This window comes from Panthera onca, chromosome D2, assembly GCF_046562875.1.
Source record: "Panthera onca isolate mPanOnc1 chromosome D2, mPanOnc1 haplotype 2, whole genome shotgun sequence".
NCBI lineage: Eukaryota > Metazoa > Chordata > Mammalia > Carnivora > Felidae > Panthera > Panthera onca.
Window position 1 is genome coordinate 4295129 of NC_138349.1, and position 71444 is coordinate 4366572.

At 52.3% G+C, this 71444-nt stretch overlaps 2 long non-coding RNA genes across 2 annotated transcripts; one reads left to right on the forward strand and one right to left on the reverse strand.

Moving 5' to 3' along the window:
• Positions 1-29359: 29359 nt before the first annotated feature.
• On the reverse strand, positions 29360-30363 carry LOC132684754 (uncharacterized). The gene is made up of 2 exons (XR_009612776.3): positions 29939-30363; positions 29360-29461 (listed from the first exon to the last, which is right to left on the reverse strand). It is a non-coding gene; the product is annotated as an uncharacterized LOC132684754 (long non-coding RNA).
• A 584-nt stretch (positions 30364-30947) lies between these two features.
• On the forward strand, positions 30948-34483 carry LOC144613214 (uncharacterized). The gene is made up of 3 exons (XR_013550597.2): positions 30948-31064; positions 31153-33244; positions 33784-34483. It is a non-coding gene; the product is annotated as an uncharacterized LOC144613214 (long non-coding RNA).
• The last annotated feature ends 36961 nt before the right edge of the window (positions 34484-71444 follow it).

Here is a 71444-nt window from a genome sequence, read left to right on the forward strand (position 1 = left end):
AATTCCCCCGACTGGAAAGCCCAGAGTGCCTGAATGTAAAAATAGTAGCCCTGTCATTTCACATTCATTAAGTGTGAAACTCAGAAATTAATAATGTAAAAATATGCTTTTTAATTAGTCTTACATTCTGCCCAATGTACTTAAATGGGATCAGCGGCTCCCTAATGATTTTTTTCTTAATAAAGTATTAGCCTGTGATGCACCGAGGTTGACAGGTATGATAAACTGGAAAGTACTTTTGGAGGCGTATGAATGATACCAAAATAGTACTCACCCATTTAAATGTAATTAACATCAGGGAGCTATATCACAAGAAGAGAAGCCTGGAAGATTTTTATTTCAGGGTTTTTTTTTTTTTCATTTCTTATTTTATGAGTAGTTTGATGATTACAGCAGTGATTTTATAATTTAATTACCTTTGCTGAAAGCTAAGCTCCCACTAAAAGCAGGTCAACAGGACCATAAAGCAGTCTTCAAAAATATTAAAAAGAAAGCAAATCCCCTTGGACGGGCTCTTCGGGCAGAATATATGCGTGTGCGTTGTGCGTGTTTATTTATAGGTGCACGTACATACCTGTACGTGTGTGTGTGTGTGTCTGTGTAAATATTTACATAAGAGAGATACACAGAGAGGTACAGGTGTAGGCGTGTGGTGCACCTACACGTGTCTAGCAGGGGAGTATTGTGCCGGTGGTGATGGAGACCGTTGGGAAGAAATTGCGGTTGCTTGTCCCTTGAACAGGCTTGATGTCAGGAATTTTTAAGCACTGCCGTTTGGGAGAGAGCAAAAGAAGACCCCACAAAGTGTATTTGGTCAACACATCACAATTAAAAGTGACTGTTGAATAAGAGACTTGAGACGATTGTCACCTGACCCTCCTCTGATGTGCAGCCTCCAAAAGACAGCCATGACTTTGAACGGGTCTACTGTTTTAAGTCACCGAGAATAAGTGGGAAATAGACTCCTTAACACATGAGCGTGCTGACTGTCAGCGTTGTTTAGTCAAGGCCTTCCCCTCAGATCTCCGAGTTTCTGAGTCCCAAACGACGGCCCCTTTCAGCTCGGTCGATGAGAGAACGCTGACGTGACATGTAAAATATGACAAAATCCCAAATGTCTTGAGGTTACCCCTTAAGCAAAGAGGGTCGGCTACAGACGAGGCTCCACACCCACTCTGGAAGGACCTCCGGAAGCCCACGAGACACTGGGGGCTTGCATGACAAGTGTCTGATGGACATCCGTGGGTGACCACGGCCCAGCCACACAGCTGAAGACGGCAGACAGTACCACAGAACCAACATTCACGACCATCCGCCCACGGGGCTGGCGGAGCCTCGGGAGTTTCTTTCTCTCTCAGCCTCGAGAGCAAAAGAGGAGACCACGCCACGAAGTGTTATTTGCCCCGCATGCAGGCAGCCTTTGTTGAGCCCCGACAGTACCTATATTTTCATTCGTTCAAGAAGCAAACCAGAGAAGGAAGACCACGCCAGTCAGTCGGCCACTCCCGTGGAACTGAGCTCAGTGGTCAGAAAACCTTTCTCCTTTTGCTGCCAGGGGACGTGACGCCGAGTGTCTCTGAATTTCCACGGAATCGTCTTCACTGATGCAGTCCTTTCCATGCACAGACATCAGTTTTCAATATTCGTTGGAATCCTTTAAAGAGAAGATACATACACAGGGAGATGTTTGAATCCTTGCTAGTGGGATGTGTTTCCTGTCCTTCACAACGACTGCATTACCAATAATTTCTCTAATGTATTTTTAGAAACCATCCCGGGGAGGGGGGGAGGGGAGGAATGTAGAAAGTGCGCTAATTTTCAGACTTCCTTAAATTCAGGTGAACAGATTCCAACTAGAAGCTTCGTGAGGACAGCGTCGCGGCTTTTCTTCTTGCTTACCGCAGGATTCCCAGCTCCTGGCATGGAGCCCGCACACACATGTAGGATGAATGCTGGATGAGCGAATACAGATGTCAGATACTAAGTTTTTTTCTGTGTCACCTCGGATCCACTCCAAACCTTGATAGGTATTGTTTTCTTGGTACTTTTCCGGCATAAGCTAGCAATGCATTATTCAGCTTTTCAGCCTATTGTACAGAGTACCTAAAAAGCCACTGCCAAGGTAAAATTGCAGAGTCAGTAGATGAATAACTTCCGGGGACCTCCTGTACAGCATAGTGATTCTAGTTAACAATTCTGTATTATATGCTTCACAGTTGCTAAAAGGCTAGATCTTAAATGTCCTCACCACAAAAAGAGAGATGATAATTACGTGACCCTGTGGAGCAGCAATTGGTGGTAATCGTATGGTAATCTACAAATGTATCAAATCAACACACTGTACGTTTTAAACTTATATAACATTATATGTCAGTTACATCTCAATAGAAACAAACTACAGAAAACCGTCTGTTTGAGGCATGATGGGATTGGACCCAGTCTTTGTAGCCCTTAACCATTCAGACATCATCCATTCTTTTTTTTTTTTTAATGTTTATTTATTTTGAGAAAGAGAGAGAAAACACACTCATGAGCAAAGGGAGGACAGAGAGAGAGAGAGAGGGAGAGAGAATCCCAAGCGGGTTCTGGGCTGTCAGCGCAGAGCCTGATGCAGGGCTCGACCTCATGAACCGTGAGATCATGAGCTGAGCCAAAATCAGGAGTCAGCCATTTAACAAACTGAGCCGCCCAGGTGCCCCAGAAATCATCCATTCTTAAAATTTTTTTATAAAGCGTATTCATTTTTTGAGAGACAGAGAGAGAGAGTGCGACCAGGGGAGGGGCAGAGAGAGGGAGACACAGAATCCGAAGCAGGCTCCAGGCTCTGAGCTGTCAGCACAGAGCCTGATGCGGGGCTTGAACTCATGAACTATGAGATCATGACCTGGGCTGAAGTCAGACACTTAACTGACTGAGCCACCCAGGCGCCCAGAAATCATCCATTCTTAAATCACCCAGTGGACACTGAGCCTTTCCTTCTGATACTGTCGGCTGGGAGTTTCATCATCAAGGTGCTTCTGGAGATTGGTGATAGATTTACCTAAATTCACGAATTATAGCTAATACCACAGGTTTCTCTTACTATAAAACAGATGGGTTTTTCTCTTCCTGTGGCAGAGACGTTTGTCCTCACTGGTGATTCACTCCAACTTTGTTGGAGAAACACCAACGTGTTAATGAAATTTTGATGAGTGGTCATTTTAATTACATCCACTGTTTCATGACTGATCATGTCAAAATGAGTTTATGCATTTATTTATATGTTTTTGAGTTGCATAGAATGGATCATTAAAAGTGATTTAATAATCTGGAAGTCAGACAATGGAAATTACATTGAGTTCATCCCACATTATTCCTATCGACTTCACTGCAAATTTCATTAAAGCGGCGTTACAAATCCAAGAAGTAGTGACTATTACGTAAAAAGGGTATGCACAGAAATAACAAAATATAAAATACGAATGTATCTCCAGTGAGTTTCCCTAGTTCATTTGCCCTTCCTCTCTCCTTCCTTCCTTTCTACCCTCCTTCTTCTTTCTTTCCTTCCTTCCTTCTTTCCCTTCCTCCTCTTTCCTTCCTTCTCTCTTCCCTTTCTTCTTTCCTTTCTTTCTGATTTTTAAATCCAGCAGTGAGGTTGATCTATCTTCCTTTTATCTGACTTCACTCTTGGAAAATGTGACTTAGACCATTCCCTTCAGAGGAATTCAATTTCTGTCTTCAGGGAAGGACCTACCCTGAGGTAGGTCGACATATCGGAATAGAACCAGAACCTTTCACGCCGTCTGGACAATCCTGGGGCCAGACAAATACTTTCTGGCAACTTTAATGTCAAGTCGATGGTCAACTTGACAAGGCAGACAGTCCAAGTGTCGCAGAAGGCTACCTACCCATCCGTCTCCCTCATGACAGACTCGGTGGGTCTATGGGTCCCCCTGCTCCCAGACCAACAAGACAGTAGTTCCAGGCAGGCAGGACTTGCCCACCACCAGCCTGGCCTGCAAGGCCACTCCACTTACCAAGGTGTGATGGTCTCAATGTGCACCCACTTCTTTTTGTGGATCTCCAAAGGATTCCAGTTTGCTTAAGTGTGAAACGAAATCAGAGGCATTAAGTGGAGACTTAAAGACAAATCACTGAGCACAAAGGAATGTAGTTAGAGCACACGTCACTAAAATCAAAAGACTTGCTTCTAAAGGACACAAGAGTCGTAACCCTGGGATGGCGGAGCAGGGGACAGCATACTGGGGATGTACTCCCTTCCCGGAAGGACGGCGACAGCTCCCATAACAGGTTTTCTTAATGGCCAATCCATGCACTGGCATTTGCGCAGAAGCCGGAGGGACCACATGTTTACCGACTGGCTGAAAGAACATTGCTGCAGAGCTGGGAACACGGAACCAAAAGAGACCTGGGAAATCCACCGGACATAAGTAAAATACAAACCATTGCAAATGGCCCAGATACATGAATTCCAAGGATCCAATCACCCTAAAGTTTTTTTCTGCAATCTCGAGCAAACTGCAGAGACACAGGATAAAGATGCATCCCAGCCACCCTGGGTCTTTATCCAGACTTGCGTTGAGCTCCAGCCAAGGGGAGTGCCCCGCGAGCCCCCATTGTCAACCCCTGTGTTCTCCCATCCCACCCCACCCTAGACAGAACAAGGGAGAGCTCTCCTTGGCCCCAGATTTGGAAACAAAACCAAATTTCAGGTGGAATGTCAGTGGAATGCAAGATGACATTTAATCGAGAAAAGAAAACAAAGTTGTTATTAGTTTTCATAACTGTCTAAACAGTGCAGTAATGAACAGGAGTTATACAGTTGGCTCATTCAGGGCATATCCAGCAGGGCTCAGTAAACAGATTTTGTGCACGTGAAGACGAAGTTTACTGTTCTTTGGCAATCGGTTGACACAGGTATGATGAGTCCCCCAGAGCTGGGGTTGGCCGCGAGCATTCCTAGTCCCAGACAAATCACTGAGCACCCCTCCACTGTGTCCAAAGTGTGTCCCCACTTCAAGCAAGGAGAGTTGGCTTAAGGAATCTTTCCTAAGATGCTAAACTCGAGGCAGGCAGAGTTTCAGCTACGGCCTGCTCCGAACAGGCCTGAGTCCGTGGGATGTGAAGGGAAGTGCTTGGTGAAGTGCAGCTCTGTGGCCAGGACAGCAGGAGGTGGGCCAGAAGCATGGGGACCAGGAGGAAGGAAGCTGTCCGAGGGACGTCAATCTAAAGCAAAGTCCATTTAAATACAGCCAGAGGAAGATACGCTTGGCGATTCGGGCTGAATAATCCTGACTCAGCTGTTGGCCAACCTGGGGCACCGCATCCTTTGATCATCGGCATGATGGGCCTGGCAATTCTTCACACTCTTGGAAGAACTCCTGTGTGACTGTAGCAGGTGGTGATGGAGAAGCGCCAATGGATAGGGATCTGGAGCTTTCTGGGGTTCGCCTTCGGGAGCTCCCCACCCCGAAGGAGGCCCAGAAACTGAACCGAGAGCCTGACTGTCTCATGAGGGCCACCGAGGCAAGCTTGCCAAAGCCAATCTTTGCCCGGGGAAGGCAAGCATTGCCTTCGAGCATTGCCAAACGACCTCTAAGAGTAACCTGGAATAAAGGACGCCTTTGTGGGCTCGGGAATTCATTCTGATGACATGACTGCCAAGTGAAAGAAGGTGTCAGCCACAGGCTCCGTAGAGCCTGAAACCAAGAAGGGCTCGCGTACTTGCTGAGCGGTACCCGATATTTGGGAGGCTCGGGTGATTTCCGAGACCCCCCTTCATACAAGCAGGCCTACCTCATAGCTGCCTATAGTTCAGTCATCGAAAGACACAATCAGGGGTTTCTCTAGGTATGAATCTTCATGAAATAAATCCTAAATGCCGCCAGAAATAAGGGAAAAAGTGCAAACTTTTCATAATCCTTAACAATTCCACTAATGACCAGCAGATGGGGCCTGCAAAAATCCCTGGAATAAAGACTTGGGGGAGAAAAAGAACCTTTTAACCTAAAAAGCAATTCACTCAGAACCACTCCAAAATATAAACAGGACGTCTCTTTGTGGTTTAAAATGTCAATGAGCCTGTTTCTTGCTGGAACTCGTGCACAGTCTCCCCGAGATTCTCCTGAGTTAAAATTAACTTACTGCTTTAACAGGGTAGATTTTGCAAAATAACTCCTCCTCCCGTGTCCCTCTATAAGCAGGTTACCACACCATTCGCTGGAAGACAAAATAGTTATCTGCAATTCAGTGAACAGCAGCAAGCTCACGCCCCAGAATCTCCGGACAAAACACGCAGAGCCCTTCTGCTGGGTCCATGCACACACCCCTGCCCGCGGCACTCAAGTACACAAATGCTTCCAATCATTACTTTTCACTACATTGAATAACCTGCACCATCGCAGGCTGAGGACACTCAGGGATCAAGCCGCAGGCCACGCACAAGCTTGTGGGAAAACAGGACCTAAATACAAGGGATGGCCAGGAGCGTGTCCGGGAAGGGTCTTGTTGAACAAGGGCACAGACCCAACCAGGAAGTCAATTTCTCCCACTTGACTCAGCAAGCCGAGCAAACGAGCGCTGGAATTTCCTCATGGAGAAAAGAGAGAGCCGGTCCTGAGCAGTGAGGGGGCTGCAGCCGGGGCAGAGCTCTCCCAGCCTCACCTGGTTCCAAGACATTTTCTTAGCTGCCAGTCGAGTCCTTTTGGGGAAACAGATGAGCAAGGAGCAGATGGACAGATGCCACTGCTGGACAACTTTGGGCCACAAGCGCGTCCGTGACTTGGAGGCTGCCACATATGGCTGGGCACTGGGGTCCACTCTTAACCCCGAGAAAGAAAGAGAACGCTCCCGTCTCTGGCAAGGAGGAGCCACATGAAAGCTGGGATTTTATGCTTGCGATATAGATTGGAGCAATTAACAAGTATAAGTTGTTTCAAAATCAGCTTAAATCTGCATTTTATGTGTGCAAGTTCCCAGCTGTAATGGGATTATGATGTCAGCAGAGGGAAAGGAGTGCGCAGCTGCAGCCGGCGATCGAGGTAGCAGGCAGCTGTTAAAATCGAGAACTAATGGTGATTAATTCTTAGTATGTGTTTGAAGATTTCACAAAGAGTTCAAGACCCAACTCTTCCCACGGGGGATGAAGTGAAGGGGGAGAATTTCCGTGAAAAGAGACTCCGAGAAGAGTGTGTGCGTTCACTGCGCTCCCCGGACCGTCACGTCGCCAACCCGGTCGTCGTGTTGTCCGGCTTTTAACCCGATTCGGTGTTTTCCCCAGCCCACGTGCCCCTGGTGTCCCCGAGGTCACACTTCAAGAGGTCGGTGCAGACGGACCGCATGTCCTGTCCCCCGCCGTGGCCAAGACAGGGCGTTCATCACATCCTCTACTTGGAACTGTTGGTTGCCATGCGATCTGGGGACACAAGCCATACTCGCCGGTTCCTGGCGGGTAGCAGCTACATGTGTGGAACCCGAGAGCTCTAGCAGGATTTTAGGACACACTCTCTGAAAAAAAAAAATCTCTTTAACTTTCATCTCTGACCGAGAGTATATCTGGAGGGGCAGGTGCCAAGGCCCTAAGGCACTCATTCATTTCTGAGGTTTTATGTAACTTGCATTTCTATAAAAAGGTCTCTCCTCCTGTAGCTTTGAATACAAAATCAGATATTATGTTCTCAAGGGGGAAAATTACACCACCAACAACAGCAACAATAAAAACAATCTCCGATGCCACAAAATAAGAAAGTTACATACAATACAGCTAAGAAAATAATGTCTAAAGTAACAGGATAATTTTACAATAAAAAACAATCAAAATAAGACAAAAACAATCTTGTAAACTTTTAGGTACAATATCTCTGGCCAAGTATCAGTTCGTAAAGATTTAAATTAAAGTTCAGAAGTAGGTAGTCTGAGAGTCAGAACACTCCGTTCTCCGGCCAGGTCAGCAATTAACCGGCTAGAAGGCACCAGAAAAGTCAGCTTCTTCATTTGTAAAACATTTCTATCACGGAGAGTGCCTCCAGCTTTAAAATACCTTCACTGTAAAAGGAGAGAAATGACCGGGCAAGGCTCTAACTAGACCCTGGGCTCAGAAACCACCCAGATCAAGCCAGACAGCTCACTGATACCTCCAGCAGCACTGGGTATTTTGTGGAAGCTTCCCAGGCCCCCTTTCCTGCACTTGGTGGAAGTCAGTCCTTTTTTATTTTTTTTTTTTTAATCCAAGTGGACGTTGACCTACTAAATGGGGAGGCAAAAAGAAACAACTCAGGCAGCCACTCAAATTGCAGGAGACAATGAGCAGAGGCTGGGAAGGTACTTGAACGTAGCTCGAAATCACCAATGTCGGAAGAAGGGACTGGGGAGATACTGCGTCTGTTCTCCGTCTATTTCCCCTCCCGCGCATTCTCCTTACAGCGGTGCATTCCTCCACACAGGTCAGAATATGCAGGCAGGCCGACATGCAAATGAGGCAGAACGATGACAGCACCCTTTGCAGCATTGGCCTTCTGGCATTGACATAGTCCTGGGGCTTCGCGATGGAGACAAAGAGCTCTTGTTTCCCTGCTTCCTATCTGGGGGAAGATCAAATTGCTCAGTCCTCCCTCCCCCTTGTATTAAAACAGAAAAAATAGGAGGGGAATTACAGAGTTGAAACCAGAAAAGAAGTTTAAAGCCCCCTAACAACACTTACTGCTGTGAAAGGGAGCAGGAATGAGGGGCAGAGGATTTAATTTTGGGGGTGATGCAGTTGACCCCTAACCTATCAAGCTCCACGGAAGTCACAAGTTTCTGGGCTTGGGGCCGTCCCTGCCCAGTGTCCCTGTAAAATGTTTGCGCTCTCCTAACTTTCCTTACAGCATTGCCTTGATAACTTGATTCTTACAACAGAGTGATGGTTGTTTGCTTTGAGTTCTTTCATCTTATTATTATTTTTATTTTTTCTTTTTTTAAATGGTATTTATTTATTTTTGAGAGAGAGAGAGAGAGAGAGAGAGAGAGCAGGGAGGGGCAGAGAGAGGGAGACACAGAATCTGAAGCGGGCTCCGGGCTCCGAGCTGTCAGCACAGAGCCTGACGTGCGGCTCGAACCCACGGACTGTGAGATCATGACCTGAGCCGAAGTCCAATGCTTAACCGACCGAGCCACCCAGGCGCCCTGAGTTCTTTTATCTTAAAAATGCAGCTGGAGGCAAGCCCTGTTCACGTTTCCATGTCCCCCTTCCTTCCTTCCCCCACGGCGTCTGAGGACCCTCCAACCCGGATCTGAGCGGCATCCATCCCAAGGCAGCGTCCGTGGGACGCCTCTTACTTGAAGGTTACAACTTGGCAAAAATTAACCAGGGGGGAAACAACAACAGAAGGCACACTTAACCTCCAGCTTAACTTGCAGGGGGCCTCGGTCCTTCGAGGCGGTGGTGACTCTGGGGAGTGGGCACCAGCGTGGGTGTCCGTGTCCTCCCTAAGGATGCCTTCCCAGCACAGGCCGGGTGTGCCGCTGGTCCTGTGGCCCCTGCTCTGGGCCGGGAGCTCACGGCGCACACAGGCTCCCCAGCGCATCCAGAGCTGGAGCATATGAGCTTTCCATCCAGCTCGGTGGCAGGGCCCAGCAGAGAGGCGGTCACAGCTGCTGTGCTTCGCAGACTCTAACAGCCAAAGGTAGGGGGTCCTGGAGGGGGGCCAGGAACTGCCTGAGAGGTCAGAGGAGGGGGAGGAGGGGGGATGAGAAGGGGGGAGTACGGAAGGAGGCTGTAATGGGATGGCAGGATGCCCGGGATTCATGGGGCATAAAGACAGGAGACGGCTGGGGCAGTAAAGGATTGTGGGGAGGCAGGGACACAGAGAAACGGGGGTGCGTCACAGAGAGCGGCCCAGGACGACGGGTCGGATGGAATGGATTCGGGATTCAGGTCTACTTCCCAATCTGGTTCAAAGTATCAACAGAGATCTAGCGGCACCTCTGAAATAATAAATTGCAAAATGCTGATTGGATCCTGGGGAAAATGCACCTTTCTTTGCACAGACGGAGGCAAGCGTTTCTGAAATGTTCACGCTGAGTCTATGCAAATCTACAGATTAAGGCAAGATGACCAAGAGGAAGATACCTGACAAAATTGTATGGAATGTGTTTTCACAAAAACTGTTCACATTTCTGACTTGCATCATATACATATGTAGAACCAATTACTTCTGCTTTTTAAAACCTGTTTTATTCCAATTTCCATCCCCTTGTTTCAATGAAAATAAACATTTGCCCCGGTGGAAGTATGCCAGTATGCCGCTGTAGGGCTGGTTCAGAACTTACTTAGGCTCCGGGGTCAAAAGACAGCCAACAAACAAAGGACGGTCCCAGAGGGGACCACAGTGGGTGTCCAGGGAGCAGAGAGCAAAAGAGGAAGAAGCCGGCCAGTGCGAGGGCAGGGGAGGAAGTTCTCAGAGGGAGGGAAAGCAGGGAGAGAAAGCACCGAAGAAGAGAAGCAGGAGACAAGTGGCTTCAAATGGAGGATGGCAGCCGTGCCGTCTGGGGACTGATGCGGAAGAAACTGGGACCCACCCAAAGGCCACCACCCTGCTCTTTTTTATTCACACTCACCACCTTCTAATAGACCACGTACTTCTCTTATTTATCCTATTTATTCCGTCTTGTCCGTCTGACTCCACTAGGAGGGAAGTACCGTGAGGGCAGGAATACGTCCGTCTTGTTCATGGATGGATCCCTCGTGCCTCAAACAGCACCTGATAAAGGGGGACCCTCCCTAAACCTGACAGTCCCATGCCCAAGGAATAAAGGAAGTAAAACGCGCGGTCCTCCTGGCCTTTTAAAGTACCACACTGCTTTTGTCTCGCGAGAAAAACCAAGCGTGCCAACTTGAGAGAGGTCAGCGATGGTTCCATCCACCCGGAAACACCAGGTGGCCACTCAAGATAACTTGGGAAATCTGAGCCGGTCAAGTTTATTGCCGTGTCACCAGCAAGTACCTTTTGGGACTGAGGGAATTAGCAAACAAATTCCACAAACCACTGGCAGTTATTTTTAGCGAGGTAGTGGGAAATGAGAGCCTAGAGGAGAAATGGCAAGAATAGATGTGAGAGTGATTTTTTAACTCGAAAAGAAGATTGATCCTGATTTCTACCGTCTGGGAGCCAACCCAAATCCCTAGGAAAATAAGGCTCCCTCAAGCCAAGGTAAAATTAAAGAGACATAGCAATCCATACTCATTAATGGTCCCATAAAGCATCAGGAATGGTGCCCTCTCTTCCCGGCCTCTTGGCCAGTTGTAGGCTCCAGTCCTGCGAAGGAATATAGTAAATATATTTACATTGTTTATGAACATGTCCTGATTGCAGTTGAACAATTGATGGAAGTCACTCCCATTTGGTTTGTATAAAAAATGGTTGTTCAGAGCCTGAAAACATATCTGAGTGATGACAAATTGGATTTACTGATTTGGAGAGATAGCCTGTAGGGATGGGAACAGATGAAAAATACATAGGCAGTCGGGATATTGAAGTAGGTAAATGATTTAAAGCAGCTTTGGAAGTAGTTTGTTATAAGTGAGTTGCCAGGAGAATTTCCCACCCTACTTGTCGGCTGTCTCCTGCCTTCGGTACCCAATCGGAGCGAGCATGGGTGCCACCTCCCCTTTCCTCCTGCACCTCAAGATCCCTTTCTGCCTCTGCTCCTGACAGTCTTTACTTGTCCTGGACCTTGGGATGGAGTGCCACCAAGTTGCTCACGATGGCATCTTTGGTTCTGCCACCGGCTGCCCCTGGGACCGCCACCGTGACGGGGCAGGCAGGACCCGGAGAGCTCCCGCAGATTGCTGCTCTCTTCAGCTGCAGGAAGGTGCGGTGTTTCAGAGAGAGGAGAGCTCTTAGCATTCAGGAGGTGGCCCAGCTCCCTCAATTTACACGTGAGACTAAAGCCCTCAAGAGAGAGAGGAGTGAGAGAGCGCACTGCGTGCCCCAGCTCATGACTGATGGAGAGAGAACCCAAACTTGTTGCCCTGTTCTCTCCACTCGGTAGAACTCTTTCCTCCAAAGAGAACGGGGTTATTCTGACCCACCCAGGTCCCTCACCTGGTATCAGAAGAAAAAGTATTCATCCATCACTTATTTTTAGCCTGCCTTGGAAAGTTTCCAGTTGCCAAAGGCATAGAGGTGACCTTCTATTTTGCTTCGACTGTTATACAACATTCTGAGAAAAGGACAAAAGAAAAACCCACATTCCACTCACCCATGGTTAATCTCTAAGAGCAATGCATTTCCCCACACGTTTCATTGCGGCTTGTCTGCTATGATAGATAGACAGACAGAGACTGGTGATATAGATGATTGATGATCAATATGGAGATAGATAGATGATGGATATAGATAGACACACAGATAGAGAGATGGTAGACATATTGTCTGAAGATGCACAGGCCAAGTCACCCTGCTCCCTGTGGGTCACAATCCGCGATGACCGGTGGGACCCAGAGGCACCTTGGTGCGTTGAAAAGAACTTGGAGTCGTGGTCTGGGATCTCTGAGGCCCCTCTCTATCCAGCCTGAGTGAGCGCCCCACATGCTGGAACATCTCTCCCTACTTAGAAAACAAGGTATTTCACACGCGTTATACGGTTGAGCTTAGGAGATAATTAAAATAAGAATGCTAACCATAATAGTAACGATAGCGACAATGTTTCCATGATGTTCTGAGTCTTCATAGCACCCTTCTCGGGTGTATAGGCTTCCTAATGGATTCGTTGCATCCTTCCTATCAAAGGAAGTGGAGTCAGTGCTCCACGCTGACCACCGGCCCATCAGATATAGGGGCAGGGATTTAAGGGCAGTGCTCAGAGTGCTGGGTCACGGGAGAACTCTCAAGAGGCACGTGAACCACGACGTGCCTTCAAACAGCTCTCCGTTAGGTTAAGGAGACGGGTAACAGCGGGCTGTGATTGGAGCACCACTACGTGTTACCTCCAGCACCGTCCAGCCCTATCTCGGCTCGCAAGTTGACTTGACAATCAAAACTTAGCTCAAAACATCACATTTTTATCAGTTCCTTCCTTTAGCCCAAATACCATGTCCTGTGCTTTTTGTCATTACTGCATTGGACCCTCACACTTACTTCATGGGCTTTCACTTTTCGCCTTTATTTTCCTTGTAAGAAAACAGAGGAACAGGGAAGGTTTGCGATTGACCCAATGCCCCACAGCTAATGCGGTACTTGTCACACAGTAGACAGCAATAAACATCATTGAGTGGCTAAATGAAGACATCGGAATTTGAACCCAGAGCTCCCTGGCAGTCACAGACACAGCGGGGACCAGAGTGAAGGGACGGGGTGGAAAGCAGTGGTAAGACTTGGTGACTGGAGACCTCCTTGCCGAGAGGGGATAAAGGCGGAATGACTCTGGTGGCTTCCAGGCTGGGTGGTTGCTGCAGAAGGAAACAGGATGGTTGGGAAGCAAAGTGGTTTCTCAACACCTTTGACTCTTCTCAAAATGCTCTAAAACAAAGCATCTTTATCAGTGATTATCTTCTTACAGCCCTCTTCCTGGGCTCTCTCTGCCTTCATGTGTCTCTCCTTCCTCATTAAAAACTACCAATCTTATTGATTGTGAGGCATCTTTCAGTAACACGGGAAACTTCTGGAATCCTAACACGTGCACAAGGGGACACCTGCACACTGAAGATTTTGTGGATTTTGTGGGGTGAGTGCATGATCTGGGTACTCCCATTTCCTATCAATGGCTTCCTTGGTTTCTTCGATCACTGGAGAGCTACATTTACCTGGGCTGGGCTTTGGTGTAGCCAAGGAGGGAACATCTAGGTCATCTGTTCGCCCCAGGGAGGATCCTCTGCTCTGCCATGGCCAAAAGGCCCCAGAAAATGAGGACAACCCAGTTCCCTTGGAGAAGTGCTGGCTGAGTCAGCACCCAGGATATCTACCTCCTCGGGCTCAGTGTCCATAAACTAAGGGATTCCAGGGATAAGTAGAAGGTGATTACTCCTTTTTTCACATTCCGACACCCCCCCCCCACCTTGCTTCTAGCCCACCGGCCTCTAGGAAGTGATCCAAGACCCCCACTTGGCCTTCAAAGGAAGACAATGCTCATAGCGTTACAGGCAGGAGGGGGGCATCTTAGGAATGTACAGAAAATGTGTCAGGCTTAACAATTATCAGGCACAAAACAGCTAATGGCCCGGTCTGCATTCTTATCCAGCCAAGGGGCCCCCAGGCAGTTACCCCCAGGCTGCTTCAAGCCAGGCTTTCTTATAGACTCACGGTCGCTAAAAAACAAAGTCAAACATAAAAGTCAAATAGCAGACCAAAATAGCAAGCAGCTATATTTTAGACGTTGGATAAAAAAGAGAAAATGCGCCGGCTGTGTGGAAGGTTTTGTGACAAATCCCACTTGGGGCCGCATCACGCTGGCAGGAAACTGTCCCACGCTGGCATTGGGACTCGCACCCTGCATTTGCACGTGACCTGGAGGAGGGTCTGGAGTGAGGCAGACGAGGGGCATCTGAGAGCTTGGGTCAGGGGAGCGGCACAGATGTACACGATGGACCCACTTGGCTGCATCCATCTGGGAGATGGCTTTTGGATGCAAAACAAACACGGAAAAGCTCCATTCTGCTGGGGAGGGACTTTTTAAAAGAATCGTTTAAAAAATTAATCACTTAAAATGAAAGTGTCGTTTCTATTCTGCAGAAATAAAAAAGGAACCGGAGTTGGAGGACTGGCCAGACTGTTCTTTCTTTGGACGATTCGGAATTCTTTCGAGAACCAAGTCACTATTTTCAAACTGTGGCAAAGAGGAGGAAGCAGTGTCGCGAGATGCTCCCAGGAAGTGTCCTCAGGTGACAGAGAGGTCAGGTCAGCCCAGGAGGGGCAGGGACACAAGAGGAGCCACGCAGAAATTGACCTGGCCCTCCCTTCATTCGCTCATTCACTCATTTGCTCATGTGTGCATTCACTGACATTCATTCATCTTTCCCTTTCCCAAACTCTCCTCTTGGAAGCTCCCTACTTGCCCCCCAATATTCCATGCGTGCAGCCCCTCAAGAAGCAGGTGCCCGCTCTGGTATGACTCTGCCCCTGACTCGACGTCTGGCACTTGGAGAAGCTCACAGAATTGTAAGTAGTCGAGTGCCTTCTAAGTCTTGGGTGCTGTATCCATTTTTGTGAATATCATACCAGCGCAGACGTTACCGTGAATGTTATGGCATGAGGTGCCTTCAAAAACCGTTGAAGTGCAGTGGGTTCTCAGAGGACCAGGTGAGGACGGCCGCCCTGGGTAATGGAGAGCCTCCTTGGAGAAGGTCTCCACCCATTGCTTTTTCATTGAGGTAGCGTCTGTGGCATCCCAGCAGCCTGTTAGGTGCCGATGACAAGGACGCAGTCCACACTGTGAGGCTCACATTCTGCAAGGAAACAGGAAGTTGCTCTGCAGGATTTTGGGGGCCATGATGAGGAAGAGCAGGGTGTGGGGTGTGTGCAGGGGCCCCTGGGCCAGACCTTAGGGGGCCGGGAAAGCCCCCGGGAGGACGAACACGTAGGTGAAGAAGCAAAGTTCCGGGTGGGGGGAGAGGGGTTTTGCAAGATGAAAACTCACACACGCAAAATCGCATGGAATGATCTTGCAAACAAAACTCAATCACAAGTGTCAGTGAATAGAGCAATGAGGCTCACGTGTGGGCACAAATCATGGCAGGTGGGTCAATGCTAGAAGGTACAAAGCCTGGGTATTTTAACTTAGTTCTTAGACATTGGGAAGCCCCTGAAAATGTCTGAGCAGGTACATTCCGTAGTCAGACCCGGCAAACTTCAAAGAGGGAATGAAGGCAGGACGACCAGATTCTCGTACCAGGGCCTTTGGAAGAAGAATTGCCCCCGTTGACTGACGTAACAGCCAAGCAGACCCGAGAAGGAAGCCACCCCGTGAGATGTGTCCGTGACCGGAATCAGGCCCAAAGCACCGAGCATATCTTGGTGGCACTCCTGGCTCACGTTGGGGAGACTTCCCTTCTCCAAGCCTCAGCTTCTTCATCATCGAACAGGACAGAATGTTCTGGAAGGTCCTTCTCATCTTCCATAGCCTGTGACGGGGGCTGTTTCCCTGCAAGCAGCAGGTCAGCCGCGCCCAGAAGAGAAAGCAGAGGCTGTGGCCGCTGTGTGTGGTTCTGACGTAACGTGAGGAGGGCCGCTCCCGCAGGGCTGTGGCGGTGCCCATGGCCACGGGTCTGATGCCAGAAGAGCCCGGGCCCAGAGGTGGCATGGACACTGCAGGGGCTGTACCAGTGCCTCTGGGTGGGTGATGCTAAAGACAGCGAGAGTTCGTGGTGCAGAAATTGCTTTACGGAGTCAGTGACTCCCCAGAGCACGCTGGCATGCACAGTAGGTCAGCCAGGCAGTGAGCTCAGGGGCCGACGCGCAGAGACAGCTCAGGTGACTTAGGTGCCTGGCCTTTCGGTGATGAGGACGCTGGGGGCTGCACATGTGGATTATCTTTTAACTGTGACCTAAAGCGTTGCCGGTTGAGGGGCGTCCTTCACCTTCGTTGTGATGTGGCCCCAGTCCCCTCGAGCAGATGCCTCTGGCTCCCGGACTCCACACTGTTGGGTTGTGTGGGGCTGGGGCTGGTTCCCATGGTGGGGGTGGGGAGGACTTGGGGACGGTGGGGGAAGAGAGGTCTGGAGGCAGGATCAGTCGGCCCCCGCCGTTGGCTGATAAACAAAACCGAATGAAAGAAGACAGAGTTCCGAGGCGATAATGTGCGTTCAAGCAGAGAAACTTGGAGAAAAAGCGGTTGCTCCTGCAATCTCGGGAGCGGGGACTCAGGCGCTAGAACCCACGCGCGGTGCGCTGTTCCGTCCCTGTGGTCACCCTCATGTGTACCCAGGACGTACTTGGTACCGTTAGCGGGGATCCAGGCTCTGCGTCAGGTGACCGCCTCGCGTGGCACGCACCAGACCCCCTGCGTGCTGCTCCTCCCTTGCCCGCATCTTCCGGTGGTTTTTCTTGGCCACGTGACCGCGAAAGGAATCACAATTTTTCACTCGATGTCCGTGTATTTTTGATTTTGCGCTCCACGTGTATACAAAGACCCAGTGAAAGCAATCGTGCGGAGAAATTCCTTGGAAAGAAAGCTTGCGGTTTGATGGCGCGGCGCCTACGCTCGTCTTTCCTACCTCGCGAAGGCCGGGAGCGGGACGCCCTCACAGCCTGGCCGTGCCGGACCACAGCCCAGTCCTGTGCCTCGGCACCGTCACCAGCTCGCGACACTCGCGTGCGCCGATCCTCCTTGAGCAAAATCCGTGTCCTAAACTTTCTTGGGGCCACGCGGCCCGCAGGGCGAGACGCGCGGGCCCCCGCTCCCTCTGCGGGGGCCCCTCGAGGCGGCGGGGTGCGGGTGCCGGGAGCGGTGGCGCCGGGGGCTCAGGGTAAGGGGCTGAGCAAGAGGCTCTGAAGACAGGCCCCGGGAGGCTGGAAGGGAAGCAAGGCGACCGGGCCTCACCGGAGACGAAGCCCCCGCCCGCCTCATGCCCTCTGGTTTGCATCATTTTCAAATATCAAAAGCAGGCACGAGCTTACGGGGAGCCCCGGGGAGAGCACTGTGCCTTGTGGACACTCCCCAGATGGCTCCAGCCACTAGACGTCTCTCTCTGGTGACTGTTTTACCAAAACCAAATCATCTCTGCCTGCGTTTTGTTATTGTTCACATTCTCCTTGAGAGCAAAGTGCGAGGCAGCTAAAAGCATTCCTTTGGAGATGCTATCTAATCAGCCAGGGACTTCCAGAGACCCCTGGAGCAGGGCGGGCTGTGCGCCTGCGTGGGGGCCGGCCCTCCCCTCCTTGCTGGACGCTCGTCAGGTGGCAGTGAAATTTCTCGGCTTGGCAACGTGGCCTCTTACGGGCATCGGTCCTGAATGCGTGACAGTGTTGCATTTTTAATTATGATGATGTTAAATGGACCTAATGGGTGACACTCTCCTGATTCGCAGAGCATTTTTATAACGTTTATTAAAAAAGGCCAAAGTTTATTTTACAATCAGTAATAAACGGGAACACAAAAATGCGGCCATTGGCACAATGGCCCTAACACGTTCGTTTGATCCACAAACTGCATATTATTCTAGCCGGGTAAGTGACGGGAAAAACACAATTGAAGTCCTATACAACATTTGATCACCTTACTTAATAACAACAGATGCTCTGAGCGGCCGCGTTTTGAGAAGAGCCCTGTCTGCTGCTGGTTGTGAAATGGCAGGACACTTGGCATCCTCTCACATCACACCATTTGAAAACCATAGAGTCACATAAATGGCCAATGAGAGGTAGGAAAATGTAGCTCCTGTCTGCACAGTACGAGCCATTTCATCCCAGCGATGCAAAACAGCAAAGCTGCCTTTCAAAAGAAAAGTCTGTAAAACTTGCCAGACTCTGTCGTGTGCAGCAGCAGAGGGAACACACACAGCCAACACCTCCATACGCTGTTGAAAAACAGACTTAATAAAGTGGTTTTAATAAAGAAATGCTGTTTTCTCATCTAGCGTTGTGTCGTGACTTGAACATTATTAAACGGGAGTAGATATACGTCCTTAAGCAGAGCAAGGCTGGACCGACCCGGGAGGAAATGCCTTCTCCCCGGCAGAGCCTATGCACAGACCTTTGATGAGGAAGGTGGACCGAGGGGCCGGGGAAGCTGGGGGGTGGGGTGGGGAGGCAGGAGGCGCAGCTCTGTTTGCAGCAAAAGCCATCGGATGATTTTACGGTCCCACAGTCCAAGGAGTTGCCTTTAGGAAGGGAGAAACATGACCAATTGGCTGACCCCAGGTGCTTCCTTTTGTTAAGATTTGGGATGTCTCTTCAAGGTCAATGCTTAGAGATGCCTAAACCTCCCTCCAACGCCCTGTCCCTTCTGGCCCGTGGGACTTATTGCACAAGAGCCTGACGGAGATGCCCCAGCCCCACAAATCCCGTCCCTCTTCCGGATGACGGTCCCGGCTCCCCGCGCGACCTCCCAGCCAGCGGGGCTCCCATTGCGCCATTGTGTGGCACAGAGCGTGCCACCAAAGCCAAGACAGATTCTCCCCATTTCTCAAGGACAAATGGAGAGGAGATGTGATTATTTAGGTTATCCAAGCTCAAAATTGCTCGAACTCCAGCTGCTTATATGGAGGAGACAACAGATTAGAACAAGACTCACAGGCCCTGGGAACTGATCCTGCACATCTCGGGCAAGCCCGAGGGCCTTCTCTGCTGGCTCTTCCCCCTTCTTCCTGCGGCTGGGAAGGGGCCGTGTGGAACCCGTCGGCCGCGAGCTTCAAGGCTTTGGGGGCCTTCAAGGCTTTGGGTTCTCCTGGGGCCCTCAAGATGCTTTGAACAGAATGTGAAAGAAACCAGAATCAAAATCCTGAAGGAAGGAATTTTGGCTTTGGAACACGGAGGGGAAAGGCACAGAAAAAGATTACTAGGGGATCTGGAGTGGCTTTGAATTGATCCCACCTGTTGATGGGCCCCGGCCTAATGTGGGCTTGCGGCTACGGGGGATGGCCGACACAGTTTTCAGCGAGGATCAGACACCGTGCCCGTTGTGACTAACGCACGAGGTGGACCCAGCAAGTCCCAGTCAACTGGGCCAGAACCCTCTGTGACATGTGTAAGGCTGTCAACAATTTCGTCCACTTGGCCTTGAAGGATAGAAAAATACGAATATGGTCAGGTGCCTCCCTGCTGTTTGTTCACAGAGCCCAGAACAAAGAGAGAACTGACAGATGTTTGAGCGAGGTTCACCTGACTCTGCGACCCCCGAGTGGGGCCCAGGGTCCAGCCCCCCGGTGAGCCCCAGTCAAGGAGAGCAGTGACTCTCTCCTCCAATGCGCAGTGCACGGACAGAGCGTGAGACCGAGGAAGGGCACCCACAAGGCCAGGTGAGTCCAGTCCTGCGGGACCACCTCGTCTTCTCTCCCCGTGTGGGTGGTTATCGCCGTCATTCAACATAAAACCACACTTGATGTTTGATTCAGTGAATCTGAGGAGAGAGACTGTGCAGCCACAACTTGGGGCAATCGCCACATGTTTTTTTCGAGTGTCATTGAACATAAACCTTCCTGGCTAAGAGCTGATTGGTTGGGTTTTATTTCAGCCCAGAGTGATTTTTTAAATGACTAATTTATAAAATCTTTGAAAATAAGAGTTTCTAATGGAAGTGCTTACACAACCATAACTCTGGCGTTGCAAATGGCACCATTGTCGTTAAGGGTGTGTTGTTGTTTGTTTTATGCTAATCTGCCTTCAATGCGACAGACTGTCACCTGCACGGGGGGTACCGTTCAGCACTATATTAGCCCATATGGCACAAGCTAAATTGTATCGAAGCTATGGGCTAATTACGGATGAGTTAATAAAGCCAGGCAGAGTGAGTCTGGCCATCCCCCACCCCCAGCCCTTGGAGGACCGCCCCCCACTCCCCAAAGTGAATTAGCCCTATTTGGGCTTTTCAGTTCTTCACAGCGCGGTCTTCGAGAACAAATCCATAGTTCCGTTTCCGATTTTCGTCCGTTTTTGTCCTTCCGTGCGCCCATGATTTTGACTTTACTCTTGAAAACAACTTTGGAGCCACTTGATGGTTCCCTCTCTCATCGCTGATTTTCTTCTGAAGGGTTTAGCTCTATTTCATCACAAAAGGACAAAATGCAGCTGGGGGCAGACACACGCGTCACTGAAGTTGCTCGGGTTTTGATAAAGGCAAATGAAACAACGCTGTACACATTGAGGCTGTAGGTCAGTCCCCCAAGCGTAGACGCTTTGGAGCCATTCACTGTAGTTTAGAAGCAGCAAGAACAAGCCAATTGTGGTAGCGTGTCCATCAGGTGTTTAATCAGAGGAAGCAAACGCTTGATTTCGACTGGATGAATAATCTAGTTTGAACGCATTTCCTTTGACACCTTATTCTGGTTTCCTGGCGAGCGCCTCTGTAGGTCTTCACCCAAGAACTGGCAGGCTCTGCCTTCCTAGGTGGGGACGGCCACGTGTCATCTGCTGCTTCTCCGGGCTGCACCTTCACCGCCGGCCAGGGGAGCAGATCTCCCACTCGCCAGGAGGGTAGGCCCCGCAGGCCTGTCCTCGGAGACCCACATCGCTCCCGCTCTGTTAATCAACTGGCACCGGGAACACGGGACACATTTGGCTTCTCCCTCCCAAATCAAGCCCAGGCTGCCTGTGATATGTCAGCCTGGGGAGTCAGATTTCTTGGGTGACACCCTCAGCCTCTCCCTGTGTACTCTTTAGATGCCTCAATTAACTGGGACAGTGACTCACCAAACATGACAGTCTGCCCCTTTATTATTATTTGCAAACAACCGCACTTCGCATCCCCTGGAAAAGTTCAAACTCGGAGATGCCAAGCCGGCGAGGCTTCTCGACGCCTGAAATCCGTGTCTGGATCACCAGAAAAATCTCCTTGTCTGATATTTTTAATAAAGCACAACATTTGTTTTCATTCTCTTTCTATGTGCTCAGTAAGACCATTGGCGTCTAAACTAAAAAAAACATAAAGACCGGGAAGAATTTTAAAAAAAGGAAAAAAAAAAAGGAAAAGGCAAGAAACTGAGTCTGGTTTGCTCACAAGGGGGGACAGAAGGAGCCAGCACTCCGGCCACTGACCAGACGGCGTCGGGCAGGCAAGGTACCTTTCTTATGCCTCCACTTCCCCGTCTCCGTAAAGGGGACGGTGGCAGGCAGGACCTACTTGAAGCTCAATCGAGCGGTACCATAGGATGTTATTGGTACAGTTTCTGGGCCATAAGAACTCAACAAGGAGTCGAAAACTGCAGAGACCGAACAATCACAGTCACCAGGCAATGACCCGCGATGTCAAAACACCACAAAGGATCCCTCCACAGGATCTGAGACAAAGGACTAGAACCGGAGCAGAAATGGCAGTTTTCTCCACGAGGCTGATCCACCCACCGCCCTGCTTCCTGAGGTTCACGCAGCAGGGAGAAGAAGGGGTCTGTTCTGCACCGAAGCCGGCATGGGAGCCTTTTCTGGTCTAAAGAAGACGCTGGCTGGCCGGTATTCCCGTCTGCGCGATGCAGGGGCATGAGTAACGAAGAACGGGCTGGAGGAATCCTGCCCTCACGCAGTCCTGGGGCTCCATACTCAGTGTCTGGGTGGCTGACATTGCTGTGTCTGGTGCTGGCACCGGGGGCACACAGGACAGGCGATCCGGGAGGGAGGACAGCCACGGAGGACGGGAGGCCAGGCCCGGCTGGCGCTGTGCACCTGTGCTGCAACCGCGGGTCGGACTGGGATCAAGTGCAGCCTCAACCCCTCTGGGCCCCCAGCCTCACTGTTGGGAGCAGCCTGTAGGAAAAGCGGGTGGGCACCCTCACGACGCACGACAGAAAATTCAGCAGGATCTGGGGACGCCTGTGCCCACTGCAGCTAGTGACGCACGTGTGAGTTGCAGGGGCGCCCGGCCACTCGGCCCCTCCAGAGCCTCGCCGAGACCGCACCCGCCAGCGCTCCATAGGGAAGGGAGCTCTACACTGACCCACCTAAACCCACCCCGGTGCCCGCGGGGACGAGGGAGCCGGACCACAGTTGAATTTCACAGACCGCTAAATCTCTCCATTTACACAAAAGCAAATGTTATGAGAGTCAATCAAACATCCCTGCTGAGCGTCGCCTCTGGGTCACATATGTCCATGCCCCTGTTCATTGGCCTTCAGGACTGTAGCTTGCTTGGGTGCAAAGGGGCTTCTGAGGGACAAAGCAGAGCCCAGTTGGAGGTGCATCCTGGGGGTGAGGGGTCTTTGCACCCAAAGGTGAACTACAAAGTCAGGCAGTTCCAAAGGAAACGCAGACTGACCAGGATGAGAACACTGGACTGGTGTCACGTGAAAAACGAAAGGCCCCTCCCTCTCCGTTCCCCGTGAGGGTGGCCTGGGCTTTATTCACTCCGGGAATTACCGAATTGCCCGCTGCATCAGCCACACCCAGGTAACAAACTTCGCCCCCGAGTCTGGCACCCCTGGTTCCAAGTTTACAAACACTGGTTTATTTCATTGTCGCTCTGGAGGGGACCGTACCGTCCTAGCCTCTGTCCTTGGCCCACCATTGACACCTGTGCTTCCTCGTGACCCCTTCCATCCGGTGCAGCAAACCCACCCCAAGAGGCAGGGCCCCAGAGCCACGTCAGGCACCTGCTGTGTGGGTAGGATTTGCCAGGGTCACGAAGTAAAGGCACTTCTGCCAAGTCAGCATGTACAGAAAGGACACTCAGCCCCTCCGGTCAGCAGAGCACGCAGGATGGTTCCGGAGTGCGCTTCGGAGGGGCGCCACGGGCATCTCATGTGTCATGGGCACTGTTGAACATCCTATGATGTAGGGGACAGCCCCACAACAGGGCACGACCCAGCCCCAATTACTAATAGCACTGAGGTTGAGAAGCCCTGATTTATTGGGAGAAGTCAGTACCTCTACCTAATTCCAAGTCTTTACTTTCCCAACAGAGAAGCTGTCACGTCCTCCCAAAAAGGCATGTTGTCGAAGCTCAAGATGGAAAACACAAAGCCAACGAAGGGAAAGATGATCCCTGTCCCTCCCTCTCCCAAATACCCACAGAAGTAGCGTAAAACTCACTCCCCTGTCTGATCAAATACCCATATGGGAAACAAGACGCATTCGTGTCCAGCCGGCACCTTCTGCCCACCTAGGCGGTGGCTGTCCTGCATGAGGACCACCATTTAAGTGCAGAGGCCACCTACATTGTAAATCTCAGGGTCCCCAAAGACACGTGGGGCCTAGACACGCGGAGGACCAAAGAGGCAGCACCAGGCCATAGTGCTCTGAAGGAGACCTGCCCTCAGCGCCTGGCGCGTAATGGAAAACAGGCCGGCGCACGCCAAGCAGGAGGAGGAAACCAGATTTACTGCCGAGCAAGATGAACCGGGGCCCAGGTCGCCATGGAGCCTCCGAAAGCACACCAGTGGCTCGCGTAACAAACGCCTGGCTGCCTCTAGCTCTCCACGTGGCCGGCCGCCAGTCACCCAAGACCTCCACAAAGATGGCTCTAGTACCTCTGGCAACGTGACCCTGTGGACTGGATCCAAGGCAAATCCCCGCCCAGGCCGGGGGCACCATTGTGAGGACACCCATTAGTGTTCCGCCTGGTTTGGCTGAAGCAAATGTAAAACATAATAGCTGTAGCCTTTACATGGTCTTGCCTGCGTGGGTAGCATTGTTCAGCATTTCGCATATGCTATTTAGTTTCCGCCCTTGAGGTAGAAACTATGAGCATCCCTGATTTACACATGAGAACACAGAGACTTAGAGAGGTTAGGTGACTTCTCAAAGGCCACACAGCTATTACGTGACAACCTGGATGGATTCAACCCCAGGGAGCCTGACTTCAGAGTCACTGCTATTAGCTAAGATACCTAGCAGTCTAGAAGGTCTGTATCTGGCAAGAGGCCGCTTGGCTTTCCAAGGCTCTGTTTTCTCATCGGCACAATGGCTTTGATACTCTCCACGGCACCTCGGAGGGCTCTTGGGTCACTCCACAAATGTGGCAGAACCCATCGAGCTCTATGACTATTCCTCCAAGGTATCGATCGCCACCCCGTCGGTCCTGCCCAGCTGGGGCCCGGAGTCCTCAGGGGAGCACGAAAGCCTTGTGTCAGATTCCTCCCCCTCCCTGTCCACACCTAGCATCTGAGATTCCGGACCGGGGTCCTGAGATTGGTTCTACCCAACAGGCTTTCTTGCAGCAGGAGGGCCATTGGCTGAAAGGGGTGTACCTTTTAAATAAGAGATTCCCTTGCATTTATCTCAATGGGACGTCAGCCACGCAGCACGTGTTTTGTAACTTCCTCCAGAGACCCTGGTTCATGTAGGTAAGTGTTTCCACTGGCTACTTTCGGTTAGTTATTCCTACTACTTCTCCCTTTCTCCAAAGACATCTGAAGCCTGGACCATTTAACAGCATACTGTGTCCGCGATACATTTATTGATTGTCTGTTTTTAGACCGTTTTCTCACACAGCCTCCTGTTGTGAGTTGAGAATGGACTTTCGCTAGTAAAGTGCACCCTTTTCTCAAGTTCGACCACCAAAACACTTCTGTGTTACAAGACCTGTAGGATGTTCTTACCTTTATTTTATTTCTTCCTAGACACGCTGTTAGTCAGGGCAAAGTATATGCACTGCTTACTTTGCTCATGCTTTTTTACAATGCACCGAGGAGCACAGGCTATGCTGGGAATTTAGTGCCCCCCTAACATATATGATGGCCTTGACCTATTATGAAATAGGGATCCAGGACTGGAGAAATGATACTTGCTTTCACCTGTTATGAAAGCAGTACCTAGTGGCCTAATGGCTGGCAATCGACATAGGACAAATGTGTGGTTGGGTTTGGAAAATTCTCACAAACATCTTTTAATGTCCTGAGCGGAGACAGAGAATTTCCCAGAGGGCTCATCACTGACAACAGATTGATTTATATTTGCAATCGTAAAGGTAAAAAGGAGGGTAAACGTTGACGTCTGGGTTCAGCACCAGGAGCATTTGGGGATGGTGTGGGGAGCTTAGGGCGGGGGGGTGGGGGAGGGCGGGTCACAGGCCGTAATGGCGCTGGGGCATAAAGGCCGTGGTTGTACTTGCCAAGCATTTAGAAGTTTACAAATATCCAGATGTTTTGAGTCATAAAGTTAGCTTAATGTTCCAAAGCTGCACTGAAGTTCGCCATTGTCTCCAGAAGTTGGGGGTCCTGCAGCCCCAGCCGGAGCTGTAGATGCCTTAGATGAGTATATCTGCATGGGATTTCTAGGTATCACTGGCTAATTTAATTTTACCATGAATTGTTATCATACCAAAAACATTACAGCTGGTGTTTTGCAAAGAAAAATAATATTTTAAACTATATTGGCTTTCCTAAGGTGGCATGTCGATCAAATCCCTTCAACTGTTTCACAACCTACTAATTAGATTAAGGCAATTTAATGACTCAGGCATATAAAATGCCTTACCTTAGCCCTCCCCCCTTCACTAATGCATACATAGACAGAGAATTAGGTGGGATAATTTTAAGGCCAGACCCATATAAGCTGGGAGATTCAAATTAAGGTTTAATTAACCTGCTTAGTACAAGAATCTCTGAACAGCGGGAGATTTTACACACTGTTACATGTGATCTGTAATAACCAGGCACAACAGGCTTCTCCACAGCCATTATGTGTACCGGGATATCCGCCTTGGCCTGCGTACTTGACCGAATGTCTGGAGCCTGCCGAAGCCAAAAGAAGAATATTTGGAGATATACTCACAGATCATCCTTAGGCTATGTGTACATACACAAAAGAGTCTGGGAAAAGAAGGTTGCGTTCAGTCAGGCTACCTATGATGGTGTAAACAGTTAGTTGGATTCGGCAAACGATTGACTGGTAAATACATGAGTTATCGATGGCCTGCTCAGACCGTTTCCCACATAGCAGCCCACAGCGAGTCGAGAGTAGAGTTGAATCTGTAACCTGTACCCTTTACTCCAGTTTAGCCAGCTGAGCACTCATGGGGGAAGCCAGATCATTTGCTTTCATCTCTGGGTTAGGAAAAATACCTGGATGGGCTCAGACGTTGGTGTCTATGGGGATGAGCATTTTACCACCTTTTGGGAGCAGAAGGGCATGTTGGCGAGTGACTTACACAATAAATTACGGGGCTGATCCCTTCTTCTCTCAGCCACACTCCATATAAACGTGATACCAACAGTTTGGAATCAACTGATAGTCAAGGCATTTTCCCCCCTTTGCAGCCACACCTCTCTTTCCGCCTCTGAATGGTCAACTTTCAGATGCTATGTTTTATAAGCAAATAATTCTGGGCAGACTGACACGCTATCTAAGTCGCTCTGTGAGTGAGTATTGCGGACTAGGATGAAACGAATCCCTCGTACAAGAAGATGAATGAAAAATGGCAGTGGGAAAGACCAGTCCATTGACTGGATCAAAGTCTCCTTCCTAGAATCATTGAAGAGCTCGTGGTGAGAATCCTCACATCTGTAGCTCTTCCTCCCCACCCATGTCTTACCACTACGTCTCCTCTCTTTGAACCGCTCTCCAAACCCAACATGGTAGATTCTCCTTACTGATGATGTCAAGTCCTCCAGTAGGATTTCCATAGGAATAGCCATGGACAGTTACCAAGGCTGGGTTTAGACATATCACGCTTCCCTGGATGTGTCTGGAGAAGGCCACACAAGTTAGCAGGGCCTCTGGTATCCTAGCCTCAGGGGTGAGGAGGCAACTCTGTTTGCCTAAGTCAGCTAATCATCACTGGCTCTTCCTCTGAGCCCTAAAGAAGCAGCCAGATATGTAGATGGCAGGCTCACTGGGATGAATCCTTCCAGGTTTACATCGTGAGGATCTATGTAATAAATATAGCTGACCCTTGAACAACACGGGCTTGAACTGCACGGGTTCACGTATATGCAGATTTTTTCGATCAATACAGTACAGCACTGTAAACGGATTCTCTCACAATTTTCTTAATGACATTTTATTTTCTCTAGCTTACTTTATCGTAAGAATACAGTGAACACTACATATAAAAAATGTGTTCATTGACTACTTGTTTTCAGCAAGGCTTTCAGTCAACAATAGGCTATTAACAGTTACGTTTTGAGGGAGTCAGAAATTATACTTAGATTTTCAACTCTGTGTGGATCGGCACACACGATGTCCAAGGGTCAAGTGTATATCAGCACTCGCATCTGTTCACTGAGCCGAAAATTCAAACAACTGCAGTTACATAGTGTGTAATACGTTTATATGGACTATATTTTTGGAGAAGTTAAACAAATCTAGTTGATGAGGCAAAGCGTTCCTAGAAAAATCCCAGCTGATGAAATGGAAAGGATGATAAAAAAGAATAATCCCCAGTTTGCGAACCCCAAGAAAATAGCTGATTCAGGAAGTGATCCTTGGTATACGACACCTTTGGGGGAAAAGCTGCTGGGGAACTTTGCAATGGGGGCGCCATGCTGCCATAGGAACCCCTTGATCAATTTCAGTATCATTAAAAACGAACACCCAGACAATGTGGGCCTTGTGATGTCATGCTACGGGTGGTACTTGAAGGATCTCTGCTAGAAAAAGAAAAAATTGAACCTGAATCTAATTGAGTCTCGGAATGCACTTCCCGTTTACATGAAATATGGGGCTAGTATAAAGCGTTAAATGACACAATGAGAAAAAGTCGGGCAAATTCATTCTGAAGGACAACTGAGCTGGCTTCTTCAACAAATCAAAGTCACAAAATAGAACAGAAGGGGGAGGGCAATTCAAATTTAAAGAGACCTAAGGAGGCTTAACGCCCACATGTAAAGTGTGGACCTTGTTTGAGTCTGGATTTATTTATACAAAGTAACTTTCATGAGACCAGAGACCAGCAAAGACATTTGAGTAGGGGTGGGGTATTCAATGATGACTCCAAATGTATATTTCTCCTTGTTATTTGATAACAGCAATGTGTTCGTTTGAGAAAATGTCTGTTTTCTTTTTCTTTATTTTTTTATGTTTATTTATTTTTGAGAGAAAAAGACAGAGTGTGAGCCGGGGAGGAGCAGAGAGAGAGGGAGACACCAGAATTCAAAGCAGGCTCCAGGCTCCAAGCTGTCAGCACAGAGCTCGACATGGGGCTTGAACTCACAAGCCATGAGTGAGATCATGACCTGAACCAAAGTCGGACGCTCAACCAACTGAGCCACCCAAGTGCCCCGAAATGTCTGTATTCTTCAGAGTTTCACAATGAGGTATGTAGAAGTACAATGAGATCACATCTGGAATATGCTTTTAAATAATTCAACACACACACACACCCACAAATGAAGTAAGGCAAAATCCTGATAACTACTGATTCTTGCTGATGGGTATTAGGGGATTCATCATACGATTTTCTCCATTTATGAGTCTATCTGACATTTTTGTTAATAAAAAATTATGCTATTGCTATGGATGGATGGATGGATGAATGGATGGGTGAAAGGATGGGTGGATGGATGGGTGGATGAAAGGAAGGGGTTGGGCTACACCTCACATTTCATGTGCACACCCTCTCCATCAGGGCTTATGGCCCATATTTACCAAACTATGGTAGCATGTCATACACAAAGGACCCCACCGTCAGGGCACACACTGTCAGCCGTAGTGCTAGTGAGCCTCGTCCTTCCCAGAGAGCTATGCCGGACGGCTCAGCAAAGCATCAAGCAGCTAAGCTTCTTTTGGGCGCAGTTTATGTCAAAGAGTGCCCTTGAATCAGTTACAGCTTATCTTAGAAACACCAGGGGAGGACTCTAACATTTCAAGGTCTGTTCAATTATAAATGTATTTTTAAAAAAGCATATGGAAATTCACCTTTCTTCTGTACCCCCTTCGTCTCATTTGTGAGCCCTAAGAAATATCTGGAAGAGACAGAAATTTGTCAAAATGATGAGTGCTTTGCTAACTCTAGAACAAATGCTTTTCAAGTAGATGAACTATCAGTGGGCTATGAAATCAATTTAAAGGGTCATGACCAGCATTAAAAACAACAGCAACAATAAGCCGAGACAGAATAGATAAGGATCAAAATGCATTTCACATAAGCATCGTCTTCTCAAAGTTTTGTCCCAGTGATGTAAACATGAGTGCAGGGTCATGATGTAAAATATATTTCTTACTTAACTCTCTGGACTGCCCTTAAAGTGTTTGATAAGCACGTTTCTAGAAATAAGCATGGTTTTGTGGACATACGTTTCACACGGTTTACTCTGTTAACTTCACGTGGACATATCATGCTTATTCACTATTAAACGTCATTTCTAAAAACTGTGCAAGGTTTGAATAAGTTAAGGGAAAATACATAACACAACACTGGATTTCCCTGAAATTACGGTCACCTGTTTTGACTCGGACATCTGGAATGAATTACTGTCTCCGTCAGATTAATTGTGAGGAACAAGAAAATTTCGTTGCATACAGGCGAGAAGGTAGAGTTTAAAATATTTGGCATTTCTTCAGCTATTATTAGGCAACCCCTCCCAACAGCGCAAGAGGAGCGTATACTGAACAATGGCCTCGAACACCATCCTTAAGGTCTGCGCCAGGACAGAAATGAATGTGCTCAGAATGGACGCACAAACGCTTTTTTTGATCAGCTCTCGGATGTGATGTCACAATGTACTCTTCTGACCTCTGGAACTTTCTGCCATACCGCCTGGTTTTCATCTTGCCAACTTCAGCCATCTTCAGGACCTCCTTCCCTGCCTGTCCCAGGAGAGCTACCTCACAGGCGTGGGCACCTTGGTGTCAGAACGGCCTCCCTCGCTGCTCGCCCGGCCTGAGAAGACCCTGCCTCTTTATCCAGTGGCCAACCTGAGATGCTGCAGCACACCGGCCAGAGAGCGAGGGAGAGTCTGGAAAAGCAGCGGCCCACTGGGGCCAGAGGACAAAGAGTTTAGAACACACGCTGCCATGGCTGTCACAGCCAACCCGAGGAAAGCAGGAGGTGGCCTGGGCACAGCTGCCTGGAGACCCACCCACCGCCTCACATTTGGAAGGCTCTTACTTGGACATTTCTCAGCCCTTGCCTTTTATACCAACCTGCCAGACACGAGGAGTCGGTTAAGTCTCCACGGAACCCCGCTCTGCCTTCAGAGTTTTCCATAGGATCACTTTTTTTTTTTTTTTTTTTAATTTTTTTTTTTCATTTATTTTTGAGACAGAGAGAGACAGAGCATGAACGGGGGAGGGGCAGAGAGAGAGGGAGACACAGAATCGGAAACAGGCTCCAGGCTCCGAGCCATCAGCCCAGAGCCCGACGCGGGGCTCGAACTCACGGACCGCGAGATCGTGACCTGGCTGAAGTCGGACGCTTAACCGACTGCGCCACCCAGGCGCCCCTCCATAGGATCACTTTTAAACCTCAGTGTTTGTCTTTGCACTGGGTTGAATAGGGTCCCCCCAACATGCATCCACCAGGAGCTTATGATTGTGGGAAATAGCGTATTTACAGACGTAACCTAGGTAGGATGAGGTCATACTAAAATAGGGTGGGCTCGGGGCACCTTGGTGGCTCAGTCGGTTAAGTGTCTGATTCTTGATCTTGGCTCAGGTCATGATCTCATGGTTCATTAGTTCAAACACCGCATCAGGCTCCACACTGAGAGCATAGAACCTGCTTGGAATTCTCTCTCCTTCTCTCTGCCCCCATTCCACTTGTGTGAAAGAAAGAAAGAAAAAGAAAGAAAGAGAAAGAAAGAAAGAAAGAAAGAAAGAAAGAAAGAAAGAAGGAAGGAAGGAAGGAAAGAAAGAAAAGAAAGAAAGAAGGAAAGAAAGAAAAGAAAGAAAGGAAATACGATGGGGCTCTAAATCGAATATGACTGGTGTCCTTATAAGAAGAGAGAGATTTGGACTTGGAGACACACACAGGGACAGGGCCACCTGAACGCGGGGGCGGAGATTGGAGAGGACCATCTGCCAGCCAAGTGACCAGGAGATGCCAGGAGCTATTAGCAGCCACAAGACGCAAGGACGAGGCAGGGAAAGATCCTCCCCTAGAGCCTTCAGAGAGAGTGTGGCCCTGGGGACACTTTGTTTGCAGACTTTGGGTTTTCAGAACTGCGAGAGAACAAATCTGTCGTTTTAAGCCACTTTATATCACCGGTTTGTGGCGATCGGTGGGGGCCGTCTTAGGAAACTAACACAACACACAGACTGACTCTAGATTTCAGAAGACAGGGTCAAGGAAGTCCCTAGGGAGTGCAAAATCAGCACTCACACACAAGAAACAGGGCTGCCGTGTTCTCTGAACCGGGGCTTCCAGTGAGGGAAGCACAGAAGATCTTTCTGTGCGACTTCAGGCAGGTGAGCCTGCTCTATTTGGAGAGGGGCCAAGCATGGTGTGGTCACCAATGCTTTTCTCGAACCACCTACATTTTACGCATTGGAGCATCTCCCAAGATGATGATCTCGTTGGCTCTCAGTCTGGGGTTTGGAATTACGTTTACCGTGTGTGCGCACACGTGTGTGTGTATGTGTGCGTGCACGCACATGTGCATACGCCATGCACTTAGCTGGAAAATTAGAGAAGTGAGTTGTATGAAAGAAATGAATAGGGGCGCCTGGGTGGCTCAATCAGTTAAGCATCCAACTCTTGATTTGGGCTCAGGTCCTGATCTCACAGTTTGAGAGATGGAGTGTGGAGCCTGCTTGGGATTCTCTCTTGCCCTCTCTCTCTGCCCGTCTCCCCCTACATTAAAAAAAAAGAAAAGAAAAGAAATGAATAAACAAGAGGAACGCAAGATGAACGTAATGGTTAGACCAAACCTAGACATAAATATCCCAGGCTGCTGTTTCTCCACTCTTAGTGTCACCCACCGTAATGTGTGTACTTAACAGAGACATCTTGAAGACCAAAATATTTCCAGGACCAGATGGAAGCAGTCAGATGGTGAAATGGTGGCTGGTGGGCATTTACTTAAAGTCCCCTAATCCTATGGGCTGGGGAGGCTACGGAGGTCCAAGCATTCTGATGGGGGTGGGGGAGATATTCAAGCTCGCCCAAACTTAGTGGGCGTCCTGGAAAAAGCAGGAAAGGAATTTCATGGAAATCCGGAAACACACGGGACATCAGCAGGGGCTGAAGCCCATCAGGGCTTTTGGATTTCTAGTGATTTTTTTTTTTTTAACGTTTATTTATTTTTGAGACAGAGAGAGACAGAGCATGAACGGGGGAGGGGCAGAGAGAGAGGGAGACACAGAATCTGAAACAGGCTCCAGGCTCTGAGCCGTCAGCCCAGAGCCTGACGCGGGGCTCGAACTCACGGACCGCGAGATCACGACCTGAGCCGAAGTCAGACGCTTAACCGACCGAGCCACCCAGGCGCCCCTCTAGTGATTTTTAAAATGACACAGCAGGGGTCCCAGCTCCTGGGTTTGGTCTCCACCACTGGCCTGATGCACAGAACGTGAAAGAAGAAGCCAGTGACCACAGGACAGTAGCGCTATCCCCGTGGAGCATATCAAAGTTAGGATTTCCAAGGGAATAGTCTCATTATCTCAACTCAGCTAACCGAACCGGAGGTCGCTGGTCAGTAGAAAAACTATCTTTGAGTTCAGTGTCTATCCGGAGAAAACCAGCGACGGGCGGAGTGGTGGGGTTCCACGGCACGGTCATGGCTGCCTGGGAGAAGCAAGGGCTACAGGTAAGGGTCTGCTCCAGAGGGTCACGCGGGCAGGCAGCCCGCCCGCCCAGAGACGTATGGCTGACGCAGGAGTGAGATCAGCGCAAGCCCGCACCTCAACCTGTGGCTCAAACAGTAACTCATTTCGCTGAGGCTGCAGGCACACACACACACACACCCCTGGGCGGGTCGGTATACACACCATGCACGGCTGCACCCAGACATCCTACATGAGTCCTTGGAACAGACGCCCAGCCACACACAACAACCCATGGGTCAACACCGCACACACGCAGGCACAACCCCCCCCCCCCAACCCACCCAATGCACACTCACCCTCAGGCCTGCAGACGTACACACGTCAACCCTCCCCGGAGACATAAATGCAACAGACGCGGCAACACAGAGACATCTGTTCTTGTATGAGTTGCGCCCATACACGGAGGCAGGAACTAACAGGTCCAGAAGCTGGCGAGGGGACGCACACAACAGGTGCACGTGGGCGGGTCGAAACTGCGGGAGATTTCATTCGTTCGTGCATCTTTCCCCTCTCCCCACAGGTGGCTCTGCCTGGAAGATATTCGGCGGGGAAGGCAGCTTCTGGGCCTTGTGGGCACAGGAAGCCCGAGTTCACTATTGATTTCTGCCTTTCACGCGGCATCAGGACGGGCTCATCAGAGAGCCAGCCGGCGCGGTCTGTAGGCGGTCCTGCACGCAGGAAGCCCAGAGCCCACAGGAGGGAGAGACAGAGGCAGTGGCTCCAGACAAGCGGTTGCTAAGAGGAACAGAAGTCCCTCCAGCCAGAATCCCGCCCTGCCTGGATGTGGGGCCGGGGCAGAGAGGTGCACAGCCAGCGAGAGGGGGCCTCTGGATATGAGCCTGGGGTCGGAGCCCGCATCCTGCCGTGGTCACAGGCTGGGCTCTGCACTCCGCTGCCTGGTTTGAATTCAGATCCACTTTCCCGTTCAGGGCTGGGGTGTGTCTTTCATCGGGCTGCCCGCACTTCCCTCACCTCCAAAAAGTGGGGAGCCCTAGGGTCGCACTAGAATTAGTTGAACTCATGCACGCGCAGCACCAAGCAGCAGAGGAGAGCAGCGGAAGGCGGCTGAGGTCACCCACGAGCGGGCCCGGCGCTTCCCGAACTGTCTCCTACCCCTGGGCACCCTGCTTTAAATCTGAGATGCACTTCCAAATGGAATTTTTAAAAGTGAAAATCAATGCGCCCTAACAGAAAGCACAAATGTTCAATTACGAGATAAATGGAGCATTAAAGAACACATTACGTAACACGATTGGTTAATTGTGCAGGCGTTAAATATCTAGAAACGCCAGTGGACCTTCGGCTATGCAATGAGGCGTGGCTGCCTCCGACGAGAACGAGCTCGCAAGGCGACTCGGGGAATCTAGAAAATCAAATGCCTGCCACTTCTCAATCCTGTTTGCGGGAAGGGAAATGAACCCCCACGCTCCCATCCCGAGAAATCCCCCTGGGGGTCTCATTCCGATTACTGCTTACCTTAGTATCCGCTGCACCATTATAAACGGGCAGAGGCCACAGTCACAAAGTGTCATCAGCTACAGGAGCGGCCCGCGTGCCTCCCCTGACAACCTCGCGGTGCTGTTGCAGGTGGGGAGTTCGGGGGTCGGGCCGGCGAGGTCCCAGTGAAAAGGTGGGTGCTGCTTCAGGCCCAGAGTGGTCTCCCTTCGGTACTGCACACCTGACCCAGGCCCCCCACGCCCCACCGCAGGCCACACCCCTCTTCCTCCTTTGCTCCCGGTCAGAACCTCCAGGTATCGCACAGCATCTATGAAGCGCCTGTTGTCTGTGAGTGTCTGGGGACGAAGGCCAAAGCGTGCTGAATCTCAGCCACTCCGACGCCCTGGCTCAGAGCGCCCAGAGAAGCAGCGCTCACGGGCTGGCTGTGGGCTCAGGTTCCCGGCATGAGGACAGGTACCTTGCACCTCCTCCGAGCCCCCCCACGCCGAAGGAGGCCGTGCTCTGGCTGCACGAGGGGCATTGCACTTGGTATGTCCCACGGGCGGTGGGACCACAGTCCAGCTGCAATCATGGTGGCCGTCCCTGCGATTGCACCCTCCGGGCTCATCTGTACGAGCACACATTGTCCCCATGTCCTCTCATCTTTCCCAAGACCGGGTAGTAAGGCTCGCGGCGTACTCACTCACCTAGGACCCCACCGGCTGCCACCCTCGCCTGGTCAGGAAAGAGAGCGCAGCCTTTGTGGGAAGCTACAGAACAAAGGGACCAATTGCCTGGATTTTGGAGGCAGCCGGTCTGCATTCAAAGCCCAGCCCTCCGATTTTACCGGTGGGGTGACCTCTCCAAGCCTCAGCTCCGAAGGAGCCGATGAGATGGGGCGTCAAGCTCTCCATCCCGCACAGGGGACGAGAGGCTGTCACCAAATGGTCTCCCCCATTGCTGTTGTTATTGCCAGAGTGTTCATCTGCTGTGGGCTGGAGCCCCAGCGGAAACAGGAAAGCTGGGGCCCCTGCTCTGGGGGGTGCTGGGTGTGGTGTCTCGTACCATGTCACCCCATCCTGGTGGTGAGAAAGGGCCCAGGCTGTCCAGGGATGAAGCAGGGACATCCACTGCCATTCAAGGAACCACCGAGAAATCCCCCGTGGAGTCAGGTGCCTGTCCAGAGAAAGCTCCAGTCCCTCCCCCCCCCCCCCCCACCGCTGCCCTGGGGCTTTTCCGCCCACCCATCTCTGCTGGGCCAGCGCCCCTTGCCTTCCCGCAGAGTGGGGTGTGGGGGTATGGGGGCGGGGGGCGGGCGGGATGTGGGGGGGCATGGGGGGTGGGGTGCAGCGATGTAGCTCACACGTGCCAGCTCCACACGTGCCCAGCTTGGGGTCTGCCGACTTCCTGGAAAGAAACAAATGACTTGGTTTCATCAACAAGGGTAGATGCTCATTTGAAAGAAATGATTCCCTCTTCACACCTTACTGTAATTTTCCAATTAATTGTGATTTAAATATGTAAATGTGGCTAAGTAGGCTGAGCAACACCTCACAGACGTCCCAAATAATGAAGCAAGGGCTCCTGGTGAACCCAGAGAAGGAAGTTTCCCACTGAACACGGCAGGATCCAGACACAGTGGCGCCTCTGCCCCAGTAGCCAGACTGATGTGCAAGCGGGTCCTGCGGTCCCTTGGGGTGGGGCCCAGGAGAGGGTCTCAGGAGCTTGGCCCGGACCCTCCCTCCGCTTCTGCGTGGCAGAGGAAGGGTGCTCCCTTTAGGGTGCATTTGAGGAGCTCTGGAGAGGCCCCTGACTCCAAAATATCCCTCTGCATAGCCCCGCGGCCTGATTAACCCCATTACTATTTCAACTCCTATTAATTCTGCCTCTGGATGCCCTGTCCCCAGAATCGGGTGCCCGGGGACGTGTCGACCTGACCACTGCCAGGAGGGGGGTATCCTTCCCTCCTTGGATGGAGCCCAGGACAGGCAAAAGGATGCCAGGGGGCTCGGAGGCGCGGCAGACCCACCCTGGCCTGAGCGCGCATGCGCGTTCTCCTCCCTCCAGGTGAAACGAGCCAACGAGGAACCCGGGACAGAGAGGGGAGCTGGTTGGTGAGAGAAATCCACACGCGGCCCAGCTGCCCGTCTGCCAGCCCAGGGCGGGTTCCGCAATCTCCGCTAGTCCCCAGGGCCGGATCGGAATGATCGGGTTTGAACCGCGGCTCTGCCCCTCCCGGGATTACCCACAACACGGCGTTCCTCCCCCAGACCTCGCCTGCCTCCCTGCCTGTTACCCACAGCGGATAAAGACGCTGACCTCAGGGGTGGTTGTAAAGATTAAATAGAATCAAGGACATGAGCGCGAACAAGAGTGACAAAGCCCTGCGTGTCAGCGGGTAGAGGGCGCTGTTCTGGGTGCAGGCCACCCCTCCCTCCATGGAGGACACAAACTTGTCCCTGAGTGGCAGGTGGGTGGGACAGCCCTCCTGGCATCCGGTTCGCCCAGACCCTGAAGTGCAGGTCATAGGATAAGAGGCCGTTAAACACCTTTGACATCACTGTATGGCGTTGCTTTTACCAGGGCATAGAAGCTCGGCTTCCAGCCCAAATTTACGTTTTATTCATTCAACATATATTTATGGGGTGCCTACACCACATCTTATTCCAAGCGATGGGACTACAATAGCGGGTAAGGTCGAAAAATTCCTACCCCCGAGGAGTTTGCGTTTTCAAGGGGTTACTGCAGACCTATGCGTATGGTGGAACCCGAATCCTGAACTTGACCGTACTGGAGATGAGGTGATTAATTGTGGTCATAAGGGTGGAGCCCTGATTCTATAGGACTGGTGTCCTTATAAAAAAGGTGGGGGGGAGAAAAACTGAAAACCCAGATCTCTCTCTCTCTCTCTCCCCCTCTCTCTGCCGTGTGTGGACACAGCCAGAGGACGGTCATCCCCAGCTCTCACCAGAGAGTGAGTCTCACTAGAACCTCTCTGTCTTGGAGTTTCTAGCCCCTAGAACTGTGAGAAAAGTAATTTCTGTTAGTTAAACCAGCTACTCTGGGGTGTTTTGCTAAGGCAGCCTGAGCAGACGAAGACGGGGTTGGGGATGTCAGACGATGATTACATAAACAAGTACATAGTCTATCGGGTAACGCAAATTCTACACAAAAATTCATGACAGTCAAGGCGCTGTGTAGCCCAGCTCACTCGAGAAGGACACACCAGCCAGGCGGACCACGCGTGACCCCAAAAAGCAGCTCGCGTTTGGGCGTCCAGATGGAGGTGGGCAGGACCTCACCTCTTGGGGCACCAATTCTGCCCCTGACAATTCTGTGATTCTTTCATTTATCAGGCATTAGTGGTGAATTCACCTGAAGTTTATCTTCCAGTTATAAATGGGAGAGCTAGGTGAGACATTGCCAGGCACCATCAATTTATGAAGGCAACTGCGATAACTGCAGATTAACGGGGGAGACTCACTTACCCACTCAGTGTTAGACAGACTTTCAGTGGCCTCTTTACGTAAGAGAAGTAGGAAGAGTCTGTCAGTGCAGAAGGATATGTTTAGCTTTGCTACCCAAGAGGCAGACAGGGAGCCGTGGTGGCCAAGAGGTCACAGCAACGACGGTAGAGCCCCAGAGAAACTCTTCCAACATCCTCCGGGGACGGGTTGGAGGTACAGAATCAGAGATGTGGAATTATTGGACACAAACCCACACTGAGGGAGGAGCCTGGAACTCCCTGGGCCCCACCCATAGTGAAGCCATGAATCCTTTCCCCTCCAATCTGCAAATCCAGTCCTGCCTTTTCCAACTGGCCTCAGTCCTCTTGCCATGGCTTTGTGTTATAGCAAAGGAGAAGGAAACCACCAATCTGGAACAGCGGCTGGCTCCCCTTCTGGCCCATATGGCCTTTTTGTGCACAGACTGGCCCACAGGAGGTTGGTTCTTCTTGCCTCGGAAAGAGCTGAAGCCCAGCTGAGTCCCAGGTGCCCCGAGTTTGCGGAAAACGCAGAATCTGCTCTCCCCGAGAGGCTGACCTCGTGAGGATTTTGGGTTCCATGCTGGGTGTGAAGGTGAGGACATACTCCTTGTGCTGAAGACGTCATTGTTTCCAGCCACCAAAGGGAAGACGGCTTCTCTTTGGCCTGACTGGTTTTTCAGCAGAACCCACAAAGCTTCTAATGAAACAGGTGACTCGTGTTAATGCCGTCAGACAGCCTAGGGAGGGGGGTTCCCTAGGGCATAAGCTATGCAAACGCTGACTTTTACTTCCCTGAAATTCCCTTCCCAGAATAGTCAGGAATATTCAGCTTTGGCTATAAACTATTCATTCTGGTTATTTCACAGAGTTTGCTGTCATCCTTTCCTGCTTGATGGACCACCCTACCCTGGCTAATATGGGCGTGCTCCCAAGTCCGTTCTCCAGAGACCGCAAGCACTGGGTAGGCTGGGACCAAGCGTGACTTCTCTTTGGGTCTGCCCCACTGCCCCCGCAAGGAAGAACTTGACACACCTGATGCGTGGATGATGCACGGATGGATAGGTGAGAAGGTGGCCCCGTGTAGTCCCCGCCCAAGAATGACGAGATGATGTCCCGGGTGAGCAGAGCTCAGGTGCCGTCATCAAAGGGGGACAGAATGATGTGGGATTAACGCTCGCAGGAAAGCACACAGCCCAATGTAAAAGATGGCCAGGCAAGCCATGCACCAGGGCTGCCTCCATAGACCAAGTCCATATTTAGGGTGCCAGCAAAACCAGGTCTGGTTAACAACCGTGAACTGATCCAGAAGTTTCCAATAAAAAAAAAATTGAAAACACTGTAATTCCAACATATCAGTAATTTTTGTGTCAGAGGTCTTTACGTTGCTTGTATTTTTAAGTACATATTGGAAAAGGGATCCCTTCCAGTGCTCTAACATTCTAAAACACCCCTCATGCCCCCACAGATCGCCTTTTCTGTGTCGCCAGTCGGGCAATGGCAGGGACCAAGGGATCCCGCTGCAGAGACCCTTCCGAGAAGGCTTCTGCAGGCCTGGGTCTTGAGAACTGCACCTAGGGCACGCCAAGAGACCTGCCAGGCAAGTGTCTTCTCTAACATTAACTTACTATCGCCTCATAAGAAATGGGTCTATTTTATACATGAGGGAGCTAGAGGCTCAGGGAAGGTGGAGGATTTGTTGTGGAAAAGAGCAGGGGGGGGTTCAAACCCTGGTTGATATAAGTTGTCACACACCAGGCTCTGCCACTGTGCTAACACTGCCTCTCCCTCTCCTGGATGCTAGGCTGCCCTTCCTGGGAGCCTGCCCAACTCCGCATCTCCCCCAGCCTCCACCCACTTGCTGTCCACGAGGCTGATACACAACACAAGTTTCTTTTCCACGGCTCCGTAGGCTGGACGTCTGAGACCAGCATGCGACGGGCAGTCAGGTGGGCACCCTCTTCCAGGCTGCAGATCTCCTAGTGTCCTCACATGGGTGGCGGAAGGGGCCAGGACGTTCTGTGGAGTCTGTCCTATGAGGGCGCTAATCCCATGCACGGGGTTCCACCCTCGTGACACAAGCACCTCCCACAGGCCCCATCTGCTGAAACCATCACCTTTGGAGTTAGGATTTCAACATGAGACTTTTGAGGGAACACAGACATTCAGGTCACGGCAGAAATGTCCCCAGGACTCCTGTTTCCAGTGAGCCTCCTACACAAATTCCGATGTGACGGCCGGTATTCTTGCTTTCCAAACTTTTGGAATGCGGCCCTCTTGTTTTCTCTGCACCTTTATTATCCTCCGCTCTGGCCCCAAAGCTGTTTCTCTGCTTAGTTAAGCTCTTGCCTCCTGACTCGGTGACACTAAGCCCTTTGTTCCTGCAGTTTTTCTTCTTGGAGGGGCTACACGGATATGTCCATCCTTCAGGCCCAGGATTAAGTGTTTGGCTGATGCCCATGGGACTCTCCCAAGGTAATTAGCAGGGATTGGCACAGAGTGGAGCCCAGTGTCTACTGAGTCATCTATGCCCTCACTCTGTTATCAGTTATTCAATAAAGTAGGTCTCTGTTTCAACGCCACTGCCTGACAGTTCACCTTTGTTTGTCTGTCACTTGATCCAGACAACTGTAAAAGAGTCATTATACATCAAATGTCACCCATTTCAGTCGGTGCTTTGGTGAGCCACCTTGAAACAAAATGGCAGCCGACCAAAACTTTGCGATGTGGGTTTGTTAGCCCAACGGGATCAGGGAACTGCACTGCAGAGAAGTGGAGTATGCAGCCTCCTGAAGAGACATCTCTGATCCTCTAACTAATCAGCCTGTCTCATGTCTCTGAGAGCCACACCAAGGCCACAGAGGTGGTAGAAACCAAGTGACTTCTCTTCACATCTCATGCACAGGCCCTCTCTTGGGAAACTTACAGACCTAGTCTGTTGGAGAGTAGTTGATTGTTTCACTCACCCGCATATTTAATTTCCACGTTTGAATTCCCTCAAGGCCTGTACCACTTGGCCACCTACTTTCGTGACACCACTTTTCCCCGTCCACCATTTTAGTCCGTGCTTTGTGTAGAGTGTGATGTCTTGTGTCTGTGGAATAATTAATCAGCTCCTTCATCTTTTGGTCCTTTGGAATCTCCCCACCTTTCACCTTAGAACCTGCCCTTTCCTTTGGCTTCACGAGTCACGTGGCCGACTTCTTCTCTCCCTGAAGGACCTGCTTAAAGCTTTCTTCCTCACTGGACTTCCTTGTCCCTCGGCTTCCAGACCAGGTTCTTTGGCCTCTTCACAACCTGTCCCCCTTCACACCACTGAGAACAGGGGCGATTTTTTGCTCACTGGCTTCCTCAGCAGATGCCGGGCTCCATCAGGGCAGGAGCTACGTGCAACCAGTGTGCGGCGTGGTCTCAACACATGGAGACTCTAGTAAATATTTCTTCAGCCAACGAATAAATGTTCAAATTAAAGCCATTAATTCAGTGTGATGATGCCAACAGCCCCCACTTAATAATCTGTCTGAAAGCCTTTCCTTCGATATTTTCCAAGAGGGAAACATAAAGAGCCCGGAGGCTCCCGGGGAGGCAACAGCCACACGCATGACAAGGCTTGTTAAAGAGGCCACGACTTACAAAAACAACCAATTCTGGTGTTACTTTCTTTTTTTCACTTTTCTCCACAGAACAAAAGTCACATGGAATGAGGACCCAGGGTCTCCTCTATAAACATGTTTGGATGTTTCTTACTCAGGTCAACATTGACAGTCATTGGAAGTGGCACGTTGAAACACAAAAAGCACGAGGCATTAACAGATCCGGCCGCTAAGGGCCCTGCACCCTTTACAGGAAAAGTCCTTACATAAACACAACAGGCCTAAATTGTGTAAATGTCAGGGCTTTCGAAGTCACTCACTCCCATGCCCTTGATGGGCCTTTCTCCAGCATTCTGCCTCTGTGTCCACAGAGGACATGGGCCGGGCGGGCAGGAAGCGGGCATCCTGGCTCTCGAAATGTCTCAATCCAGGAGGGAAGCCAGGAGGGACTGGGCGCCCAACCCCGAACCGCACTCATGTGAATTACACCTGCTAAAAGGCTGTGCTCACACACTTGTTGGCCCTGTATCCACCGTGAGGGGGTCACATTAGACGTGTCCCCTGCACATCGTGGGTGTTTTTCTCCAGAAAACTACTTTGTCACATTGCAGCCCCCTCTGGGTGCGTGTGTGCCGCCGACTGGGCTTTCTACCATTCCAAAGCTCTTCTGTATGCACTGCCTCACTGTGACCCTCTCAGGGCACCCGCGGAGAGGCTGAACAGGTATGGGCCCGTGTATCGATGGAGACATTGAGGCATAAACTGATCAGGGATCCTAGGTCAGGGGCTCCCCTCCAGATAGCATGCACCCCTCCATTTCCACCTGTCAGTCCTCTCTGTCAATGAAGACCCCACTCCACTGCTCCACTCAAGCCACTCTTGAGACCCCGTGTCTTTGAATTAAGGTCTCGGTAGAACGTCATTTCTCAAAGACCCAGCTCACGTCTGGGAGTCTGGCATATGGAGCCATCGGGGTCTAGGCTTGAATGTGTGCCTCGTCCACTGTGGACACCCCTCTGTTGGGTCTGGAGGTATTGCAAGATGGACACACTGAACAAGGTTTGACACAGCGAGGTGTCTTTCAAGGCAAAGGGCTGTGATCTTGCCACCATGATCCTGAAGCCATGAGTGACTTCACTGATGGAAGCCTGGGTATCTTCTCTGGTGAAGCAGAGAAAGGGTATCTGTACAGGCTCAAGAGCAGTCCCCTGAGCAGCAGCAATGTCAAGTGAAGATACAGTCGTAGGGGTTCAGGGGCCTTAGGACCATATTTATGTGTTGGGTTGGTGGAGGCAATGGGCCCATCCTCTCCAAAGTCTATGAAAACCAGAACAGGAGGCTCTCCTCTCGGCCATCCTCTGCCATTTGCATCCGCCAGCTTCCCCCCTGACTGCCTCCTGCCGGCAGCCTGGCCTTAATTTTCCCGGGTCCCCGCCAGGAAAGCTGGAGAGGGTACAGCCAGGGTGGCAGGACCACCTTGAGGGTGGGCCTCACTCAACTCTCCCAGGCCACTGGGGGTGAGTGACGTTCACTCCGTGAGTCACCAAGGTGAATCTGAGAAGCCCCAGGAGACATACTATCCTCAGTCTATACGGGGGTGACTAGTATCTCCCAAAATTTAAGTCTACCTGGAGACTGTGTACCTGACCTTATTTGGAAATAAGGTCTTTGCAGATGGAATCAAGTTAAGATGAAGTCATACCGGATGCAGGTGGTTCCAAAATCCTGTGACAGGCATCCTTGTAAGAAGAGGGAAGTTTGCACAGAGACCCACAGAGAGGGGAAGGCAATCTGAGTTCAGAGGCAGAGATCACAGTGACGCGCCTGTAAGCCAGGAGCACCAGGGACACCTGGAAAGCTGGACGAAGCCAGGAAGTTCCTCCCGTGGAGCCGTCAGAAGGAGTGCAGCCCTGTGACGCCCTGATTCCAGACCTCTGACCTCTGGAACTGTGAGCGAATAAACTGCCTGTTATTGTTAGCTGAGCAGTTTGTGATATTTTGTTATGGCAGCTGCAGGAAACTAATACGGGGTCCTCGGCACTTCACCCCCCTTTAGGACCAAGCATGGGGCTTTGTCCAGGAACGCCTGAGGGCAGGTCACCTGTGCGTGTGTGTGTGTGTGTGTGTGTGTGTGTGTGCATGCGCGCGCGCGCATATTCGGGCCACAGGACCACACAGAGGATCACAAAGGCCGGGTTGCCTGGTTCACATTTTCATTCATGTCACCCCCGTCCTGTCCTACATACAGTGGCAGGCAGGGTCACAGAGGTAGGCACTGTCATTTGGAGAGCGGCTCCACCCGTGCCCTCTTGTTCAGGGAACTGGCTTTTGAGCTTCTCCCAGATGGACCCGCGGAGCTCAGCTCCCTGCAGCTGCCTGCCCTGTGATGGCACGGGAGCCACAGCTGGGTCTCTGGGCCGGAATGCCACTCACGCTCATTTTGCAGAGGCAGCCATGGGCGGCCCCAGACCCAAAGCCTGAATTAGCATGATGATCTTCGTCCAGAAGGAGGAAGTTCGGAGATGGGGAGACAAAGAGAGCAGCAACCCTGTGGCCGAGCCTGTCCTCCCCTCTACTGCTGGCCCTGCCCGGCCCAGGCTAGGAAGGCTGGTGCTGTCTGCCACCAGGGACCGGCCACTGTCCCGAGAGGGCTAGGTGCTCCAGAAAGCAGAAGACAGACCCGAACTTCAGGAAGCAGAGTTCCTTTCAAGAGAGCACTCTGGAGGCCGCCACCTCTGGGCTGCTGAGGCTTCCTGTGTGGAAGCTGTCAGGCCCTGAAGCCACCCTCGGGGGCTGGCCTAGCTGGAAGAGCCCAGACGTGTCCCCTCTGCTTCTTCAGAAGCTGTTTAGACAGCGACCACAAGGCTGCCTTGCTGGACGAAGAGGCTGTCCTAATACAGCTCAACCCCACCCATGGGCCAACCATGTGTCGGGCATTTCCAGGGGCAGGAGCTCCAGGTAGGAGTCTGTCTGCCTCTGCAGAGCTCGAGCCAGGCTGGCGGAGCCTGAGAGCCAGGGCAGGGACTTGGATGTGGAGCAGGAGACAGCCCTCACCCACGCCACCCTCCCGAGGGTGCCGGCAATGTCCCCAGCCCCGTGCAGCGCCCCGAGCAGGCTCTGCAGAATCCTTCCCACCTGGGGGTGGGGTGTCGGGGCAGAAGTCAGGAGGAACAAGCACATAGGGACAGAGACGAAGTTCTTCACTGGAAGAGCGGCCACCACCATTTGGGGGGAGCCCTGGATCATGGGGTGGAGCAGGTGACCTCTAGAAGGTCTCCCTGCCCTCCACCTTCTTTCCATCTCATTGTCATGTGAGTCACAGTCCGTATCTCCAAGAACTGACTCCAGGCCTGGCCATGCCCACCCGTTTCTGAGTCCTGGAGGGCAAGGCCCAGTGCCCCCGAGCCTTGCCCCCTGGGGCTCTGAACATCCTCTGGCCCAGGGACCCCCCTGGTGGCACATGGAGAGAGGCCACAGGCCCTGGCACAGTGTGGGCTTCGTAAACATATGATGTTTTCCTAAAAGCTGCTCTTACGGACTGAAGGTCTGTGTCCTCCCCAGAATTCATATATTGAGATCAATCCCCAATGTGACCTCTGGGACGTGAGTAGGCCATGACGGTGGGTTAGTGCCCCTATAAGAAGGGACACAAGAGATTGTGTCCTGTCTCTGCTTTCCGTCACGGGTGACACAACCATAGGTCGGCCACCTACACCCGGGAGAGGTCTTCACCGCACGGCCAGCTGGGCCGTCACCCTGATCTGGGACCTCCAGCTTCCAGAACTGTGAGCAGAGTGTCTGTTACGGAAGCTTCTGGCCTCTGACGTCTTCATGCTGCCCACGTGGGCTCCGGCAGCCCGCCCTGCCTAGGGAGCACGGAGAGCACAGGATTTGGCATCAGGAGAGTCACCGAGGCTGAGCCTCTGGGTCCCCACGGGACACAGGGGACAGCCCGGGGCAGACTCTCTGGGGAAGACAGCGCAGCCTACAGTAAGCGTGCTGCAAGTGTCCCCACCGCTCCTTCCTGCCCTGCTTGCCACATGGGACGCCCCTCCTCTGGGTGACTGGGAACCTACCCTCGTGTCGCTGCTTCCCGGCCGGAGTCTGCTCTTTGCCGGGGCTGCTGAGAAGGAGGCCTCGTCAGCTGGGACTTGTCATCCGGCAAAGGCCCGAGGCCTTCGTCTGTTTCCCAGGCCCACGGGCACGATTCAACAGTGCACTGTGGTCCTTCCACCTGGCGGTTCTCCTTTGCTCCTCCTTCTGGGGCTCGAGCAAATTCAAGTCCCTGAACGTCCTCTTCCTCGGCCCAGGACAGCCCGGGAGGCCTTCACTTCCCGTTGGGACCATTGACTCATTCTAGGGACCTGTCTGTGTCCTGCTGAATTTGTGTGTTGAAGTCTAATCCCCAGGGTGATTGTATTTGGAGGCAGGGCCTTTGGGAAGTGATTAGGGTCGCGCGGGATCATGGGGTGGGGTCCCCATGGTGATAATGGTGCCCTTATAGGAGAAGACACTAATGCAAGCCCTCTCTCTGTCTCTCACACTCCCTTTGTCTCTACTATCCCCCACCCCCCACCCCACCACACACACACACACACACACACACACACACACACACGTACGTTGAGGAAAGGACCCAGGGAGATGGCAGCCATCTAGGAGCCAACAGAAGAGGCCTCAGAACAAAACCTACCGTGCTGGCCCCTTGATCTGGGACTCCCAGCCCCCTGAGGAGTGAGTCCGCTGCTCATCCCCGCCCCGCCCGTGGCACCGTGGGAAGAGCTGACCGAGGCAGGACCCTCTCTCGGATGCTTGCCACCCAGGTGACTCGATCCCCTGCACCCGTTCCGTTTCTGTGAGGTTTGCCCATCTGGTCCTGAGAGCAGCCAGACGCTGGGTCTGATCGGAGCTCTTTGGCCGTCACGGCTCATTCAGGCCTGAGCAGCTCTCCCGGGCCCGAGCTCACGGGGGCACACGCGGGCACCCCCCCACCCCCGACGCCAGCCTGTGGGGGACCCCAGCACTCCTGCTCCCTGGGGCCCAGCCGGCCCGGCCGGGTCTCCTTCCAGCAGCAGCCCGGGCAGCGGCCCCATGGAGGAGAGGCACGGGCTCCTCGGGGAGGACGGAGGACATTAGCGCAGGCAGAAGGCGGGCCGGGCCCCTGGCACGGGCTGCTGTACCAGCTGCAGCTGTGGCACCTGTCATCTGACATCCCGACTTGGATGAGCACCGGGTGCCAGGAGGCCCCGGCGGCCCACTGCCCCCTCCCCACCACGCCCGGACCCCCAGGCCCAGCCTCCAGCCAAACAGGTGTATGCCAGCCTGTTGCGGGTCCTGGGAGAAGCCGTGGGCCCGGGAGAGGCCTCCGAGGAGAGGACAGATGAAAAGAACAAAGGAGGTGAGGCCTTGGGTTGACAAGCTCATTGATAACAGTTTAGGGGAAAACAGGTCTGCCTAGTGACAACAAATTGTTCCTAATGGCTTCTGCTGCCCGCAGGCCCCGGTCGGAGAGAACAAGCAGGGAGCCTGGTCCATGGGAGGCAGCGTTCCCCCCCCCACCCCTGCACCGCAGGACAGCCACCTGCCTGCCCCCTTGTGCAGCCTGTATGTGGTGAGAAGGAGTGACAGGGCGCCCAGCCCCGGGCGGATAATCACACATGTGACAATAGCTTATCAGGTCCGAAACGCTAGCCTTGCGTGGCCACGCTGAGTGTGTCCAGGTACGCCCTGCACCTGCTGGGCACGTGGGATTTTTTTTAACCCTTTTTGCACATGCAGGAACTTGAATTCAGAAAGCCCCAGTGTTCCCGAGGTCACATCAAAGGAGAAGGTAACACCCCAGATCTGAACCCAGATGGTCCAGCTCCAAACCCCATGCACCTGTCACCGGGCAGCTCTGTCTCATGTAGAAGGAAGGTCCCGGGGGCAGTTCCCCCGCCTGCCCGGAAACTGAGCGGTGAGCCATGGACCAGCTGTCTCCATGAGGTGCCACCAAAAGCCATCTTTAAGGAAAATGATGAGGCAAAGCCAAACTATCTTAAAGTGTCAGAGGCCACTTTCCAAAGGTCACTCTGATTGATCATCGTGCCAGCCCCACCGGTGTGGCCAGGTGCCTCCAAGGAACGTCCGCCTGGACTCTTGTCCTTGTCGCAGAAAAGGAAATCCAGAACAAAGTCGTGTCCACATAATAGGTACCCAAACCTCTCCTTGGAAATTGAGGTCAGCGGCTGCCATTGTCTGATGACCAATCAGTAGTTAGAGTTGTCTCCACTGTGTGGGGGGAGGCATTCACTTGTGGGCAGCCGTGGGAGGCGTGGGGCCAGAGGACCCACCCCCAGCTGCTCCGCTCCCCACCTAGCGGCACTGGAGGCACACAGGCCCCCGTTAGGCCACCATACCAGCCAGAGGCCGCCTTCTGTCGCCTCTCCCTCACCTCACTACCTCCGGATGGGATGGAGGGGGCAAGAGATGTGGGGTGCAGGGACCCGAACCTTCAGTGACTCCCTGGGCTCCAGCTCAGACGGGACAGGAGTCGGTGGTGAGGACGTAGCCACGGGGATGCTTACCTGATCAGTCATGTTTGCGTGTCTGGAAATAAATCCCTATGCTGAGAATCAGCAGCACAGTTGCCGTGGTTGACTGGTTTTGCCCCATGTGAATTGTAACCAAAAGCCCCTCCTTCTCTTTGACTTAATCATAGTGCATTCATTCACTCGTTTGCCGGCCACGAGGTCTACCCAGCGAATACCCCACCCCTTACCTCCGTTCAGCATGGATTAATAAACACGTTCACCTGCTGTATTTGTTTCCTGGGGCCACTGGGACAGATCGTCACAAGCGTGGTGGCCTAAAACAACCAGGAGGTACCGTCTCACAGCGTGGAGGCCACCACAGTCAGCCTCACTGGGCTGAGGTCGAGGGGTGGCAGGGCCGTGCTGTGACGGACACTCAAGGACGCACCTGCTCCTTGCCGCATCGGGCTCCTGGTGGCCTCCAACACACCCCGGCTTGTGGCCGCATCACTGCTGTCTCCGGCTGTCTGGTCACATGGCTTCCCTTCCTCTGTCGGTGTCAGGATTCCCTGCCACCCTCCTACGGGAACATTTGTGCGAGCGTTTTAGAGCCCACCGAGGTAATCCAGGGTAATCTCCCCAACGCGAGACCTCTAATGTAATCACAGCTATAAAGTGTTTGCTACATAAGGTAACGCACAGGTTCTGGGGATTAGCAAGTGATGTCTCCGGAGCGATTCGGTCTATCACAGCCGAGAGTGTAGGGTGGATTAATGGCGGTGTAGACGGGATGGGGTGAGATGCACCTGTCAGGTACGGTGCTTTTGAGGATTACGTTACGTTACGTGTGTTTCCCAGTCCCTGAGGACCAGGAAGACCGGGGCGAGAGGGTGGTAACTCCGGTCTACGTCCGGGTAAACCTACTGGTCCCTGAACCAGAGTGCCTCCTGGTGCTGGGAGAACAGACAGACACATTCGTTTTCCTGTTTGTTCTTTTCTATAGTTTCCAACGTTTCACTCCAAGCGGTGTTACGTTTTTCTGTTTGTCGTGGTCTGGTCGCATCACATCCCAGCACCCGGGCCAGGCCCGGCCGGAGCAGGTGTCCCACGTAGACGTTGAATGAATGGACCTTTGTGATGAGGAAAGGATAAAGTACGGTTAATGGTGACCAGAGCTGGTGGGTGGCTCCCCATCTGGCCCCAGGGTCTCCCTGCCCACCCCCCGCACACTGACCCCGCTGCTGGGCCCCTTCCTCAACATCTACACATTTGCGTCCTGTTGCTTCCTTCTGTGCTCTTTCTCTCCCCCCCTCCCAACCCCCCTCCCCCAGGCAGGTGCTGTGGAACAGCTGCCAGATCAGGACCAGAACTCAGCCTCTATGCCCCGGGCTCCCCAGGAGCTCCTGAGATTTGTGGTACAAATGACAAGGACAGAGAGGCCACACCCTTGGTGGCAGCTGGTGTTTGTTACACATGGCCCATAACCCAGCTCACGTCCCCGTGCCTCTCAGGCTTCAACGTAGGAGGAGGGCTGTTTTAGTCCCCATGTGCCGCTGAGAACAGGGACACCGGGAGAATTGGGTGGCTTGCCCAGTTGGGCCTGATTGGGTCACTTAGCCGGCAAGGGGCCAGGTCAGAATTTGAACCCAGAGCGGTGTGGTTCCTAAGCCTGGAGTCCTCCAGAAAACCAAGGCAGGCGACAAATCTTCGGCAGACCAAACTGGGCTGCGGATGACATGTTCTCAAAGTTGTGTTTTCATTCTTTTTGTCTAAAACCATCAAACAAGGGAAAGAAAGACAAAAATCTGTTCCAAATGGCACTAGCTCACCGGCTGGACTGTCTTCAGAGTCCTCCAGATGCTGAGCTGAGAACATTCCAGCCACACCTGCGGCACCCACCACCCTGCAGGGCTGCCCACCCGGTCTCGGTCGCCCTCCTAGTGCTTCTAGATTTGCTTGCCAGCTTCTTCATTTAATCTGATGCCAGATCTTCAGGCCCCGCAGTTCCAGGGGCTCCGAGAAGTCCTGGGTCTGCGTGCCTCACAGGGCAGGTGGCGGATGCATCCTTCCCAGGCCTCCGTGCCCCGACAGCAGCGGCCCCTCCTGGCCGGTCCCATCCCCGACTCAGCCATTTCGCACCCGCGATGGGGCCCCGGAGCACAGCGTGTGCCAAGCAGGACAGGGCACGGGCCCAAACCTCCCTGGCGCAGCCCAGACTTCTGGATGGAAGCTGAATGTATCCCTTTGATGTTCTTTCACTCACACCCTTTAAGAGCACTTAATTCACCCCGAAAGCGAAGTGGGTTATTTACGACCCCAGCCACCGTGCGGTGGTGAGGGGATGCCAGCACACAGATGATTGTTCTGGCATCGCCATTTCTCGGTGATGTTTGCTCAACAGCATTAAGCTGAAATATCGTTTGCAGGGATCACTGCCCATCAGGCACTTAATTACATACAAAATTAGATTTCCTCGTGGGTTCGCTGAAAGCCCAGGGTGTTAGGATAATTACTAAGAGAAAAGATAGAAATGCAAGCTTACCCCCCAGACGGTCCCCCCAAAGAGCGACGAGAAGAAGCACGAGCTGACGCTCCTTAGACGTCCGTCCTTTCCAAAGTCAAGGCATTGGGTAGTTGGCAAGTCGCTCCGGCCCTCCCAGGCAGGAAGGCTTGTGTCACGAGAATCTCCGCCCTTCCCAAAGCCCCTTGTGGTCCTTCCTTCTCGGGTTTCCAAAGGAGGCCGCTGCGGCTCTCTAATTTTTTTAATGGGTAAAAAGAGGTTAAGCACAGACCATATTTCTGGAATTTGGAAGCAGAAAGACCTGGGTCTGCGTCCTGGTGCACCAGCTAAGCGACCTTGGGCAAATCTCTCTGAATCTTAGGTGCCTCTGCCGGAAGATGAGTAATGTGGTTCACCTGCCAGGATCGCTGCAAAGCTTCCCCGAGACCATCTCTCAGGGCGAGGCTCAGCATCTGCACACAGCAGGTGCACGAGAGGTGGGAACAGTTATGACCAACGTTTTGTGAAGGATGTTCTAGGAGCGAAGGACCCTGCGCCTTCCTTCGGGTCCCAAACACTCGTAATTCAGTGGAGGGCTCTGTGCCCGGATTCCTTGCTTGTTCTGGGCTATGGCTCTCACTCCCTTCCATGAACTGGGACAACCCTTTCCAGCTTCCAGCTTTGAGACTCCAACTCACAGCTCCTCTGCCTCTGGCTGAAGCAGCCCCCCTGTTGGGGAAGCCGCCAAGTGATTGATTCCTTGCCCCACTGGCAAAAGGATGCCATGAAGAAGGGAAGAAAGCGTCTGACGTGGAGTAACGGGGCCCATCCCCCTGCCCCGAGACCTCGTTTTCTGCCTCTTTCTATTACCTCCCAGAAGTTTCCCCAGACACAGCCAGGATCCCCTGCACAGAGACCTTCCAGCCCTTCCCAGTCCAGTCCCGAGGGTCCCCCTGAGGGTCTGTGCTGGCCTGCAGCTGATTTTAGGGGTGCGGGGCTGCGTTCCCAAGGTGCGTATGTCCCGCACTCTTGGCTGAGGCCAGATGAAGCTGTACGCTGTGTAAGGGCCAATCTGGGTAAGCAGGAGAGCGCAAAAACATGCTACCTCTGGAAGGCTGGAGGCAAGATTCATTTAAACAGCCCGTACTGTCATCGGCGTCACCAAGCTGAAGCTCGTCTTGTTTACCGGATGAAGGTTTCACACTGTGTCAACGTTCTGCCAGAAGCCGGCATTAAAATGAGCAGTTAGTACAAGTCAGTCGTAAACATGGCAGATCCGTGAGACGGGCAGAAGCCACTCGGAGATCCCCGGTGCAGCTTTTAAGCACTTGGCATGCTGCTAGCTCAAACTGGAGAGGGGGCCGCGTGCATCATTTGGGCCCGAGTGCAATGCACTTGAAATAATTACTTTAATCAGCAAAAGTTAATTACTTTAAATCATAAATTAATGGCGGAGCATTTGGCAGAGTCTGATGTGTGTGATGAGGCTGTCAACTGAAAACTCAGGTGAACCTGCGACCCTGTCTCAACATCGCGGGCAGGAGCTGGAGCTGGGGCCCACCTACTGTGCGTGCCGCTTCTGCGCCATTAGGAAGAACTCTTGGTAACCGGAGAAGAGCCACCTTAAACTGTCACCTATAAAAAAAGGGGCCATAAACAAGCAGACTGCTGCTAAGCAGGTGCTACTGGAGAAGCCGGCCCTTGACAATAATAAGATCTTAAAATGGCATCTGCCTTTATTTTATAGCACAATTGGAAAGATGGTTAAAAGTAATAAACCCGGCTGATATGTTTTATGAGTTGGTAGTTAGCGGTGTTTACTGTGGATGAAGATTTTGGAGAAGATACTGTCACCCCCGAACGCCCCCCTCCCTCCCCAGCATCGAGATGCCCGAGCAGCTGGGAGGCGGAGGGTCCTCTGCACAGAAGCGCTGCTCATTCCTTGTTCTGCTCCCTTGCACTGGCATTTCAAAGAAGCCAGAGTGATCTGGAGAAGAAACAGGAGGCTCTTTCGAAGAAACGGGGGAACCTTTATGAAAACATCGTCTGCCGGAATTAGCTAGGCGTGACCGCGTGTCGGGGGCGCAGACGCCTTTCAGAGCCTTGCGGACGTTAGGGCACCTGGCAGGCCAGCCCACGACCTCCTTCCAGTGTCGAGGGACATTTGTAAGATTTACACAAGGGGAGAAAGAGCCTGCTGGGAACCGGGTCCAGCGTGTGACTGTGGAGCCCCCGTCCCTCCCGAGAGCCACGTCTGGGGAACGGGAAGGGCAGGGGCAGAATCCCACAGGGTTTGGGGGCACGGATTCTGCACGGAGCCCTCACCCACGGGGGCCAAGCAGACGATGGCAAGGCCTGGTCTCCGCCTCATTCATCAGGGACAGGGAGCGAGCGCCCCGTGCGTAGGCTCATTCCAGACACTGAAAGTAGAAGTCGAGGCAAGCCAGACCCAGCCCTTCGCCTGGAGACGCTTAGGGTCCGGTGGAGGAAGCAGACGCAGTGACAAGACAGGCCGTGATAGGAGAAGAACAAGGTTTGGGTCACAGGGACACACGTATGTGACTCTGCACTGATTTGGGAGGGGCGGCACATAAGGTCCCCAGCCAACTCCCTGGGGCGCAAAGAATAGGCAGGATTCGCTCCGAAAGTGCACTTTCCACTGATGGTCAACAGGGGTTTGATTTCAAGAGTTGCCGGTGACCAGGACAGGCTAAGAGCCCTGGAGGCACACGCAGGGTACGATGATCCTTCTGGCAGGGTGTAATTCCAAATAAAGCTAGAAGGTACAGCACAAGATGTGTGCAACTGTGCTGTGCTGAGACCAGCTCTGTTTCTAGGTTCCCCCGATGGTAAGAGCATGCGCAGAGCCTGCCATCGGACGATCCAGGGCTTCTAAGCACTCCCAAATCTCGCCGGATTCCGAGGGGTTGCAGGGCACACCCCACCCCCTGTGTCCAGGTATAACCCCTTGCTCTTGCAGGTAAAATCCAACCGGTCCCTGCCATTCAGTCTCCTGTGAGCATTGCCTCCAGAGCGAGGCAGGCGCTCAGAGCTCCCACTCTACCGTGCAAAGTCCACCAGAAGGGGCTGGGATGTCCATGCTGGCAGGTCATGGTTCCCGGGGAGACCCCAGCAGGCCCTGAGGAGCTCACTGCAGATTAAGAGAAGGGTATCTTGGCCCTGGGGCTGGACCTCTCATGGGCTCTTAGGTGGGGTGATGGAAGGGGCCTGGACTTGACTTCTGGCTCTGAACGACATTAGCCAGGTTTGCCTTTGCTGGCCTCAGGAAACTCATCTGTCAAGGGGATTGGATGGGAGGTAATGGAGGCCATCTCAGGGCTCCCAGTCTTGGAGGTAAAGACTGGCTCTCCAACCCAGAAAGAAGCAGCCCCTCGGCATGCTCTGTGACGAGCTCGGGATTCCTCGTGCCGTTTTCCAAGAACCCACAGTAAAGTCCCGCGGGATGGTCTCCATCATTCATCTCAGGTCTTGGGAAAAGCTAGTCCTCACGATTTCCTAGACAACCAAACACATCCTTCGAGGTGGCATGCCACCGCTTACCACCGTGAGACTTGGCTTTGGCATTAAGAAGACTCGGCCTCAAGTCTGAGTTCAGCAGGTCTTGTGTGATGTGACCCAGGACGAGTAATTTCACCCACCAGCTTCCATATCTTCATCCGCATGTTGGAGATGACAGTACTAACGCCAAGGCTATTTGTGATCACTGGAAGTTAGAGACGCAACGAGGTGCCTAGCACACTTCCAGGGATATGGCAGGTCCTCACTATTCGCTAACAAAAAAGTAATCAGCAAGCAAGAGCAAAACTGCTCTCATGACCTGGCCTCCTCAGAACCTGCTGTCGCGGCCAGTACCGTGGGCTGCGAACGTGGCACATCCCACCCAGCGGCACCTGTGCCACCATTGCTTGTTATCATGGGGCTCGGCTGGGCTGGGCATGTGCTGACAGTAGGGGGGTGCCTGGCCTGACCTCAGTGTACTGAGGCAGGTGACCAGAGAAGAGTGGTCCCTAGAAGCTTGAGCCACTGGGAAAGCCATCATGGGAGGGAAAATCCAGATACTGGATCTGGTTTGTAATATTGCCTCCATTGGGTTCGTTGGCCTTTGAAGGATACCCAGGGAGCTGGGCGTTGCTGATGTGTGTCTGTTGCAGTAAAAACAAAAATAATCTCTCAGTACAGACCCCACGTCTTGAAAGTGTTGACCACGGGGAAAAAAGCATTCTCTCGGCTGAGCACAAGCATGGGCTGCTGTCAGAGGTGGGCTGGAGGGGCCCATCACCCAGCCTCAGTGCAAGGCGCTCAGAAACCACAGAGGGGCGCTTCCCTAGATGCAAGACATCCAAGAGTTACTAAATAAAAGATAACATTGCCGAAAACGAAGATCATTAACGTCGGGGACTGGAGTACTGGATGACTCGGGCTACTGCAACTGCTCAAAATTCCATTCCGCTCCTATCCGTCACAAATATTTTGGCAGAACCATCGTTAACCCAGCTCATCTTCCAAATATTCTGGGTCAGATTTAGTCTTTGGTCTCACATGGGAAATTTCTACTTTCATCGAAGTTTGTCCACAGCTCACAGATTCCCTCTCACACGGCAGGGTTTCAATTAAATGTGGCCTGGGGTGAGAGTCCATCTTCCTCCTGATTTTCTTGGGATCGTGATAAAACTCTACCCCTAATAGGATTTTCTGCCACGATGGAAATGCTCTAATGTGCGCTCTCGGGTACAGTGGTCACCTGAACACTTGGAATGTGGGAGGTGTGACAGGGGAGGAGGATTTTAAAGTTTATTTAATTTTTATTAATTTAAATTTTTTCAATGTTTATTTTTGAGAGAGAGAGAGAGACAGACAGAGACAGAGACAGAGCAGGAACAGGGGAGAGGCAGAGAGAGAGGGAATCTGAATCAGGTTCCAGGCTCCACTGAGCTGTCAGCATAGAGCCTGATGTGGGGCTCGAACCCATGAACCGTGAGACCATGACCTGAGCCAAAATCAGACGCTTAACCGACTGAGCCACCCAGGCGCCCCTAATTTTTATTAATTTAAAATTAAAGAGCCACACGCGGCTAGTGGCTCAGTATTGTACTGATGTCACCATAATCCACATTAGGGATGGAGACTGGAGTCTTGGATTTTGAATCAGGGCTTGAGGGCGACAGGTTGTGAATGAAGTCAGGTCTTCAAGTGACTGGGTGGTCCCTGTCACAGGTAACTTCTTACCTCAAGGGCACACACTGTACCGTGCACCTCACACACAGCGTTTGGCTCTAGAGAACACCTGCTGATGACCAGAAAAATGCCTTTCATCCCAACACATGAGCATAGGTTGTCCATCATGTCAAGAAATGGGCTTTAGGTCCGACGACATACTCAACAGGTGTGGGTACATGTGCGATCCACATCCTTAGACCTTTATTTTTTATTTCTTTTCTTTTTTTATATTTATTTTATTTATTTATTTAGTGTTTATTCCTCTTTTTTTTAATATGAAATTTATTGTCAAATTGGTTTCCATACAACACCCAGTGCTCATCCCAACAGGTGCCCTCCTCAATGCCCATCACCCCACTTTCCCCTCCCTCCCACACCCGAAAAATAAATAATCCGGTGAAGAAATGGGCAGAAGACATGAATAGACACTTCTCTAAAGAAGACATCCAGATGGCCAACAGACACATGAAATGATGCTCAACGTCACTCCTCATCAGGGAAATACAAATTAAAGCCACAATGAGGTACCACCTCATGCCGGTCAGAGTGGCTAAAAGGAACAAATCAGGAGACTCTAGATGCTGGAGAGGATGTGGAGACATAGGAACCCTCCTGCACCGTCGGCGGGAATGCAAACTGGTGCAGCAGCTCTGGAAAACTGTGTGGAGGTTCCTCAAATAAATTAAAACTAGGTCTACCCTATGACCCAGCAATAGCACTGCTAGGAATTTACCCAAGGGATACAGGAGTGCTGATGTATTTCTTTTAACATTTTTTAATGTTTGTTTATTTTTCAGAGGGTGGGGGAGGGACGAAAGAGAGGGAGACAGAGGAGGCTGTACAGCAGAGAGCTCACCACGGGGCTCAAACTCATGATCCTGGAGATCACGACCCAAGCTGAAGTTGGACGCTTAACCGGCTGAGCCACCCAAGCACCCCCACATCCTTAGACCTTTAAAACCAAAACACAGGCCACCGAGTTATCCTCAGGTGAAAAGCAACAAAGGCAACAGAATTTCATCCCAAATTAAATGCATGAAAACTATGGTCATGATTCTGAAGAAGATCAGAGGAAATTAAATATGAATTTTGCATATAAAAAAGGCAACATTTGCAATCCCACAAAAACATGTCAAAATGAATTCATGGCTCCCAGCAGCGCCCAATCCCCCAAGGGTTTAGGTCCATTTTCCCCCATTGAAAATCCCATAATAGCTTTGGACGAATGCACGTTGGAGGATGCCATGAGAGACCCAGCAACTTTTTCCTCCCTGTCATCAAAGGTTGGGGAGACTGTGGCCCACAAATGGAAGCAAGAGAACGCATCCACCTTGTCAAGGAAACCTCAGGAAAGTCAGATAGTAAAAGCACCTGTGGCCCATTAGCCCAGTGGTTAGAGCAGGGAGGGTGAGGGGGGCTTTGCAGCGGGTTGTGTTGGAAAGATCATCCAATTAAATTCCCTCTCCTTAATCCTGGGGCGTCCTCTTAAGAATGTGGCCTGGGGGCTGGGGAGCAGGGGAGAGGTGAGAAGCTGCAGCTGACCCAGCGTGATCCCGCCTCCTGCTGGGGAAGACCAACCCAAGGTCAGCCCAGAGTACACGGCTGACCAAAAGGAGGGCATCCCCGGGGAGGAAGTCGGGGACCCCGGAGCCCCACTGTTACTACAGTCGCAAACACAGGATCCGAGCCGAGAAGCCCAGAAAGCAATGCAACCAGAACAATCCGCACAAAATACAAGTTTCTGCCTTGCACCAAACTTTAATCTTTTCCCCCAGGCATCTACTCAAGGAGCATGATTTTATTTAATTTTTTTTTACTATTAATATTCTGCTCTCGATGTTCCTGCAAAGCAACTTCCTGAAAGAAAGAATGGACTTACCAGGAGGACTCATTTGTCTTCAGCACCTGGGCTGTTTTAAATTAGAGAGCACCCAGCTCGGGGAGCCGGTGCTATGTTAATCATTCCAATGTGTCCAGTGCTGGAGATGAACTCAAAAGGTGAGTATTAAAAGTAGTTGTGGAATTCAGTCATTTCACGAATGAGCACGTAATAGCCAAAGGCAAAACCGGAAGGCAGCTTCACTTCCAATCAGTGTTCCCATTTTATTGAAACCAGATTGGAATTCCTGGAAGGAAGCCTACAGATCACATCTTTAATACTCATTTTCATATACCCCAGTAAAACTGTCAGGGAGAATCAGTTGTTGAAGAAGGCTTCCTGTATAATTTACAGATGTGCCTCCCGTAGCCCATTATTTAGACCCGAAACAGAAATATGTTTTTGATCAAGCTCGGAGACTTCCTCCCACCTGCCCAGGTTTCTGCGGCTTTAATTTGTCGATTAATACTGGCCTTTGCACACGGCGCTGACCCGCCACACCGGGGACATTAATCCCCACACACGCAGCAGAGATGCTGGCCATCGCCTGGGCTTCTCGGGGCGGGGGGAGGGAGCACACGGTCCGGGGGCTCTGCGGTTCCTTGATGGAGAGGGTGGCTCTGGGGGAAGTCCGGGGCGCCCGTGGCTCGTGCTGAGACGCGCCTCGCCCTTCCCTCCTTCTCTACCGGGTCAGGAAGAGCTGTAGTCAGTACCCATCACTCCTGTTTTTCCCTTTTTTCCTTTTTAATTACCAGAAAGTCCAGTCCCTCCCATGGGCTGCTCTGGCCGCAGGGCCTGCCCAGACCGCCCACAGAAATGCTCAGCACGCCTGATTCTGACTCCTACTCCGGCCTCCTTTCTGTCTTCCATTTCTGCCTCATAAGACACCACTTTGGAGAGTGGGGATCTTGGGGTTATGGACAGGGAGGCAGGGCTCCAGGAGGTCCGGAGGCCTCTGGCTGCCACTGTGGAGTGAGGGCCGTGGGACAATGGTGCCCGGGCACTGTCCCAGCTCAGGTACCTGCCCCGGGGCCCTCCTTTGGAGTGGGGGAGGTCCGGACTATGACCAGGCGATTTGCTCAGCCTAAGGATTTTGGTTTCCAAACAGCAGATTCCTCACTGTTCCCAAACCATGGTTTTCTTCTTTTCTATCTTTTTTTTTAATGTTTATTTTTGAGAGAGAGAGAGAGAGAAAGAGAGCAGCAGAGGGGCAGAGAGAGAGGGAGACACAGAATCCGAAGCAGGGTCCAGGCTCTGAGCCGTCAGCACAGAGCCGGATGCAGGGCTTGAATCCATGAACCGTGAGATCATGACCTGAGCCAAAGTTGGACGCTCAACCGACCGAGCCACCCAGGCGCCCCTTAAACCATGACTTTCAAAACCTCTATTTTTCAAGGAGGGGAGAGACTCCACATGAAACACAAATTCGTCTAAAACAAAAGAAGCGTGAAGGGAATAACTAACACCCAACCTCCGTCCTTCTGAGATAGCCCGGCTGGATGGGGCCAGCTTGCCAGGGTTCCGGGACTAGCTCTGTGACACACAGCTATGCCACCTCGGACAAGGACTTTCCTCACGTGCCTTGGTTTATAGATCTGTCAAATGGGAGTGAATATGGAACCACCTTACATGATTGTGGCAGGGAAAAAACTAGACGGTGGACAGGTGTGCTTAGTGCTTGGGAGATACATGGCTGTTGTCACTGGTGCAATGGTGTCTCCCAGAGCAGGAGGGGTGGGGCTGGCCCACAAGGTCAGGCAGGTCACTAGCTCATCACCAGACTAGTTCAGCCTGGGCACAGCCAATGAGAAGCACCCAAGGCCATTGTTTCCGGGGGTAACAAAAGACCATGATGCTGCCCGTGCAATCCTATAGGAAACTTACGGAAAGGTAGGGAGACCTGAGTCTGGTCTTGACCCGGCCGCTGAGCCTTTGGTTTGTCATTATGAGATGGAATTTATGATGATTTCTCCCCGGCCTGGATGCCACCATTGACATGAGAACATATGTGAGGATGCAGAGGACAGCCTCACTGACCAGACACACTGAAGGCCCAGGGAAGGGAGGCCCAGTGTGGGCCGAAAGGGGGCTTGGTTTCCCTAAGTCATCTTTACAAAGGGCTGGGATAGTCCTACCACCACATTAAGAATCTTCTCACACACACACACACACACACACACACACACACACCCCAAGATGGTACCTCAGGAAAACAACTTGTATTCGAGCAAACACTGAGAGACAAGATCCTGTCTCTAAACAAAAATCATTATCCAACACAAGAAAAGCAGAGTGATATCAATGCACACCTGTTAATGGGACCCAACCACCTAAGGGGACTTTTCCTATGAATGAAGCCTAGAAAAGCCAGTGAAATCCCTACATCCAGGCAGGTCTGCACGGAGCACTAGAGGAAGGTCCCCCGCATCAGATATGTTCAAGTTTGGTCTTGAAAAGCAAAGGCCCAGGAGGTTCTATTCACTCACGTGTCGTATCTTCCTCACCTGCCTCCGAGAGGCCAGGAGCTGTGCTCAGTGTGAGGAAAGCCTCCCTAGCTTTTGTTGAAGGAGGCGTGGTGTAAATACAGACATGCTCCTGAGAAACAAAAACAAAGCACGGTTTGTATACCCTGCTCGTTCCAACACCTCAAGAGAAGGTAGACTCTTACTTGCCAAGTCAAGACTTCCAAGAGCAAGTCACGTGTCCCCACACCTAAATAGCCAGCGGTTTATGGTGGGGTCAAGATTCTGTTTGCCTTTAACCTTCCTCATCTCCACACTGAGCTCTGTGCCAAAGGCAAGAATACATCTCACGAGAACTCTAGTGACGCTGCACGCTTCACCTTAGGTCGAGATTGCCGTCTGCATCGTCACTGCCTCCTGCAGTCCCCCCTTCCCCAAACCAGGTTCCCAATATGGTGCCTCCTTGAGCTGAATGTCCCATGAGCAGAAAGGCCTTGCTCACAGAGCACGATGGCTAAGCAAGAAAGAAGAGTGATGTTGGGTAGACTTTCTTTCCTTAGGTCCTTGACAAGACTCCTGGAAAGTCAGAGGGGCCGTAGGCATCGGGGGGAAAGCAGCTTTTGAGTCTTTTCACTTGTCGCTCACGCACACACTCGTGCACGCACGCTCCACGGGGGCGCGCGTGCCTGCGATGGCTGTCAGGGTGTCTCTCAACCGAACACGTACCTGCTGAATTTCAGAAGGTCACAGTTTTGCTCTTCAAATGACTCTGATGTTTTCCAGACAGACAGGAAGTGGGGGGAACAGACAGAAGGGAATCACATAGAAACTGGGTGTGCGGAGGTCAGAAGGAAGTCCGGAGCCACCGAACGATGCGGGGTGGGGGCGGGGGGCGCGTGCGGAACACCGGAAACTGCTTCCTTAAAGGCCACTCACACTGAGATCTTCCTGCAAATCCCCTGTCATCATCCCCAGACATCACCTTTCCCTTTAGGCTTTGGGCATGCTCAGAATTCATCCAAACCTCAGCCTGAGTGGTAGAGGGTGACCCCCAGAGAGCCCTCTGCCCATCAACCTACTTCTCTCCACGTCAAAAGGTTAATACCTCAAGGTTACAGACAGAACAGTCTGGTAGTCCTCACCTAAAGCGCTCGGGAACTTCACCTTCCCATTGAGGACATAATGATAGTCTTCAATTCATGCTAAAATGTAAATGACTGATACTGGGTTCCTTCCTGAGACCAGGCCTCATAAACAGAGATGGCTTACCTTGAAAGGAATGGGTGTGCCTGTTTATCGAGCATCTACTATGCCCTTTGTTTGTGTGGTCTGGTTAAGCCTTCACAATGCCCTTGGGAGGGAGGTAACTGTATCTCCATTTATACAGGGAGGAACTAAAAGGCCAGTGAGGTGCAGTGACTCACCCGAAAATTCACAGCCAGGAAAACAAGTCAAAGGTGCAAGTCAGTGGAGGTCTGCCGTCTCCCAACCCCGAGCCTGCCCCTCTGCGTGATCAGGAAGCCCCTATGTCAGCAATGCATTCATCACCACCAAGCTCCTGTGTATGGCTGTGTGGAAAGGGCTGGGAAGTCCAAGCTGAAAGACCCCCCAAGAGAGTGCACAGTGCTTGAGGACGAACACCGAGGTGCCCAAGAAAGAAGACTATGGCCCTGGGCAGACGACAGTCCTACTGGACTAAAATCAAGGCAGGAAAAGTGGTCACTGCAGGGCGTGCCCGGGAAAGAAGGGAGCAACCCTCCCCGAGCACCTTCTGGCGGCAGTGGCTTCCCCAGGAGGGAGCTGGTTCCCCTTGAATGACCTGAATATTCCTTCTTTCTGGGTCCCAAAAGTCTCACCCACACCCCACCCCCCACTGCCCCCGGAGGGGAGCTGGGCTTCTTCCCTCCATGGGCTTTTCTGGGGAAACCAAAGGACTGGTTCCAGAGCCATCACAATGGCCCCAGGCCCCAGATCCCAGCCAGGGCCAAGGTGGGCCAGGACAAGCAAACAGGAATCCAAACGAGCAATCACAGTCTTCTCCCGAGCTGGGCATTTTCTGGCTCACAGATTGGCCGAGGCACAAAAATTCTTCAAGTAGAAGGAAAAAATAGATGCGCGTGCCTGCGTGGCTTCGAGGTCACCACACAGCTGGGCAAAAACAGGCCAAGGAAGCCCGGAGGGCCCCTGCTTCCCACCAATGGTATTTATGGTTTGTGAAGTCACTGGGTCCCCGGCCACCACCAAGGCCGCCCCTCTCCTGGCAGCCAGGGCCCGGGTGGGCAGGCGCAGTCTCCGTCTCAGGACCCTGCCTCTGTCTAGAACGCGTTGAGTCTCCCCGGAGACGGGGACATCACCTGTGCCCAGAAAGGAAAAAAAGATCCCCGGTGGCCCGCAGCCACGCACCGGCCCTTGCCGACCCCTCCCCGAGAAACCCCGGAGAAGATACACACCAGCGCTGCGTGACGCGGGACGGACACTGAATATTTCACAATCGGTCTTCATCGTCACAACGGTGCCGTTTCTGAGGTGAAGTTGTCGCCTCACGCTTCGTTTTTAATTTTTTTTTTTTTTTCAACGTTTTTATTTATTTTTGGGACAGAGAGAGACAGAGCATGAACGGGGGAGGGTCAGAGAGAGAGGGAGACACAGAATTGGAAACAGGCTCCAGGCTCCGAGCCATCAGCCCAGAGCCCGACGCGGGGCTCGAACTCACGGACCGCGAGATCGTGACCTGGCTGAAGTCGGACGCTTAACCGACTGCGCCACCCAGGCGCCCCTCACGCTTCGTTTTTAAACCCTTAACATAATGACTGAATGGCTAATATGCAACGGATGCATTTTTAAAGGGCTTCTTTGAAGAGCCATTCCGAGCCCGACCGGAGCGGGGGGCCACGGGAGGGAAGGGGGCCACGGGCAGAGCTGGCAGAAGGCCGCCCCCCCTCCCCCGTGCCAGCCCCGCGCACTGACGGAACAAGTGTCGTCGGAGATGTGAAGGATGGCTGTGGCGGCCGGCGCGCCCCGGAGCAGGTGCGGCTGGTCCTCATTTGCAGTGAAGCGTGGCCCCCGCTCAGCGAGCCGCAGCCAGCGCCTGGCAGCTGCCCATGAACCTGCGTGCGGAGAGGCGCTAATGATAATGGATGCGGGCCGATTAGCCAGCCCATTTGGAGTGGCACCCGGTGGCCTGGCGCTGGGCGACTGTAGGCGGTTCTCGTGCGATGGGGGGCTGGGAGGGGGGCAGCGAAGATGCTGGGGCCCCCGGCGGGGGGGGGGGCTCCGGGCTGTCCTCGGCATCCCCGCGCCCAGGGCTGGAAAAAGCCAGGGCTCTCACAGAGTGGGGGAGTCTCCTCCGGACTCTCCAGGGCCTGCGGTGACATTCGTCCCTATTTAATAAACTAAAGGACATGTGGCTACCTGCCCCACTCCTGCTCCCTAAGCCCCACTGGCCAGGGCCGTCTTGCTGGCTGTTGAACTTCTAGGACCTTCTCCCTGTTGCTGTGTTCCTCCCGCCCGGTGGCCTCCACTCGAGTACAGAGTACTCACTTTGATTTAGGACACAGCATGGCCACCAGGCAGCCTGCCTTGGTTCAGATTCCAGCTCCTTCCCTTACTAGCTCTGCCCCCTTAGTGCCGTCCTGAGCTCGCCGTGAAGGCCACGCAGCCCTGAAGTTATTGTGGGGCTGGGGATAAGTGAGGTGCGGCAGGTAAAATTCGTAGCACAGGGTCTGGCACTTCTGTGATCGATAGATGTCAGTTTGCATATGCTAATAACATAATAAAGGGCGGCAACGATTGTCATACTGCTGGGGGTCAGGCGAAGGGGACACAATGGGGAAGAAGGCACTCGTGGTCTTGCTCTCCCAGAAACCCCTTTCCAGGGAAGGAGGGGGTCACGTAGCTGATCGGGTGCTGCGGGTTCCCAGAGAGGCAAGTGACAGCAGGAAGAGAGGCCAGAGCCTTAGGAATCTGAGAAGGCTTCAAAAAGGAGGCACTTTGGAAATGCACCCCAGGGACCCGCCGGTGCTCACCCCAAGAGGAAGTAAGGAGCTGGTGTTCCCAAATGGGGATACAGCCTTGTGGAGACCTCTGCCAAGCCTGGGGTGTTCAGCCCACATGGACCAAATGGAGGGCAGAAGTGGGGCATCCGAACAGGTGAACCAGGCAGGGAAGGGGTCTCTCACCACGGCCAACAGTAATGACAAAACACACCTGTTCCCTCCCCCAGTGCCAAGAGGCTCCTCAGCCCCGGAGGTTGAGCAGGGACTGCCCCCTTTAGTGACACCCCAGACCATCCGCTGTATGTCCGGGGCCCCTGCAGGCTCACCTTCCCCCTGTATAGAGTGAAAGTGTCCCTTCTAGGCCAAAACTGGTGGTCAGTAATTGGGAAGTAATTGCCTAAGCCTTTAACCAACAGGATAGGCAAGCTGACTAATCAGAGATGGGCCAATGGGGAGCTTTGAAGAAGCCCCTATAAACAGTGATGCAGGTAACTCATAAACTCTGGCCACCAAATTATTTTGTAATAATTAGTGTAATTTTGGCACAATTTATTGATTTTCGTTTTGCCTGGAAGAACTGGTCTGGACAAACTCACCTGCTTTAAGAATTTTCCAGATGCTGGGGCGCCTGGGTGGCTCAGTCGGCTGGGCATCTGACTTCGGCTCAGGTCATGATCTCGCAGTTCACGAGTTTAAGCCCCACGTTGGGCTCTGTGCTGACAGCCGGGAGCCTGGAGCCTGCTTCGGAGTCTGTGACTCCCTCTCTCTCTGCCCCTCCCCTGCTCATGCTTCTCTCTCTCTCTCTCTCTCTCTCAGAAATAAACATTAAAAAATTAATTAAAAAAAAAAGAATTTTCCGGCTGCTAATAATGAAGCAACACTTTCGAAATGCTTCTCAGCTCATCACTGTTTCACTTGAAGCTCCCTAGGGAGGGAGGGAAGGAGGGCAGGCACAGCCAAACCTCTGCAGTCAAGAATCTGCTTTACTTGGAGTTGGGGGAATTATGTGAGCAACCAGCCCTCATACTGGGTGCAGAGGATTCGCCCTGATGTGGAAGCCACTCTCCTGAGTTGAGGCCCTACTTGGCCACTGGCCAGTTGTGTGGCCTTGGAAATATTCATTTTACGCAAAGGATTTGCCACCCTCTGGATTTCTTGGGAAGGTAGCTTCCTGCTTCCAACAAGTTCTTCTAATTCAGGGACAAGTTGATGAGGATGTCGCAAGTTTGGGAAGAGTGAAATTTAAAGCACGTTGAAAGTCAAACAGAAAAACGATCGCGCAGCTCAAAATAGGCCCAGGCCCTGTGGGTGCCAAGCTGGCATATTGATCTGGGTGTGCAGGGCACCCCAGCCCCCTCTCCAAACCAGGACCCTGGAGCATCAGCTTTTGCAAAGACGTGACTCGTATCTGGCCGGAGGTCGCTTTTCCACCCCATTCCTGCCTTCCTTGAGCTCCAAGTCTAAGGCTGCCCTCAGCAGCCTCAGCCAAGCAGCCTCAGCCAAGTCCAAGGCCCTTCCCTCTCTGTCTGTCCCTCCTCAGTGGTTCACAGGCAGGGCACCTGTCCACGTGCTGTGTAAATGCATTTCAGAGAAATGTTTCCACTATGCATAGTATATCAATACCCGATGTGGGAGCAACTTCACTTCTTAATTTATAGCTGCAGCCACTACATTGTCAAGCTAGTCATAAAATATCCCCCTCGTCCACTAATTTGGGGTCTCAGAGTTCTGTGCGGGGAATTGGGCCCTGCCGGGGGAAGCGCAGTTTGCGTTAAGGAGCATCTCTGAGGGAACAGCGTGACTGCAGTAAAAGTTAGGTGGCCAGAGAAATAAAGATGGCCGTATTTCGGTGACAAAACTCCAGATAGAGAAATATACCTGCCCTCCTCTATATGCCAAACAAGCAGAGTTATCATCGCTGTTGTTGTTTTGTGGCTTTGTTCACGGAGGAGACAGCATTATGGTCACCCAACGCAAGAGCGTAATTATATATGACTGTGCAGAGGCCACTCAGCAGCGTCTCCCCAGGATGGAATGTTCCAGAACCCGTTGTCAGATCCACAGGGAGTCTCAGCCCACCCTGCCTGTGCCATCCCCAACTCTGGATCTGTTGGGGTCCTCCCGATCAAGCCCAAGCAGACGGAAGAGGCCCAGCCCCTGTCCCCAGCCGGTCTGAGCTCACACATGCTGTGGTCCCTTGAAGCCCCACGGCCCCGTCTGGAAATGGGGTTATTCCTGAGGCTGGGAGCCAGGTCCCGGTTCTCAGCTGAGGCACATTCACCCTCATGTTCAGGTATCACTGTAGAAGGAGCAAAGGTAACCCAAACACGCACGCGGAGAGCAAGGCGCCCACAGTCCACAACCACGCCGACCTCTGCCCTGCTGGAAAGGCAGCCGGCTTCCTGCAGCCTCCTCCCCTCATGCCGTGCTCTGCGTAAGGCAGTGACTGTCACCCTGGCTCTGGGGACTCTGGACACTGCCCGTGCAGCTTCACAACCACCTCCTGCTGTCGACTCCGTCACCCCATTTTATGGATGAGGACGCTCAGCTCAGGGTCTGCCTGGGTGTCCCAAGGCCAGGGAGTCCGTATGAGACCGAGTGGGGACTTTAACTCCAGCTGCTCTAGTCCCCGAGACCACTGGTTCGGGCCCTGGAGCCCTGGAGCGTTGCAGGAACGGCCTCGACACTGACCAGCCCGTGGGCAGCCCCCCACCCGCCTGTGCTCACCTCTCAAGGCTGCCAAGCCGAATAGCCCTGGCTGTTTGATTTTCCGTGGTGGACACCGCCGTCACCCCCTCAGTGCGTGCGACAAAGATGTCGGACGTGACCGGACTCGGCCCCTCACCTTGGGAAACTTAAGGTTTAACACAAGAACAGACAGAACAAAAACTGCTAACTGAAATTGATGGTTTTGTTAGCTCACCAGACAGGAAGGCGTTTCTCCAGCTGACGTGTTCCGTCTAAAGAAGTCGGAAAGAAAAGTAAATTAGGGCGAAAGCTGCCATCATCCGTGAGGATGACTAAATAACAAATACTGTGAAGAACAAGAGATTTCTTCGGAAACACAGTTGGCAGCACGGGCGGAAGACAGAGATTTCCAGCACATGTAAGCCCATTCTGCAGGCAGGGACCAGGAGGAAAGTCACGGGCACCTTTCAGATCAAAGCCGGAGGCAGGGGTGAGTGAGAAATCCCTGGGAGTTCGCACTGGATGGCCAGGGAGGAACAGTGGCTCCCGGAGCAGCCAGAACCCAGGGGGCACGGAGGTTACCGGCTGACCCCAGAAGCCACAGCTGGACCTAGACTTGGGCTCCCGCCAGCCCCCGAGACGTCCGCATCGAAGAACAAGGGAACTGTCCCAGCAAGGAGGCAGCAGGCGTCCACAAGCCCTGCAGAGACCCCTCGGGGATGTTGAACAGGGCAGCTGGGCAGGGACCCGCCGGGTCACAGAGGGACGCCTCAGGGATCAGGGGGCCATGAAGAAATCCATCCCTGTGCGGGTGACCTACCCTAGTCAGGAAGGCGCTTGTCCATCCTGGGGACTTTGCGAAGGAGGCAGAAGACGACGGGGAGACGAGGGGATCTTTGTTTGCAGGGCAGTCTGGGCGCCGCGCCTGGTGTCTCCTCAAGGCCTGGAGCTGAAGCAAACGCAGGCTGTTTGCAGGGCCGGCCCCACACGCCCAGGCCCTGCGGCCTTGGGCAGGTCACTTCAGGTCTTGAACGCAACCCTCCTCATGCGCCAAATAGGTCTGGTACCACGGACACCCCGGCCGCGTGGCGGTGACGGCTGTAGCCATGGGCGAGCCACAGAAACGTTCGTCGTCGTCAGGGTCGCCCTCGTGATCGTTCACCACAACTGTGGAAAGGCGCCTCAGCAGCCCCGCGGACGGTATTTTCCAGTCTGATGAAAACAAACACCCGTGTGATTGTCGCCCACCCTCGTGGCGTGGACTCTTCCATCCGTCGGTACGTGGCCGCCTTCTGCCTGAAAGGCCTTGAGGAGTCGATGCAAAGCTTCCCCATCGGTCTGTCTGTCGGCGGCCGTTTGGCCCTTATCTGCTGCCTGTGTGCACAACAGTGACCTTGACACTGGGCCTATGTGGGGAAGAAAGACGGAGCCCGTCCGCAGGTGCTACAAGCTTGGAAAGCTGCTGCAAACGAGTAGCCCCGTGAGCACGTGTGAGGTCCCAGCAAAGTTGCGCGGAGAGAGAATCCCCATCAGCCCTGGTGGCGCATGACGCCCGATCCTCGTGTCCCCCACAGTCCGGGAGGAAGAGGCCCACGACGGGGGGTCGGGCCCGCCAGCATCCCATTTCTCACGGTCTCACCATCTCCCCGTATGTTGTTTGTTGTCCTGCTCTCTGCGTCGACCACGTGGGTTTTCCTCCTTAGGAACCGCGAACAACCCCGCTCGCCACGACGTGCCAGGAGGTAGAAACGGGGCGAACCCACTTCCGAACGTGCAACTCCAACAGCTGGTCCCCGTGCGGTCACGACTGACGCGGGCCGCTCCTCTAGCTCTGAGCCGGAGGCTGTGCTTGGACATCGGGTAAACTCGCACAGCGAGCTGGGATCTGAGCCTCAAAAGGACCCGCGGTACAAACAGGAGCGAGGACGGTTACAAAGGAGCGCAGGCAATTTCGCAGGAAGTGCCACTGGAAAAGCATGGGGACACATCCCCGTGGTAACGAGACCTACAGCACAGGAGGGGCAGAGCCCTCCCGGGCGGGCCTCTCTGGCCGCAGAGACCGCCGCGGTGGCCCTGATGGCTGCACCCACCAGCCCCCACCCTGTGCCACCCTTCCTCCTCCACGCGACTGCGTTCTTCGTTAATTAATAGAAAAGAACCCTTTTTAACACCGCACATGCATCACTACGGCGGGTTTAATTTCACTCAGCTCTGACTGGCGTCTTCCGTTAGGTACCAATTAAGGGATGCTAAGTCAAGGCAGCCGGGTTCTAATGAGGAGGGAAGACAGGGGAGGCGGGAGGAGGAGGGGGCAGCGGAGGGGAGGCGGGAGGAGGCCAGAACAGGCGGGAGGCCCACCTAGAACAGGGGCACGTCCAGTCTGTGGTTAAAATCACCTCCTTGCCACTCCCCACCGAACACTCTCATCGCTGGCCTGCTCCGAAAGGGCCCCTTGATTCGCGCGGACCGCAGGGAACGAAGGAGAAATTGTATTGTAGGCAGGGGCTCCCTCTTACCGCCACTGGGTTCACTTGTTTGCATCTAGAGACCCTGATGTGTGGGTCGGACGTTCACGGACGATGACTTTACGAGCACAAAGAGGGGGCGATGGGCCCAAGTCACGAGGGCTCCTGGGGCTTGTCCCCCTGCCTCGGCCTGGCTGTCCTGGGGAGGCGCAGCCCTTCCTGCCCAGACCCCAGACAGCAGAAGGATGTCTGCCGTGGCCACCACGAGGCTGCTCCAGTCACCGAACCCAGCGGTGGGCAGGCCCTGCTCGTGGAAAGCCCTGATGATACCACGTCCCCTTTCCTGCTGGCCTGTCCTCCCCACGAGGCAGCCGCCTCTCCCCACTGGCCATGTGTCCCGGTCCCGAGCCCCCCCCCCCCCCCCCCGCGCTTCCTCGTAGCTCCTGGTACATTCCGCCTAATTATTATTTTGTGCAGTCTTTCACAGCGGAAGGAGAGAAGATTAGGGGAAGAGAAAAGAAAGCTGAAACCTCTATAATGAAATTTTTAAATCACAGAGCTCCTGCTGTTAATATTTTCCCAGCCTCCAAAAGCATCAAATATTGTTTTATCCCACAACTAATCTCCAACGTATATATATATTACAATATTTGGACACGTTAACTCGGGGCTGAGTCCTCAGATGACAGTAATGGCAGCTGAGCGTGGTGGCCCCATCACCAGGCTCTACAGAGTTAATTGGTCACTTTGTCCAGCCGAGCAGTAGGGGTTCCGGTCCATTCCAGTCATTAAAAGCTGCCAAAGTCCCTACCACTTTGAATCAGCGAATATCCTCCTGTTCCGTGTTGCTTTTAAGCACCTGCTTACCCAGCATCCTGCTTCTGCCTGAAAAGCTTCTGGTTCTTTGATGAGGGTTTGGGATAATTTAATCAAGTTTCTGTGGTCCTCTCCGTAAGGAAGAAGTGCGCAGCTCGCTTTGGGGAGGGTCTCCTGGCTGCACACGCTCTTTCCAGCCCTTAATAAGCCTCCCAAATGTGTCAGCACGACAGGGTGTTTATCTCAGTTAATGCATTAATAGCTTCGCCAAACTGCCAGGAAAATGTGACACAGACTTGGGAGAACAGGGTCCCGGTTGAGAAAGAAGCTGGCAAAGGAGAAGTCACCAAATGTAACATCGGAACCACATTTTCAACAGCAGACCCACCATTAGCTTTGTTGTTTTTTTTTTTTAATTTTAGTTTTGGTTGATCACACACACACACACACACACACACACACACACAAGGCTCAGAGCATAAGCCATTTGAAGGATTGGTAAGACCGAGGAAAGCGGGTGTGGGGGGGGAGAACAGGACAAAGGTCAGGGTGCACACCAATGCCAGCTGGTCCCTGGCAGGGGGAGGGGCTGCCCCTGGAGCAGGTCCTCGGGGGTCCCGCGGTGGGGGTGGGGGACAGAACTGCTTTCCCTCCCCTCCGCTGCTCTGGCTGGAGGGGCCGAGGCCCCTCCCCTCACAAGCACACAGGCTCAGAACCATGCCGGCAGCATTTCTGGTTTTGCCACGTAATCAAGACGCAGAGAACATGCTTTTTTGTGCTTTGCAAGACTTTCTGTCGTGGGCCTCATGCTCTGACACCCCCCTCAGGGATCACTGTGGCTGGTGGCTGCAGGATGAGAAGAGGAAATTTCCATTTCTGAGCTTACAATCCCAGGCTTTCGCGGGTGGTGGGGATGTCTTTCTGCATAATAGACACAAATAGGCCCTGAAATCTTCACACTTTATATAAAAGAAAAACAAGTCTTTAGGCCCCAGGTAGGCCCCCGAGCCCCCAGGGACTGGTTTTGAGGTGGCAGCCTCAAAAAGAAGCAGTTTCTAGCCGATAGCTAAGAAAAACAACCTCTACAACCCGCACATCCCTGGAAAAGTTAA